We start from the raw sequence: 72,089 nt of genomic DNA, 5'->3' as shown, positions 1-72,089 counted from the left end.
AAGAGTCAGACACAACTGAGTGACTGAACAATAAAAACACAAGCACAACTTCCCAAACTGATCAATCCAAGTCTTTCAGTATTCCCCTCCACATGGAGAATTTCAGAGTATATTCCTGTGGCAACAATGACAGAGAAAGAAAATGATTTTCACACAGAGAAACCAAAATATATTGAAGCATATAACTAATAACAATCTTCCTGTGTTTAAAATGCTTTTACTTGCAATTAGCTACATGAAGTCAAATGTCATGTTTGATTTTGCCAGAATGAAACTGATGATATTGTACATAGTAGGTGGTTTATTTTTTTCTTGGCAATGGATAACAAAAAATTATTGAGAAAATTAAGAGCATTATCAAGAATATTCAAGGCCAGTTGTTGGTTGTTTTTTTTTTTTTTGTGGGGGGGGACAAATAATGTTCAAGCATTTAAAAAAATCTTTGAAAAAATTAAGAAGCAAACATTACTGTCTCATTACATATTCTATTCTCTTTAGCAAATAAAAACAATACAGACACACAGTCAAAGCAGTTTCAGCAGCCATGTTGGATGTTCACTTTCATTTCTATTCTCACCAAAAGACAAAGATTATCTAAAAGGATGTATGACCTCACACACAGTCAATTAACTGGCATTCACAGACATAGATGGGACTGGTAAAAATTAGCAGAGTCCTACACTTCTAAAATCTGTCTACTTTCATTTCTTAAAATGTACAGTATACTGGAAATGTGACAGCAATATTCTTAGACTTGTGTTTTCATGTAAAGATTGTCAACAATTCCTAACATTTTTTATTAAAATAAGCCTAAATAGGAAGCTTTGAATATAAGTAGAGATGTGAAAGAAATGGATAGGATTCAATTTTTTTTCCAAATATTCCTTTACTCAAAATGTCCTTTTAATTTGCAATGATTCAGTTACTCTTAGTCAGTGACATGGGACAATGGCTTTGAATTTTGTATCATATATGACTCTCTATAAAGTGCTTTACATTAATAAGATCCAAATTCACTGCAGATGGTGACAGCAGCCATTAAAAATGCTTGCTCTTTGGAAGAAAGGTTATGACAAATGTAGAAAGCATATTAAAAAGCAGTGACTTTACTTTTCCAACAAAGCCCATCTATTCAAAGCTATGGTTTTCCAGTAGTCATGTATGGATGTGAAAGTTGGACCATAAAGAAGACTGAGTGCTAAAGAACTGATGCTTTTGAACTGTGGTGATGGAGAACTCTTGACAGTCTCTTGGACTGCAAGGAGATCCAACCAATCAATCCTAAAGGAAGTCAACCTTAATATTCACTGGAAGCACTGACGCTAAAGTTGAAGCTCAATACTTTGATCACCTGATGTGAAGAGCCAAATCATTGGAAACTGGGAAACTCACTCTGATACTGGCAAAGATTGAGGGTAGGATGAGAAGGGAGCCACGGAGGATGAAATGGTTGGATGGCATCATTGACTCACTAGACATGAGTTTAAGCAAACTCCAGGAGATAGTTAAGGACAGGAACCCTGGAATGCTGCAGTCCATGGGGTCTCAAAGAGATGGACATCACTGAGCAACTGAACAACAACAAATGGATCTTACTGTTTCTGTTTCTTTGGAGAATGCGAATACACTTTTAAATCTCATATTTGGATTTCTTTTGAGGATTACATGGAAAGCAGATAGCACAGTGCTTTATACATAATATTAATATACAAAGAAACACTCAGAATCTGGAGGCTGTTATTAAGTCCCAGACTACAAAAGCCACACTTACTCTCTTGAAAATTATTATCCAGTCCATAGAATTTCTAGACTACACGTCCCAGAATCCCAAAGTAGTACTAGGGCTGTAGCTTACCTGCCTGAAGCAGAAATTCTTGCAACTAAAAATTGACTTGAAGGGGTTTTTATCTAGTCTCCTTACCTAAATCTTAATATGGCATTTTCATCTTTTAAAATAATTAAAAAAAAAAAAAACAGTAGTGTCATTACTGTACCTAAGATTCATATACAACAAAATGGTACGTGGAGAGTGCTCTGTAAGGACTATGAACTGTTTTTCTTTTTCTTTTTTTTTTTTTCTTTTTCTTATCAAGGAACAAAATGCTGATAGATTATTTGTCAGATAAAGTTTTCCTGCAATATATTGGATTGACAAGTGTTAAAACTCAGCCATTTTTTTCTTCCTTGATGTAGTTTAACAGAATTTGTAAGAGTCACCTGAAGAATCTGAATCTTCAAATGTACACAAAAATCTCACGTGAAGGAGCCAAAGATATGCCTCAACTGCTTCAGTATCATTACGATTCCACTGATGGGGAAACAGAGCTCAAAGATGGAGAGAAAACATTCATGCGCTTCAGCAAAGGTGATGCTTCCTGGAGAGGTGAGAATTATTTGCTGTTTTGATGAGTCAAATAAAATTTACCAGTCTGATGGAGGTGAAAGGGCTTTCCAAAATAATTGCTTAAATAAACTGTGTCTCTTGGATGGCTCCTAGTGGCTTTCTCTTCATATGATACACTTTTTAGGTGCAAAGTTCAGCATCCACATTCAGTCTAATTGTCAGACCTTGATAGAGAGTTATATCATTGCCCTCTGTGTGAGAAAATTTGGTTTACTCCACATTGGCCTGCCAGTCCTTCAAGAGCTAAGTCTATACAGAAAAAGGGAAATATCATCTGATACTGCTTTTATGTGGAATCTAAAAGGAAATGATACAAATTAACTTATTTATAAAACAGACTCACAGAGAAATGAACTTAGGTTTACCAGCGGGGAAGGGATAGTTAGGGAGTTTGGGATAGATATGTACACACTATTATATTTTAAATGGAAAATTAACAAGGACCTACTGTGTAACACATGGAACTCTGTTCAATGTTGGGTGGTAGCCTGGATGGGGGGATGTTTGGAGAATGGGTGTGTGTGTGTGTGTGTGTGTGTGTGTGTAGGTGTGTGTGGCTGAGTTGCTCTGCTGTGCACCTGAAACTATCACAACTTTGTTGGCTGACTATACTATAATATACTTTTTTTTAAGTTAAAAAAAGAGTTAAGTCAATATGATTTTATACAGCATGGAATTTGTGCCTGATGTATGTTGGAAACTGAACTTAATTATAGCATATGAATAGAAGAGATTTTCATAAATATGTAGCAACTAAGAAGTATGTCAGAGAGTGGGCATTACTATCCTAATCTGCATACATGGCTTTGAGCACAAGGATGCAGCATTGCCCAAGGTTGAATAAGTTAAGAGAATGCATGGAAAAAATGTTGTTCTATTCATCAATATTCTTCTAATATTCACTCTGTAGCATATAACCTGAAAGGGTCAAAATCTCATTTCCAGGCACAACCTAAATTCTAACACAAAGTAAATTAGAAATCAATCAATTTAATCAGTTGATTTTTTTCTGAGATAGCAAACACTACTGATACATATTACAGAGATTAGGTCATAATCATTTTTTACAACCAACGATTTTGCAATATGCATGGAAATTTCAGTTTGTTTATAATATCTGTATGTGTGCATGCTTGGTCAAGTCTGACTCTTTGCAACCCCATGGCTATAGTCCATCAGGCTCCTATATCCATGGAATTTTCCAGGCAAAAATACTGGAGTGGGTGGCCATTTCTTCCTCTAGGGAATCTTTCTGAACCAGGGATGGAACTTGCATCTCTGGGATCTCATGCATTGCAGGCAGATTCTTTGTCACTAGCACCAGCTTGGAAGCCTTATAATGTCTTTGTTTTTCCAAAAGAAATTCCAAAAATGCTAAGGATAGAATATGGAAATTAATTTGTACTCAAGTACTTGGTCAGATGGTTTTAACTCAGGACATGTGTCATAACTTCTTTTATGTTGCACATGAGCACAGGCAAACATTTTGTAGCACAAACACTCTATTGCTCTTCCAGTTAGTCTTGAACCTAGTCCTGACATATATCCTTGTGTTTCTCATTCAAAATCTATCACTCTAGACATACCAAAAAAAAAAAAAAAAGAAAAAAAAAAAGAAAACAACCAATACCAAGCCCAATACTACAGTTAATTTTTATTTTTATTCCCTTTAAATTGTGTATTATTAATAACTTCTCAATCATTTGCAAGAATTAAATGCCTTCAAATTGCCCTTTGGGTATCAAAACTGCTCAGTGCAAGTGCCTTGGGCTTCTCTATCTTCTAGTGTCATACTGATATCTAGCAGGACCCTGTGGGTCTCCTGGGCACAAAGGCTTCATTCAGTCTCCATAACTTTTCCTGATTTCCTATAATCAGATTCAAATAGCTGTTAATTAGGGAAGGGAGGGGATGTAGAGACAAGGGAGGAACAGTCAAAATAAACAATGATGCAGCCTTGGGACAAGGTACTGGTTCCTCCTCAAGGGATATATATATTATATATATATATATATATATATATAATATATATATACATAACATTTTTAAGCTATTTTGCAGATATTTAAATCCCCACTAGGTGGGAGAAATTAACAACAGGCTGCCCACAGACATGCCCTCAGAAGGCTGATGATGCTGACTCCCACTTACCTCACTACCAATCAATCAGAAAAATGTCCGCAAGCTAACTGTGCCCTCTTTGAAGCACCGCTATAAAACTTCTCACTATGTACTCCAAGTTGGGACACACAGTTTAAGGGCATTAACCTGCTGTGGCTCCCTTTGCCTGGCAAAACAATAAAGCTATTCTTTTCTACTTCACCTGAAACTATGTCTCTGAAGATTAATTTAGTGCCAAGGTATAGAGGCCAGATTCAGCTCCAATGCATCCACAGTTAGATCTCTTTTCTCCAAAAGCTCACCCCCACTCATGTGGACCTAAAATGGATGTTAGGAAAGCAATCTGATTGAACTGAAACATCTGAGCCGATAATTTCTGCTCTATACCTCCCTCATCCAATCCTCATATCTTCCCAAACAAATGTATGTTGTTTTAATTCTAGCAATTTTAAAATTACAGAAGTCAAGTCAAAATATATTTGGGAAGAAATTTCTTTAAAAAGAAGTCTAGGCTTAATGATTTTTCAACATATTTCTAGATCAAGAATATTTTCTTCAAGCAAAATATGTAAAGAATCCAATGTATAAAACATTAAAAAAACCAAACCAAACAAAACACCTTCTTGTTGAAGTAATGGCAAGGAGGACATAAAGGCCAGCCTTTTATTTACTCTCTCATGCAGAAACGCCCTGGACATGCATCCTCAGAATTTTTAAAGCTTGCTTTCAAAGTAACTTTGAAAATGACTGAAGGTTCATTCTAATGTATCACAGCTTTCTCTGACCCTTAGTAAGGAGAAAGATTGGCAGACCTTTAGCTACTTGCTTCCATCTTATAAGACAAACTTAGGACTACAAATACAGTTATGTCGTTCTCGCCAAAGTCAATGTCCTGTCTATGGTCTAGTCCTTCTCGTAGGAGAAGGAATCACATAAAATCCACTAACACCCTTTCCCTTACACTAAAACTTTTTCTAAACTCCGATGCCTAAAGGACCCCAGTTTAATCACTGATCTACTACATTAAAAGGGACAAACATCTCCAAATGTTGAGGGACACCATACTCTTTTAAATGAGTAAACCTATGTTGAGCAAATCTAATCATGACTTTTTTTAACAGCATTTGTTCTGGCTTCTTTCAGAATCTTTTATCTTTGATTTTTGTAGTTTGAAAATGATACATTAAAGTGTAGCTTTTTTTTTTTTTTTGATTCTTCCTACTTGGTGTTCTCTGAGGCTCCTGGATCTGTAGACTGGTAGCTGATATTAATTCAGGAAAATTCTCAGACATAATTGTTTCAAACAGTTCTTCAGTTTCTTTCTTTCTTTATTCTATATGTGGTATTTGTCTTATGCATAGGTTGTGTTTTATATTGTCCAACACTTCTTGGTATTCTTGCCTACTCAGTATTTATTTATTTATTTTCTGATTGTTTTAGCTTTAAAGGTTTCTATGCTACAATTCACGGGTCGCAAAGAGTCAGACACGGCTGAGCAACTGGAACTGTTTGACTCAGTTTTTGTTTTTGTTTTTTTTTTTATTGCTTTTAGCTTTGAAGGTTTCTATTGAGATTCTTTCCTCAGCCACGTCCAATCTATTAATGAGACCCTCAAAGGCATTCTTGACTTCTGTTCATGTTTTTATCTATGGCACATCTTTGTGGTTTTTTCTTAGTATTTCTATGTATCTGTTTGCATTACCAGTTTGTTTTTTCATGCTGTCAACTTTATCCATTAGCATCCTTAGCGTATTAATCATCAGTTCAGTTCAGTTGCTCAGCCGTGTCCGAGTCTGTGACCCCATGAATCGCAGCACGCCAGGCCTCTGTCCATCACCAACTCCCAGAGTCAAAACAAACTCATGTGCCTCGAGTCGGTGATGCCATCCAGCCATGTCATCCTCGGTCATCCCTTTCTCCTCCTACCCCCAATCCCTCCCAGCATCAGGGTCTTTTCCAATGAGTCAGTTCTTCTCATGAGGTGACCAAAGAACTGGAGTTTCAGCTTTAGCATCATTCCTTCCAAAGAAATTGCAGGGCTGATCTCCTTCAGAATGGACTGGTTGGATCTCCTTGAATTGACTGGATCTCCTTGCAGTCCAAGGGACTCTCAAGAGTCTTCTCCAACACCACAGTTCAAAAGCATCGATTCTTCGGCACACAACTTTCTTCACAGTTCAACTCTCACATCCATACATGACCGCTGGAAAACCATAGCCTTGACTAGACGGATCTTTGTTGGCAAAGTAATGTCTCTGCTTTTTAATATGCTATCTAGATTGTTGTTCTAAATTCCCAGTCTGATAATTCCAGTATTTCTGCCACATCTAAGTCTGGTTCTAATGCTTGCTCTGTCTCTTCAAACCATATTTTTGGCATTTTAGTGAATCTTATTGTTTTTCTTATTGATAGCAAGACTTGATGTACTAGGTTAAAGGAAATGCTATAAATAAGCCTGTAGTTTTATGGTGTTGAGATATGTGGGAAGTTGACTATTCTATAGTCCTGTGATTAGGACTCAGTTTTTATAAAGCCTGTGTCTTTGGACTATGAACTTCAAATATGCTTCTCAGTCCATCTTCACCACCCTTAAGTGAGACAGAATAAAGAGAGCTAGAGTTAGGTATTTCTCTTCCCTTGGGTGCTGCAGAGATAAAGAATCCACCTGCCAATACAGGAGACATGCGTTCGATTCCTGGGTCAGGAAGATCCCCTGGAGTAGGAAACAGCAACCCACTCCAGTATTATTGACTGGAAAACTCCATGGGCAGAAGAGCCTAGTGGGCTACAGTCCATGGGGTCACAAAGAGTCAGACACGACTGAGCACACACCACACACACAGGTTGTTTATACTCTGATAAAACCCATCAGGTTAGGCTTTGGTTTAATAGTTTTTCTGAAGGGCAGACTTTGTTTCAAGTTATTTCATATTGAGAGTTATGAAGGTGTTTGCATTGAGACTGTGAAAGTCTCTGCTGTATGCTTGGAGTCACAATCCAGAGACACTTTGGATTGTTTCAAAACAATTATTTTTACCTTCCCCCTGCTGTAAGTACCTGTAAGAGATTTCTCTGATATTCACCATCATCAGAACTTAGTAGTTTTAATAAATAAAACCCTTAAAAATTGAGATTCTCCCACAACTGGGTTCTCCTGGAGATTTTATTTCAGACTTTCCTCACTGAACTTCAAGCAATTTGTTAATTACCAGTCAGGTTTTACTATCCTGGCCTTCATTCCTATCAAGCTTTCTGCTCTGGTGGGTTGTGATTATCTGTATTTACCTGTCAGTCTCCCAAATTTCGGGGTCACTGGCTTGCTCTGGGACTTCACTTTTTTCAGAATCTAGGCAGACTTTCTGGCTTTTCAATTTGTTCAGCTTTTTACCTTTTAGGATAGAATAGTGAGTTTAAGTTTGTTCAGCTTTTTACTAGTTTGGACAAAGTAGCAGCTTTCAATCTCCTCCAATGCAGAACCAGAGACCTGAAAGCTACTCCTTCCATCTTTGCTGAACCTTGAAAACCAGGCCTTCACTAACCATGCAAGGTCCAGCCCTTGCTCAGGCTGTCCATATCCAACTCTGAAAAGGGATTCTCTAGCTAGAGCCTTCTCTGATGACCGAATCAGACTCACTTGGAGTAGGCTAATCTCTTGCTTTTCTGTCCATAGATAATTATTTGTCATGTGACCAAAAATGATTGTCTATACAGTGCCATGAGTCATCACCAATCTCCTATTTCTATCAGTTGAAAGCTTTGACTCAAAAGAACATAATGTCATAGCCCCTTTGTTCCTACATTCCAGTAAAAGTGGACATTAATGACTAATACACCCTTTTATGATTCACCATGGCCTTGAAAAAGAATAAAGAAACCAGAGCCCCTCAGAACAACAGTGGGAATCCAGTGACTCCAAGTATACAGTAGAGACCCTCATAGTCTCAATGCAATGAACACCTTCATAACTCTCAATATGAAATAACTTGAAAAAATATTGTTTGTCCTTGGAAGAGATGATTACAGGAACCCTCCATCCTCACTTCACCTTCACTTTCTTCTAACCCCAGTGCCTATAAAATATGTGGCTAGAAAGCATGAATGCTGAAAATATTTTAAGTATGTGTAGCCCAGAATTGTAGAATTGACAGGGAAAGGATGGGAGTTTCCTTCCAGAGCAGGTGTCTCACTGTGGCGAGGGACTGGAATTACATGTTGAGGAGAGCAAACAGATGGCTACTCAGGAGGCCTGTATAACCTGGGAGCAACAGAGCTGGTTAAGGATTGAGGGCAGTGCCCTGGAGACTGTGTTTCCAGCTCCAAAGGAAAGACAGTTTTCTCTGGCTTTTACTAGAAATTCGTATAAGGTAATGCCTGTTTTGGATTGCCTTAATCTTCATTAAAAAAAAAGTATATAAGTACAACAAAAATACATTTTAGTCAAATACTGAGTGGCAGAGTATTTAATCAAACTTCAATCAAGCAAAGACTGAACCCGAATATCTTTACCACAAAATAACTTCTGATATAAGAGTACAGTTGACTCTTAAACACTATGGGGATTAGGGATGCTGACTCTCTGTGCTGTCAAAATTCTGCATATAACTTCCCCAAATTTAACTACTAATAACATACTGTTGACTGAAAGTCTCACTGATAACACAAATAGCTGATTAATACATGTTCCATATGTTACAAATACTGTACTTTGGATTCTTACAAGATAAACTAGAAAAATAAAATGTTATTAAGAAAATCATAAGGAAGAGAAAATATATTTATAGCACTGTACTATATTTATCCAACTGTTCTGCTAAGTCGCTTCAGTTGTGTCCAACTCTGTGCGACCCCATAGACAGCAGCCCACCAGGCTCCCCAGTCCCGGGGGATTCTGCAGGCAAGAACATTGGAGTGGGTTGCCATTTCCTTATCCAATGCATGAAAGTGCAAAGTGAAAGTGAAGTCACTCAGTCATATCTGACTCTTAGCGAACCCATGGACTTCAGCCCACCAGGCTCCTCCATCCATGGGATTTTCCAGGCAACAGTACTGGAGTGGGGTGCCATTCTCCGTATCCAACTGTTAGAGGAGTGTAATTTCCTCAGTTCTGTCTCATCACGACAAAAATTTGAAGCGATGGATGTTAAAGCCCTTGGCGTGTCACAGCTCTCAGACAGTGTTATAGGTCTGTGTTACAGTTCAGTTTACTTAGAAAATAAAGGAAAATACATCCTCGAGATGTGAGGGCATGCTGACCCAAATGAATCAAAGGAAGAGAGGAGCAGCAAGAGAGAGTGAGCACGCACACAGGAGAGAGCCCCCAGCCCTTCAGCTCCTCTTTTTATATGTGCTTCCTCACCCTGGGCCTGCCTCATGTAAATTGGGCTAACCAGGAGTCCTGTTTGTTCTACCTGAGGTTCTACACCCAGTCCTCGGATCTTCCTTTGTTCTATTTTTGTGGGCTTTTCCCTTCTGACTCTGTGCAACCACATAGATGGCAGCCCAACAGGCACCCCCGTCCCTGGGATTCTCCAGGCAAGAACACTGGAGAGGGTTGCCATTTCCTTCTCCAATGCATGAAACTGAAAAGTGAAAGTAAGGTCACTCAGTCGTGTCTGACACTTAGCAACCCCATGGACTGTAGCCCACCAGGCTCCTCCATCCATCGGATTTTCCAGGCAAGAGTACTGGAGTGGGGTGTGGTGCCATTGCCTTCTCCATCCTTGTCTTTTATCCACTGCCATTCTGAACTCCTTTTCCTATTCTAACTATCTAACACAATTATAAGTTTATATCATCTGTTTACAAGATGAATCATCTGTCAGTACCTACATCAATATTGTCATATGATACAAAACAATGTAGATGTTATACACATTGCTAACACTGGACATCTGTCAGACCTCTCCACCATGATTGAACGTGGTCCACTGGAGAAGGGAATGGCAAACCACTTCAGTATACTTGCCTTGAAAACCCCATGAACGGAATGAAAAGGCAAAATGATAGGATACTGAAAGAGAAACTTCCCAGGTCAGTAGGTGCCCAATATGCTACAGGAGATCAGTGAAGAAATAACTCCAGAAAGAATGAAGGGATGAATCCAAAGCAAAAACAATACCCAGCTGTGGATGTCACTGGCGATAGAAGCAAGGTCCGATGCTATAAAGAGCAATATTGCATAGGAACCTGGAATGTCAGATCCATGAATCAAGGCAAATTGGAAGCGGTCAAACAAGAGATGGCAAGAGTGAACGTCGATATTCTAGGAATCAGCGAACTAAAATGGACTGAAATGGGTGAACTGAACTCAGATGACCATTGTATCTACTACTCTGGGCAGGAATCCCTCAGAAGAAATGGAGTAGCCATCATGGTCAACAAAAGAGTCCAAAATGCAGTACTTGGATGCAATCTCAAAAACGACAGAATGATCTCTATTCATCTCCAAGGCAAACCATTCAATATCACGGTAATCCAAGTCTATCCTCAACCAGTAACGCTGAAGAAGCTGAAGTTGAACGGTTCTATGAAGACCTACAAAACCTTTTAGAACTAACACCCAAATAAGATGTCCTTTTCATTATAGGGGACAAGAATGCAAAAGTAGAAAGTCAAGAAACACTTGGAGTAACAGGCAAATTTGTCCGTGGAATGTGGAATGAAGCAGGGCAAAGACTACTAGAATTTTGCCAAGAAAATGCACTGGCATAGCAAACACCCACTTCCAACAACACAAGGGAAGACTCTACAATTGAAAATCACCACATGGTCAAAACTGAAATCAGATTGATTATATTCTTTACAGCCAGAGATGGAGAAGCTCTATACAGTCAACAAAAACAAGACCAGGAGCTGACTGTGGCTCAGATCATGAATTTATTACCAAATTCAGACTTAAATTGAAGAAAGTAGGGAAAACTGCTAGACCATTCAGGTATGACCTAAATCAAATCCCTTATGATTATACAGTGGAAGTGAGAAATAGATTTAAGGGCCCAGATCTGATAGAGAGAGTGCCTGATGAACTATGGAATGAGGTTTGCAACATTGTACAGGAGACAGGGATCAAGACCATCCCCATGGAAAAGAAATTCAAAAAAGCAAAATGGCTATCTGGGGAGGCCCTACTAATAGCTGTGAAAAGAAGAGAAGCAGAAAGCAAAGGAGAAAAAGAAAGATATAAGCATCTGAATGCAGAGTTCCAGAGAATAGCAAGAAGAGATAAGAAAGCCTTCTTCAGCGATCAATGCAAGGAAATAGAGGCAAACGACCAAATGGGAAAGACTAGAGATCTCTTGAAGAAAATTAGAGATATCAAGGGAACATTTCATGCAAAGATGGGCTCGATAAAGGACAGAAATGGTATGGACCTAACAGAAGCAGAAGATATTAAGAAAAGGTGGCAAGAATACACGGACGAACTGTACACAAAAGATCTTCACGATCCAGATAATCACAATGGTGTGATCACTCATCTAGAGCCAGAAATCCTGGACTGTGAAGTCAAGTGGGCCTTAGAAAGCATCACTATGAAGAAAGATAGTGTAGGTGATGGAATTCCACTTGAGCTGTTTCAAATCCTGAAAGATGATGCTGTGAAAGTGCTGCACTCAATATGCCAGCAAATTTGGAAAACTCAGCAGTGGCTGCAGGACTGGAAAAGGTCAGTTTTCATTCCAATCCCAAAGAAAGGCAAAGCCAAAGAATGCTCAAACTACCACACAATTGCACTCATCTCACACACTAGTAAAGTAAAGCTAAAAATTCTCCAAGCCAGGCTTCAGCAATATGTGCACCGTGAACTTCCAGATGTTCAAGCTGGCTTTAGAAAATCAGAGGAACCAGAGATCAGATTGCCAACATCCACTGGATCATGGAAAAAGCAAGAGAGTTCAAGAAAACATCTATTTCTGCTTTATTGACTATGCCAAAGCCTTTGACTGTGTGGATCACAATAAACTGTGGAAAATTCTGAGAGAGATGGGAATACCAGACCACCTGACCTGCCTCTTGAGAAACCTGTATGCAGTGTCAAGATGCAAAAGTTAGAACTGGGCATGGAACAACAGACTGGCTCCAAATAGGAAAAGGAGTACGTCACGGCTGTATATTGTCACCCTTATTTAACCTATATGCAGAGTACATCATGAGAAATGCTGGACTGGAAGAAACACAAGCTGGAATCAAGATTGCCAGGAGAAATATCAATAACGTCAGATATGCAGATGACACCACCCTTATAGCAGAAAGTGAAGAGGAACTAAAAGCCTCTTGATGAAAGTGAAAAGGAGAGTGAAAAAGTTGGCTTAAAGGTCAACATTCAGAAAACGAAGATCATGGCATCTGATCCCATCACTTCATGGAAATAGATGGGGAAACAGTGGAAACAGTGTCAGCCTTTATTTTGGGGGGCTCCAAAATCACTGCAAATGGTGCCTGCAGCCATGAAATTAAAAGACGCTTACTCCTTTGAAGAAAAGTTATGCCAACCTAGATAGCATTTTCAAAAGCCGAGACATTACTTTGCTGACTAAGGTCCATCTAGACAAGACTATGGTTTTCCTGCAGTCTAGTATGGATGTGAGAGTTGGACTGTAAAGAAGGCTGAGCACCGAAGAATTGGTGCTTTTGAACTGTGGTGTTGGACAAGACTCTTGAGAGTCCCTTGGACTGCAAGGAGATCCAACCAGTCCGTTCTGAAGGAGATCAGTCCTGGGATTTATTTGGCGGCAGGAGGAGAAGGGGACGACAGAGGATGAGATGGCTGGATGGCATCACTGACTCGATGGACGTGAGTCTGAGTGAACTCCGGGAGCTGGTGAATGGACAGGGAGGCCTGGTGTGCTGCAATTCATTGGGTCACAAAAGAGTGGGAAATGACTGAAGGACTGAACTGAACTGAACTGAACACTGGACATAAGAAATAAAAAGATATATATCGATGTCTTTCTCACATTGTTTATAGCATAACAATTCATTCACTGATAACAACAAAGCAGCAATATGACCGCTTTGTGGTAGCCTACTGTAATCAGTGTGTTTGCTTCATGGAGGTCTAGCCTACACACTAATGAATGAATCATAAAATTAGATGGCATTTAGTATAATACAGCATTCAAAACATAATTCTCCAGGCAAGAATACTGGAGTGGGTAGTCTTCCTCTCCAGAGGGTCTTCCTGACCCAGGGATCCAAACCCTGTCTCCTGCATTGCCGGCAGATTCTTTACCATGTGAGTCCTCAGGGAAGCCCTTAAAAAAAGATAATACATCAGCAATGATAGGCTGATATACAGTTCTCCAACTGAAAGAGAGAGGGCAAAGAGAAGCAGGCATACTATACAGTAACATAACTCTTTGAAAGCAAAGTAGTTAAACGGTAAAGAAAACACACCATTGATTTTATATTAAATATCACTCACCTTATGTCTAAGTAAGGCATAGACTATCCATAACAATACAAGTCTTGCATATCATGTTCTACATAATGAATACTTAGGTGATAATGATAACAATGACACAAAACACCTTACACAATTCTCACCACACAGTTATTGGCTTTTCATATGAAGACGTTTATTAACTGTGTGCATAATAATTATTTATGATTCATTAAGTGAAAGCAGACCACCTTGAAAGGTTTTATCCTCATCTTCTTCATGTTGAGTAGGCTGAGTAGGAGGTAGAAAAGGGGTGGCCAAGGCAGAAGAGAAGAAGGTAGAAAGAGCTAGAATAGGCCAGCATACTCCATACCATTTTAAAGAAACAGAGCCATACTGTATTTTACTGACTTTGCTGTTTTTTTAATCTCTCTGAAAATGTTTCCACATGGTACTTACCAATCCTTATTCCACCATTTCCTTCAGTTTCATAGAAGAGTCCATGTCATACAAGAAGTCAAAGCATTCCTGAATAATCAGAACATTTCTGCCAGATTCTCTAATGTCAATTTGTTTTCTGGGACTCTTTTTTGTCTACATCTTCTTCCTCATCATCTGCCTCTGGTTTGGAAGCACTCATCTCCACCAAATCTTGCTGTTAATTCCTCTGGTATAGCACCTATTAGTTCTTGAATTTATCCAAGACACATATCTTGAAAATTTTCACACACAGGCTCCTTTTTTTACCATAGCAACAAACTCTTTCATGATTTCCTTGATTGGCTCTGTTTTAAATCCTGTGAAGTCATGCACATCCTCTGGACAGAGTTTTTCAACAGGCTTGAAAACTTGTCTGGGGTTCCATGACTTTCATAGCTTTTTCTATAACAACAAGGGCATCTTCAGTGAGGAAGTAATCCCTCCAGACTTTCAAGGTGTCCTCCTATCAAGGTTTTCATCCGTAGCACTGACGATCCTTTCCAAAGAGTACTGTGTGTAGTAAACCCTAAAGGTGCTTAGGCTAGAATTAGATACATTGTGTTTGGGGGCTTGCAGATCACTTCAGTACTTTCAGTGCTGAACTCTTAGGGTTCTAGGTGGCCAGGGACATTGTCTATTATTAAAAACAAAACAAAACAAAACAAAACATTAAAAGGAAGTCCTTTATAGAGATGGTACTTCCTGACTTCAGGAACAAAGCATCAATGGAACTAATTCAGAAGAAAAAATAAATAAATAAAAATTCTTATTATCCAGGCTTTCTTGAACAATCAAAAGGCCAGCAGCTGATTTTATTTTTTCCACTCAAGCCTCAGGGGTTAGCAGCTTTACATATAAGGGCAGTCCAGACCATAAACCTAACAGAATTAGTTTATTAGAGTTAGCCTATTCCTTCCTGCCTTAAATTCTGGTGCTCACTTCTCTTCCTTACTAATATATGTCCTTTCTCTCTCTCTCTTTTTTTTTCCTCCAGAATCGGTTACTTTTGTTGCATTAAAAACCTGTTCAGGCAGATATTCTTTCTCAATGATTTTATTAATGGCATCTGGGAACTCATCTGCTGCCTCAGTCAGCAGAAGCTGCTTCTCCTACTACCCTGACATTTAAGCCAAACCGCTTTTTAAAATGAGCAAACCATCCTTTGCTTGCATTAGATTTCCCAGCTTTAGACCCTTCACCTTCCTTAAAGTTGCTATATAATGACTTCACTTTTTCGTGAATCATTTTAGAGTCTGAACATGAACGTGAACGTGAATGGGAAGTCGCTCAGTCGTGTCCGACTCTTTGGGACCCCATGGACTGTAGCCTACCAGGTTCCTCTGTCCATGGGATTTTCCAGGCAATAGTACTGAAGTGGATTGCTATTTCTTTCTCCAAGGAATCTTCCCAACCCAGGGATCGAACTCGAGTCTCCCACATCATAGACAGACGCTTTACCGTCTGTGATCTCAGGCAAAAGGCCGAGAATAGGTATTCTTTTTTTTTTACAGCATTCCTATACCACCCACATAAAAGCTAAGCTGCAGTTTCAGTACAAGAGAAAAGAATGTTTTGCAACAAGTGTAAAGTTTTTGCACCTGCTGGCAAAGCTGCAGCAACAGCTTCATGAATGTATTTATTTATTTACAGAGATCATTTCTCTGGATTCATTTATCTTGAAATAGTAGGCAACTGCAGGCACACATCTCAGTCTGTGGTACATATCAAGCAGTTCAACCTCTTGTAATTTCATGACTTTTCTCTGCTTCTTGGGAATACTTCTAGCATCACTAGTGGCACTTTACATGGGCCCCAAGATATTATTCAAGGTTTACGCTATTGCACTAAACATGATGAAAAGTACAACAGATCTTCAAAAGATCATTTTTACAGTGAAGCACAATTTCCTTAAGAGACATAAGAGGAACTGTTCATGCAGTGATTATCAGCATCGAGTGAATACTAGCAACACTTAAGTTCACTACAGTAGTAAGAGAAGGTGGCTGCAAAACTACAGTAGTACAGTGTATACCACAGAAAATTTTATGCAGTTAAATTTAATACTTCATTTTAACATTTATTTATGCTTCTCAACTGCAAATGACACCATGTATGGTCTTTAAGTGTATGTAAAAATTTTAACTTTTTATTATAAATCTATATTAAATAAAAGACTAGTATCTACATATATATTATAACTTTTTTCTGACTTATTTTGATATTTCTAGGCTACATAGTTCATCAGTGAGATTTTTAATTTTGAAAAATTCCAAAGTATTTTCCAATATATTTGTTTTAAAAAATCAGCATATAAGTGGACCCACACAAAAAAAACCCCTGTTGTTCAAATATCAACTGTAAATCTTAATTTATATCCCAAAACTGTGAAATGATATGACTATTTGCTATTTTATACTATTACCATTATAATACAATTGATTGTTTTGAAATATAATGCTCAGATTTTAAAAATTTAGCACTAAAGAGAAATGGGAAAAAGCTTCAGTACAACCCCCAGCTAATTGCTTCTACAGTCCCTGAATAACACTATGTCAATGCTTACTTCCAACCAGTCGGTAAAAAAAGAAAAATATATCAGTTCTGCCTCTGTTGTTTCCTGTTGCCGCTGCTGCTGTTAGCACTAAGTTCTTAAATTTCTTTCTTCTAATATCTCCTCTTCACCTGCTGAACCAAATGCTGATGGTGATCATGCTGATTAACATTATGCATCAATTTGACAGAGGCATGGGTCCTCAGATGCCTGGCGAAGATTGTTCTGGATGTTTCTGTGAGGGTGTTTTTGGATAAGGTTAATATTTCAATTGGAAGTTTAGGTAATGCAGATTGCCCTCCCTAATGTGGGTGGGCCTCAATCAGTTGAAGGCCTGAAGAGAATATAAAGGATGACCCTCCCAAGTAACACTGAATTCCTTTTACCTGACTGCCTGCAAACTGGGATGTCAACTTTTTTCCTGCCCATGGATTTGAACAATTGGCAGTTCCTGGATCTCAAGCCTGCCAGTCTCTGAGCAGAAATATCACCACAGTCTCCCCTGGTTCTTGGGTCTTCAGGCTTGGACTAGAACCAAACCATCATCAGCTTTACTGGGTTTCCAAATTGTTTATTTACACTGCAGCCCTTGGAACTAGCCCTACTCCATTATCACAAGTCAATTCTTTACAATAAATCCACAAATAGATATTTACAGAGAGGGAATATAGACATAAATAGAGATACAGATATAGACAGAGATATATACAGATCTATCGCTTCTGTTTCTGGAGATCACTAATATAGCGATGTTGCAATTTTATTGATGCAGTTCCCAAAGTTTTGTGCTCTGCTTGAAGAAACAAACACTATTTTTAGATGCAAATTTAAGACTTTATTTTTATTTCTAATATATTTGCAGGTCCTTGATTTTTAAAAATTTAAGAAAACTTGTTCTTAAAACTTAAGCAGAAAAATGCAGCAAGGAGATATAAGCCTAAGTTTTAATTAAATTGTCTCCAAATTTCCACTTGCAACTCAGCTTTCATTGCACATAGACCCAATGACCATTTTTTCCTAGAACAGTAGGAGGATCAAGTAAACATTTTATAACAAATACCTTCCTTCAAGAAATTTCATCAAGTTCTGTTAAAAATGTTCATTATTCTATCCTGATATTAGTAAATCAATTAGTTCATAGCTGTATAAGTAATGTTAACTGCAAAGCACAATATTGTTATTTTTAATTAAAAATAAATTTATTTATTTAAATTGAGGTTAATTACTTTACAATATTGTGTCGGTTTTGCCATACATCAACATGAATCTGCCACGGGTATACACGTGTTCCCCATCCTGAAGCCCCTCCTCCTCCCCTCCTTGTACCATCCTCTGGGTTGCCTCAGTGCACCAGCCCCAAGCATCCAGTATCATGTGTCAAACCTGGACTGGCGATTCGTTTCATATATGATATTATACATGTTTCAATGCCATTCCCCAAATCATCCCACCCTCTCCTCTCCCAAAGAGTGCGAAAGACTGTTCTATACATCTGTGTCTCTTTGCTGTCTCTCATACAAGGTTATTGTTACCATCTTTCTAAATTCCATATATATGCATTAGTATACTCTATTGGTGTTTTACTTTCTGGTTTAATTCACTGTATAATAGGCTCCCCCCCTCTTTTTTTTTTTTTTTACATGTAATTGCAGTTAATCCAAATAATTTGAATATCAAGGCACTTCTGAAATTTCCTGCATATCATGCTCTTTGTCTATGGCTGAAGAATAATGATAAAAGAGGTCCAATAACTCTCTAGATATAACCAGTAATTCTGGAGTATCTTCAATGCTGGATTTTCTTTCTGAACGCCCAACTGAAAGTATGCATAAACATGAGAGTCTTCCTGTATCCTTCACAGCCCCCACCATGTGTATGTGCCATCAGTAACATTTCTATGATGTTAAAACACATATGCAGTAACTCAGTGTCCCCAAAGCTAAGCCATATAGCAAGTTTGTGCAAACACTGAGACAAAACTAAAGCCAAGATTTAGTGCATCCCAAAAGTTGTGCAAGCTTTCTAATGGAAAGGACTGGCTGTGGGGAAACTGGGTCTTGCTCTGTACAACTTTAATCCAATTTTCTGCTGATAGGTGGGCTGTGTTCCTCCCTAGAGTTTGGCCTGAAGCAGCCCAGTCCTGGAGTCTGCAGGCTCTATGGTAAGGCTAAAGTCCTCCAAGATGACTCATGCCAATGCATCAACCTCCCAGGACTGCTGCCAGTGCCCCTTACCTCACGGCAGGCCACTGTTGACATGCCTTCATGACCAGAGACTCCCAAATACTCACAGGAGAGTCTCACTCAGTCTCTTGTGGGATCACTGTTCCTTTCCCCTGTTTCCTGGTGCATACAAGGTTTTGTTTGTGCCCTGCAGGAGTCTCTGTTTCCCCAGTCTTGTGAAAGTTCTGTAATCAAATTCTGCTGACCTTCAAAGTCAGATTTTCTGGGGATTCAGTCCCTTTACTGGATTCTCAAGCTGGGAAGTCTGATGTGGGGCTTAGAAGCTTTACAACAGTGTGTGAACTTCCTTGGTATAATTGTTCTCCAGTTTGTGAGTCGCTCACTCAGCAGTTCTATGGTAGGTCTAATGGTGACCTCTTGGTGACCTCCTCCAAGAGGACTTATGCCACATGCCATGCCTCCCATAACTGCTACTACCAGTGCCCCTGTCCCCATTGCAGGCCACTGCTGGGCCATGTCACCATGGGAGACCATCAAAACTCACAGAAAGGTCTGGCTCAGTCTCTTGAAATGCTCTTTCCCCTGGACCCTGGTGTGTGCAAGGTTTTATTTCTGCCCTCCAAGAGTCTCTGGCTTGAATGGAGTTTGATTTTAACATAATTATGCTGTTCTTACCACCTTATTAAGGCTTCTCCTTTGTCCCCGGATGTGGAGTATCTTTTGGTGGGTTCCAACAAAGGTATGATTTAAATCAAATCTGTTATGATTATACAGTGGATTTTACAAATGGATTCAAGGGATTAGATATGCTAGAGTACCTGAAGAACTATGGATGGAGGTTAATAACACTGTATAGGAGGCAGTGACCAAAACCATCCCTGAGAAAAACCAAGGCAATAAGGCAAATGGTTGTCTGAGGAGGCTTTATAAGTATCTGAGAAAAGAAGAGAAGCAAAGGCAAAGGAGGAAAAAAAAAAGAAAGATATACCCATCTGAATTCAGAGTTCCAAAGAACAGAAGAAGAGATTAAAAATATATATATCTTAAAATGAACAATGCAAAGAAATAGAAGAAAACAATACAATGGGAAAGACTAGATATCTTGCTGGGGTCCAGCTCTAGTGGATCCAGGGTACTTCGAAGGGGAGATGGAGTTGGCATCCTAGGAAAAAGCTATTTAATTAGAAATATAAAGAGATTAGAAACAAATAGTGTAGTAGGAAAATTAGTGGAGAAAAAGAGTCTGAATAACTTGGTTTACGTGGAAAACCAATAAAACTCCAACACAAGGAATTTGCACCATCTACGTAGGCCACCAGCACCCACTTGAATAGCGGAGGGTGCCCCACCTTGGGCTCCCTCTCGCGTGGGTCTTAGAAGCCAGGGCAAGTAAGTAAACATGGTGACCCTCCACACTCCAGATGGGAATTCAGCCAGAAAAACGGAGAACAAGAAAGAACAACACGGGGGAATCAGTCTTTCCAGGAAATGACCTGTTTTCTTTATTTTCAGGTTTGCTTATATACTTTTTGTTACACATAGAGATAGAATACAGAGTCATGGGGTCAGTAGACCTGACCCTTGTCAAAATCAGGTGCTTCATATAAATGTATACAGAGGTCTTAGGGGTTTTACATCATCTTCTGGCCATGAAGCCTGCTGACACTTTATGGCCCTTTCTGATAACAGTCAGTCAACCAGAAAACTTATTTTTTCCAGGGGTGATTTTTTTCCTAAACCAGGTACCACCCTCTGAAGGTACCAGATAAAGTTGCATTCCTATAGGGTGAGGGTGCAGGGGTTATAATCAAGAAAGGAATTTACTTAGCCTAAGGTTTAACATGATTAATATCAAAGGTTAATACTTATTTCTCTTATATGCTAGTTATATTCATTAATGTGTATAAGGACAGGAGATATGGAGGCTTAGCAGCAAATATTGGCCTGGCAAATGAAAAACCCTTCACCAATATAATTCTTAATCAACCATCAATACTATACTAATAATTTTCTAACTTCTCAAAAGAATCTCTATTTAGAAAGTTTAAAGCATCTCGTGCCTCTCATGGTTGGGAGGCTGTAAACAATCACATGTGGCCGGACGGACCTCTTCAAGCAGGCTAGAGAACCTTCAGAGGAGTTTGTAAGTTGAAACACTCTTGTCACGCCCAGGAATATTTATTGACTGGAGCTGCATGTTAACTCCTTCTCTGAGAGAGGTGGTGGGGGACAGCCCCTGTAAAGTCAGAGGTGTAGGTGAGAGCATGAAGCAGTAAAGTAGGCAGACTCTGGTTTTGAGGGTATATGCTCAGGAACAGGGGGTCTCCTGAGGCTCGATCCAATCTTTGCATATGCCAAGCCTCCTTCCTCATAACTTTTGCCAAGGGTGAAGTTCCTCACGCTGGCTCCCGGCAATATATCTTCAAGAAAATTAGAAATGCCAATGGAACATTTCATGTAAAGTTGGGCACAATAAAACACAGAAACAGTATGGACCTAATAGAAGCAGAAAATATTAAGAAGTGTTGGAAAGAATATATGGAAGTACTATACAAAAAACAGTGTGATCACTCACCTAGAGCCAGACATTCTGGAGTGCAAAGTCAAGTGAGCCTTAGGAAGCATTCAGTTTCAGTTCATTCGTGTCTGACTCTTTGCAATCCCATGAACTGCAGCACACCAGGCCTCCTGTCCATCACCAACTCCCAGAGTTTACCCAAACTCATGTCCATTGAGTCAGTGATGCCATTGAACCACCTCATCCTTTGTTGTCGCCTTCTCTCCATTACTACAAACAAAGCTAGTGGAAGTGATGGCATTCCAGCTGAGTTATTTTAAATCCTAAGAGATGATGCTGTGAAAGTGCTGCACTCAATATGCCAGCAAATTTGGAAAACTCTGCAGTAGCCACAAGACTGGAAAAGATCAGTTTTCATTTTGATCCCAAGGAGGGCAATGATAAAGAATTTTCAAATTACCATACAATTTCACTCACTTCACATGCTAGCAAGTTAATACTCAAAATCCTGCAAGCTAGGCTTCAACGTACATTAACTGAGAAATTCCAGATGTTCAAGTTGGATTTAGGAAAGTTAGAGGGACCAAATATTAAATTGCCAACATCTGTGAATCATAGAAAAAGCAAGATAATTACAGAAAAAAAAATCTAATTCTGGTTCACTGACTGTGCTAAAGCCTTTGACTGTGTGGATAACCACACAGCAAACTGGAAATGCTTAAAGAGGTGGGAATACCGGACTGCCTTACCTGCCTCCTGAGAAACCTGTATGTCAGACAAGAAGAAACAACAATGGGGACAGAACATAGCACAATGGACTGGTTCAAAATTGTAAAAGGAGTCTATCAAGGCTGTATATTGTTACCTTGCTTATTTAACTTACATGTTGTGTACATTATAAGAAATGCCAGGCTGGATGAAGCTCAAACTGGAATTAAGATTGCCGAGAAAAATATCGATAACCTCAGGTATGCAGATGACACCACCCTTATTGTACAAAATGAAGAGGAACTAAAGAGCCTCTTGAAGATGAAAGAGGAGAGTGAAAAAGCTGGCTTAAAGCTCAACATTCAAAAACAAAGATCATGGCATCTGGTCCCATCACTTTATGGCAAATTGATGGGAAAAAAGATGGGAACAGTGATAGATGTTATTTTCTTGGGCTCCAAAATCACTGTGGATGATGACTGCAGCCACGAAATTGAAAAGATACTTGCTCCCTAAAGGAATGCTATGACAAACCGAGACAGCATATTGAAAAGCAGAGATATCACTTAACCGGCAAATGTTCATCCAGTCAAAGTCATAGATTTTTTATAGTAGTCAAATACGGATGTGAGAATTGAACCACAATAAAGACTGAGCTTTATTTTATGGTCCATAATCTTCAAAAAATTGATGCCTTCAAACTGTGGTGCTGGGGAGGTCTCTTGAGCATCACTTGGACAACAAGGAAATCAAACCAATCAATCCTAATGGAAATCAACCCCGAATATTCATTCATTGGAAGGACGGATGCTAAAGCTGAAACTCCAATATTTTAACTACCTGATGTGAAGAGCTGACTCACTGGAAAAGACCCTGATGTTAGAAAAGATTGAGGGCAGGAGGAGAAGGGGTCAACAGATGATGAGATGATTGGATGGCATCATCAACTCAATGTACATGAGTCTAAGCAAATTCCAAAAGATAGTGGAAGACAGGGAAGTCTGGTGTCCTGCAGTCCAGGGGGTTCCAAAGAGTCAAACAAAACTGAGCAAATAAACACCACCACAAAGTTGGTTCTGGGAGACTAAAGCAATCAGGAACCAACACTGTGGGAAAGGATGGTCCACACTATCTCCTGAGTGTGAAACTACATAACTATAATGGCAAAAAGAAAATTGTAGTGTACACTCTTTGGAATAAAATGAAAAGAAATGCAAAAAAGAACAGGCAGTTACCTACAATATTTAGTTAAATAATGACTCAGATCCCTGGGGGTGATCAGCACTATTGAAGGTGAACCACAGCTAATGCCCAATGACAGTGCACCATGTGGATATTCCAGGATTACATGGGTGAGAAAGAATCCACAACAAATCTTCCAGTTATACCCACAGGTTAAAGGACGGTTTCCTTTAACAAGAGAAGTGCCAGTAAGTAACTGAGTTACAGATCAGAGTATCTTAATTATAAGGTAACTGCCATATGTGTTTTTACATATACCACGTTGCTACATACATTCCCAATGGACATATAGTACAACCTGGCAATAAAAGAAGAGAATACTGATGGTGATATCAAAGCTTCCCTTTAAAAATTTTTAATTTTGGTTTATAAATGAAAATGAACCTGATTATAAAATATAAATGTGTTAAAATGGCTACTTATCATAAATATGCAGAGAAATGTTCCCTAAAAGTAAAATATCCCTTTACTGGGAAAAGGTGAGCAGTTCCCATGATAAAAATGTGGTCTATTTTTTTTTTTTTAATTTAGTTGTGACCAGTAGTAATCTGGAATCAAACTCAGGGCAGATAAATAATGAATCGCTGAGCCTTTTTTTTTTTTTAATCTATTGAACCGTTTAGATAAGAAAAGTGGGCTTATCTTTTTTTTTTTTATTTTATTTTATTTTATTTATTTTTTTTTTAAAATTTTAAAATCTTTAATTCTTACATGCATTCCCAAACATGAACCCCCCCTCCCACCTCCCTCCCCATAACATCTTTCTGGGTCATCCCCATGCACCAGCCCCAAGCATGCTGCATCCTGCGTCAGACATAGACTGGCGATTCAATTCACATGATAGTATACATGTTAGAATGTCATTCTCCCAAATCATCCCACCCTCTCCCTCTCCCTCTGAGTCCAAAAAGTCCGTTATACACATCTGTGTCTCTTTCCTGTCTTGCATACAGGGTCGTCATTGCCATCTTCCTAAATTCCATATATATGTGTTAGTATACTGTATTGGTGTTTTTCTTTCTGGCTTACTTCACTCTGTATAATCGGCTCCAGTTTCATCCATCTCATCAGAACTGATTCAAATGAATTCTTTTTAACTGCTGAGTAATACTCCATTGTGTATATGTACCAAAGCTTTCTTATCCATTCATCTGCTGATGGACATCTAGGTTGTTTCCATGTCCTGGCTATTATAAACAGTGCTGCGATGAACATTGGGGTACATGTGTCTCTTTCAATTCCTGGTTTCCTCGGTGTGTATGCCCAGAAGTGGGATTGCTGGGTCATAAGGTAGTTCTATTTGCAATTTTTAAGGAATCTCCACACTGTTCTCCATAGTGGCTGTACTAGTTTGCATTCCCACCAACAGTGTAGGAGGGTTCCCTTTCTCCACACCCTCTCCAACATTTATTGCTTGCAGATTTTTGGATCGCAGCCATTCTGACTGGTGTGAAGTGGTACCTCATTGTGGTTTTGATTTGCATTTCTCTAATAATGAGTGATGTTGAGCATCTTTTCATGTGTTTGTTAGCCATCCGTATGTCTTCTTTGGAGAAATGTCGATTTAGTTCTTTGGCCCATTTTTGATTGGGTCGTTTATTTTTCTGGAGTTGAGCTGCAGAAGTTGCTTGTATATTTTTGAGATTAGTTGTTTGTCAGTTGCTTCATTTGCTATTATTTTCTCCCATTCAGAAGGCTGTCTTTTCACCTTGCTTATATTTTCCTTTGTTGTGCAGAAGCTTTTAATTTTAATTAGATCCCATTTGTTTATTTTTGCTTTTATTTCCAGCATTCTGGGAGGTGGATCATAGAGGATTCTGCTGTGATTTATGTCTGAGAGTGATTTGCCTATGTTCTCCTCTAGGAGTTTTATAGTTTCTGATCTTACATTTAGATCTTTAATCCATTTTGAGTTTATTTTTGTGTGCGGTGTTAGAAAGTGATCTAGTTTCATTCTTTTACAAGTGGTTGACCAGTTTTCCCAGCACCACTTGTTAAAGAGATTGTCTTTACTCCATTGTATATTCTTGCCTCCTTTGTCAAAAGATAAGGTGTCCATATGTGTGTGGATTTATCTCTGGGCTTTCTATTTTGTTCCATTGATCTATATGTCTGTCTTTGTGCCAGTACCATACTGTCTTGATGACTGTGGCTTTGTAGTAGAGCCTGAAGTCAGGCAAGTTGATTCCTCCCGTTCCATTCTTCTTTCTCAAGATTGCTTTGGCTATTCGAGGTTTTTTGTATTTCCATACAAATCTTGAAATTATTTGTTCTAGTTCTGTGAAAAATGTGGCTGGTAGCTTGATAGGGATTGCATTGAATTTGTAAATTGCTTTGGGTAGTATACTCATTTTCACTATATTGATTCTTCCAATCCATGAACATGGTATATTTCTCCATCTATTAGTGTCCTCTTTGATTTCTTTCATCAGTGTTTTATAGTTTTCTATATATAGGTCTTTAGTTTCTTTAGGTAGATATATTCCTAAGTATTTTATTCTTTTCGTTGCAATGGTGAATGGAATTGTTTCCTTAATTTCTTTTTCTACTTTCTCATTATTCGTGTATAGGAATGCAAGGGATTTCTGTGTGTTGATTTTATATCCTGCAACTTTACTATATTCATTGATGAGCTCTAGTAATTTTCTGGTGGAGTCTTTAGGGTTTTCCATGTAGAGGATCATGTCATCTGCAAACAGTGAGAGTTTTACTTCTTCTTTTCCAATTTGGATTCCTTTTATTTCTTTTTCTGCTCTGATTGCTGTGGCCAAAACTTCCAGAACTATGTTGAATAGTAGCGGTGAAAGTGGACACCCTTGTCTTGTTCCTGACTTTAGGGAAATGCTTTCAATTTTTCACCATTGAGGATAATGTTTGCTGTGGGTTTGTCATAGATAGCTTTGATTATGTTGAGATATGTTCCTTCTATTCCTGCTTTCTGGAGAGTTTTTATCATAAATGGATGTTGAATTTTGTCAAAGGCCTTCTCTGCATCTATTGAGATAATCATATGGTTTTTATTTTTCAATTTGTTAATGTGGTGAATTACATTGATTGATTTGCGGATATTGAAGAATCCTTGCATCCCTGGGATAAAGCCCACTTGGTCATGGTGTATGATCTTTTAATGTGTTGTTGGATTCTGATTGCTAGAATTTTGTTGAGGATTTTTGCATCTATGTTCATCAGAGATATTGGCCTGTAGTTTTCTTTTTGTGACATCTTTGTCAGGTTTTGGTATTAGGGTGATGGTGGCCTCATAGAATGAGTTTGGAAGTTTACCTTCCTCTGCAATTTTCTGGAAGAGTTTGAGTAGGATAGGTGTTAGCTCTTCTCGAAATTTTTGGTAGAATTCAGCTGTGAAGCCATCTGGACCTGGGCTTTTGTTTGCTGGAAGATTTCTGATTACAGTATCAATTTCCGTGCTTGTGATGGGTCTGTTAAGATTTTCGATTTCTTCCTGGTTCAGTTTTGGAAAATTGTACTTTTCTAAGAATTTGTCCATTTCTTCCACGTTGTCCATTTTATTGGCATACAACTGCTGATAGTAGTCTCTTATGATCCTTTGTATTTCTGTGTTGTCTGTTGTGATCTCTCCATTTTCATTTCTAATTTTATTGATTTGATTTTTCTCTCTTTGCTTCTTGATGAGTCTGGCTAATGGTTTGTCAATTTTATTTATCCTTTCAAAGAACCAGCTTTTGGCTTTGTTGATTTTTGCTATGGTCTCTTTTGTTTCTTTTGCATTTATTTCTGCCCTAATTTTTAAGATTTCTTTCCTTCTACTAACTCTGGGGTTCTCCAACTCTTCCTTTTCTAGTTGCTTTAGTTGTAGAGTTAGGTTATTTATTTGACTTTTTCTTGTTTCTTGAGGTATGCCTGTATTGCTATGAACTTTCCTCTTAGCACTGCTTTTATAGTGTCCCACAGGTTTTGGGTTGTTGTGTTTTCATTTTCATTAGTTTCTATGCATATTTTGATTTCTTTTTGATTTCTTTTGTGATTTGTTGGTTATTCAGAAGTGTGTTGTTCAACCTCCATATGTTGGAATTTTTAATAGTTTTTCTCCTGTAATTGAGATCTAATCTTAATGCATTATGGTCAGAAAAGATGCTTGGAATGATTTCGATTTTTTGAATTTATCAAGTTTAGATTTATGGCCCAGGATGTGATCTATCCTGGAGAAGGTTCCATGAGCACTTGAAAAAAGGTGAAATTCGTTGTTTTGGGGTGAAATGTCCTATAGATATCAATTAGGTCTAACTGATCTAATGTATCATTTAAAGTTTGCGTTTCTTTGTTAATTTTCTGTTTAGTTGATCTGTCCATAGGTGTGAGTGGGGTATTAAAGTCTCCCACTATTATTGTGTTATTGTTGATTTCCCCTTTCATACTTGTTAGCATTTGTCTTACATATTGTGGTGCTCCTATATTGGGTGCATATATATTTATAATTGTTATATCTTCTTCTTGGATTGTTCCTTTGATCATTATGTAGTGGCCTTCTTTGTCTCTTTTCACAGCCTTTGTTTTAAAGTCTATTTTATCGGATATGAGTATTGCCACTCCTGCTTTCTTTTGGTCTCTATTCGCGTGGTATATCTTTTTCCAGCCCTTCACTTTCAGTCTGTATGTGTCCCCTGTTTTGAGGTGGGTCTCTTGTAAGCAGCATATAGAGGGTCTTGTTTTTGTATCCATTCGGCCAGTCTTTGTCTTTTGGTTGGGGCGTTCAACCCATTTACGTTTATGGTAATTATTGATAAGTATGATCCTGTTGCCATTTACTTTATTGTTTTGGGTTCGGTTTTATACACCCTTTCGTGTTTCCTGTCTAGAGGATATCCTTTAGAATTTGTTGGAGAGCTGGTTTGGTGGTGCTGAATTCTCTCAGCTTTTGCTTGTCTGTAAAGCTTTTGATTTCTCCTTCGTATTTGAATGAGATCCTTGCTGGGTACAGTAATCTGGGCTGTAGGTTATTGTCTTTCATCACTTTAAGTATGTCTTGCCATTCCCTCCTGGCCTGAAGAGTTTCTATTGACAGATCAGCTGTTATCCTTATGGGAATCCCCTTGTGTGTTATTTGTTGTTTTTCCCTTGCTGCTTTTAATATTTGTTCTTTGTGTTTGATCTTTGTTAATTTGATTAATATGTGTCTTGGGGTGTTTCGCCTTGGGTTTATCCTATTTGGGACTCTCTGTGTTTCTTGGACTTGGGTGATTATTTCCTTCCCCATTTTAGGGAAGTTTTCAACTATTATCTCCTCAAGGATTTTCTCATGATCTTTCTTTCTGTCTTCTTCTTCTGGGACTCCTATAATTCGAATGTTGGAGCGTTTCATATTGTCCTGGAGGTCTCTGAGATTGTCCTCGTTTCTTTTAATTCGTTTTTCTTGTTTCCTCTCTGATTCATTTATTTCTACCATTCTATCTTCTATTTCACTAATCCTATCTTCTGCCTCCGTTATTCTACTATTTGTTGCCTCCAGAGTGTTTCTGATCTCATTTATTGTGTTATTCGTTATATTTTGACTCTTTTTTATTTCTTCTAGGTCCTTGTTAAACCTTTCTTGCATCTTCTCAATCCTTGTCTCTAGGCTGTTTATCTGTGTTTCCATTTTGATTTCAAGATTTTGGATCATTTTCACTATCAATATTCGGAATTCCTTCTCCGGTAGATTCCTACTTCTTCCTCTTTTGTTTGGTTTGGTGGGCAACTCTCCTGTTCCTTTACCTGCTGAGTATTCCTCTGTCTCTTCATCTTGGTTATATTGCTGCGTTTGGGGTGGCCTTTTTATATTCTGATAATTTGTGGAGTTCTCTTTATTATGGAGCTTCCTCACTTTGGGTGGGGTTCTATCAGTGGCTTGTCAAGGTTTCCTGGTTAGGGAGGCTTGTGTTGGAGTTTTGGTGGGTGAAGCTGGGTTTCTTCTCTCTGGAGTGCAGTGGAGTGACCCGTAATGGGTTATGAGACATCAAAGGTTTGGGGATAATTTTGAGCTGCCTGTATATTGAGGCTCAGGGGAGTGTTCCTGTGTTGCTGGAGAATTTGCGTGGTATGTCTTGTTTTGGAACTTGTTGGCCCTTGGGTGGAGCTTGGTTTCAGTGTAGGTATGAAGGCTTTTGATGAGCTCCTATTGCTTAATGTTCCCTGAATTCAAGAGTTCTCTAATGTTTTCAGGCTTTGGGTTTAAGCTTCCTGCTTCTGGTTTTCAGTTTTATTTTCACAGTAGCCTCTAGACTTCTCCATCTATACAGCACCGATGATAAAACATCTAGGTTAAAGATGAAAAGTTTCTCCACCTTGAGGGACACTCAGAGAGGTTCACTAAGTTACAAGGAGAAGAGAAGATGGAGGGGTAGTTAGAGGTAACTGGAATGAGATGCGGTGAGATCAAGAGAGAGAGAGCAAGCTAGCCAGTAGTCACTTCCTTATGTGCACTCTATAGTCTGGACCGCTCAGAGGAATTTACAGAGTTATACGGGGAAGAGGAGAGGGAGGAAGTAGACAGAGGTGACCAGGAGGATAAGAGAGAGGAATGAGTAGGAGAGAGACAAATCCTGCCAGTAACCAGTTCCTTAGGTGTTCTCTACCGTCTGGAACACATAGAGATTCACAGAGTTGGATAGAGAAGAGATGGGGGAGAAAAGAGACAGAGGCCACCTGGTGGAGAAAAAGGAGAGGCCAGAGGAGGAGAGAGTGGACAAGCCAGTAATCTCGCTCTCAGGTAAACTTGGGTAGTGAAGTTTGGGTTTTAAATGTACAAAATTAACAACAAAGATTAAAATCTGTTTTTGAAGACAATGGTCTGCTTTTTTGGTTGCCTGATGTCCTCTGCCAGCCTACAGAAGTTGTTTTGTGGATTTTGCTCGGCGTTGAAATGTTCTTTTGAGGAATTTGTGAGGGAGAACGTGATCTTCCCGTCCTATTCCTCCGCCATCTTTCCCTCCCTCCTCGGGCTTATCTTTTAAATGCTGCACTCATTTCAGACATTTTGCTTCAGTGATTTGGGGAAGTAAGACATTTATGTGCTTTCATGAGCTTTGTGATAAGATTTTATGCAAAAATGTTATAATATGCATTTGCTCTACTGTTAGAACAGCTTTTATATCTTTGAAAGAGGACCATAAGTCACAATTACCATTCCTTTCTACATGCCAAGTTTTCTGGGTTATTTTCTTTGAGAGATCACTAGTCTACCTGGCTATTGATCAACTAGATCACTATTTATATCAGGATGAACAGCTGAAATAAAGTATGGATAAACTCATCATTTTCTGAGTCATTACAAAATTCTTACATGATAATGTTCATTGCATTTTGCTTATTACTCAAATAAATATATATTCAATGGAGAAAGTTTAGAAAACATGGAAATATAAATAGGAAAAAAAAAGGCAAATAACTATGGAACATTCTATCAAAGATAACAGTGAATAAGCAAGTTTATAAAACTAATTTGATGAATTACCAAAACATTGTTAAGCAGAAGAAGCTAGATACAAAAAGTGCATATTGTATGATTTCATTTTTATCAAGTAAAATCATCTATTATAATGAGAAAAATCACAGTGACTACAAATGAATATACAGACTAGAAGGTGGCACAGGAACTTTCTGAAATAATGAAAATGAAAATAATCTGTACTTTATAAGATATGAGTTACATGGATCTATGCATTTGTAAATCTTGTCAGATGTCATATTTTCTGTACAATTCATTACATGTGAATTATATTTTAATTACAAACATGATGTTGTTAAGAATTTTCCAAGAGGGCAAAATGACTTATGCCACTTTACTTTGTTTTCATGTTATTTATAAATTTTTTTGTTTACCTTAAAACCATATACAGTATTGCAAAGTAAAATAAAAACATAATTTAAAAACCCACTTTATTGACAAGGTTAAAAAAATGGAAGAAAAGATAAGCAATGGAAAAGGAGGTATTTGTTTTTCCCCAGATCTTTCAGATCTCATATTTATCAATGGTTTATTGTGTCACCAGAAATAGTTATGGTTTAAAAAAATTGATACAATGCATGTGAGGACTTTTTAAAGCTTTTATTTTGAAATAATTTTAGATTTACTGAAAAGTTTCAGATGTAGTACAGAACACTCATGCATATCTTTTACTAATTTATCTTATTTTGACAAATTTCAGAAAAATGTAATTATAACTAAAAATAAATATTTGGTTATTAATAATACTAATAAATGACATGTTTAAATTAAAAAAATAAACTTATATAGAAAATCTTTTCAGAATAATGTTAATCTTTATATGAAAAGTGAACTTTAGGACCATTAGCCATTTGTTTGAAGTTGGACACAGCAATGTTACTAGAAGAGGTTGAAAAGGTCTCACCATCAGCCTAAGCAAGTTATCTTGTAGTTATTTGAATTTAGCAGAATAATTTTATTTATTGCCTTATTATAGTTAATCAGGGCATGTAAGCCAATATGAATGAGTCAAATTCAGAGTCCATTGCCATTTAAACACTTGCTTCAGTTTAATTTCTATTAGTATTAGTATCAGTATCTAACATAATGATTAACCATTTATAAAATTCTTTCATACCTATTATCTTACTTAGTGCTCTTAAGAACTCCATAGGGTACAAACTTTTAGCCCCACTAAATTGATCTGATGTGGAAATTGGCCATCCGTGAGGTTACGGAATTTTTTTTTTTCAAGAAAATATATAGTTATCAAGTAATAGAGTCAAGGTTCAAAATGAGATCTGTTTCCACACTTACTGCTGCATCCAACATACTAGATATGACAAGTAGATGAAAACAAGGCTCAGTTCAGTTCAGTAGCTCAGTCGTATCCAACTCTTGACGACCTCATGAATCGCCGCATGACAGGTCTCCCTGTCTATCACCAACTCCCAGAGTTCACTCAGAGTCACGTCCATTGAGTCAGTGATGCTATCGAGCTATCTCATCCTCTGTCGTCCCCTTCTCCTCCTGCCCCCAATCCCTCCCAGCATCAGAGTCTTTTCCAATGAGGCAATGCGTCCCATGAGGTGGCCAAAGAACTAGAGTTTCAGCTTTAGCATCATTCCTTCCAAAGAAATCCCAGGGCTGATCTCCTTCAGAATGGACTGGTTGGATCTCCTTGCAGTTCAAGGGACTCTCAAGAGTCTTCTCCAACACCACAGTTCAAAAGCATCAATTATTCAGTGCTCAGTCATCTTCACCGTCCAACTCTCACATCCATACATGACCACTGGAAAAATCATAGCCTTGACTAGACGGACCTTTGTCAGCAAAGTAATGTCTCTGCTTTTGAATATACTATCTAGGTTTGTCATAACTTTTCTTCCAAGGAGTAAGCGTCTTTTAATTTCATGGCTGCAGTCACCATCTGCAATGATTCTGGAGCCCCCAAAAATAAAGTCTGACACTGTTTCCACTGTTTCCCCATCTATTTCCCATGAAGTGATGGGACCAGATGCCATGATCTTCATTTTCTGAATGTTGAGCTTTAAGCCAACTTTTTCACTCTACCCTTTCACTTTCATCCAGAGGCTTTTAGTTCCTCTTCAGTTTCTGCCATAAGGATGGTGTCATCTGCATATCTGAGGTTATTGATATTTCTCCCGGCAATCTTGATTCCAGCTTGTATTTCTTCCAGTCTAGCATTTCTCATGATGTACTCTGCATAGAAGTTAAATAAGCAGGGTGACAATATACAGCCTTGATGCACTCCTTTTCCTATTGGGAACCAGTCTGTTGTTCCATGTCCAGTTCTAACTGTTGCTTCCTGACCTGCATACAGATTTCTCAAGAGGCAAGTCAGGTGGTCTGGTATTCCCATCTCTCTCAGAATTTTCCACAGTTTGTTGTGATCCACACAGTCAAAGGCATTGACATAGTCAATAAAGCATAAATTGATGCTTTTCTGGAACTCTCTTGCTTTTTCCATGATCCAGTGGATGTTAGCAATTTGATCTCTGATTCCTCTGCGGTTTCTAAAACCAGCTTGAACATTTGGAAGTTCACAGTTCATGTATTGCTGAAGCCTGACTTAGATAATTTTGAGCATTAATTTACTAGCATGTGAGATGAGTGCAATTCTGCAGTAGTTTGAGCATTCTTTGGCATTGCCTTTCTTTGGGATGGAATAAAAACTGACCTTTTCCAGTCCTGTGGCCACTGCTGAGTTTCCCAAATTTTCTGGCATATTGAGTGCAGCACTTTCACAGCATCATCTTTCAGGATTTGAAATAGCTCCACTGGAATTCCATCACTAGCTTTGTTCGTAGTGATGCTTTCTAAGGCTCACTTGACTTCACATTCCAGGATGTCTGGCTCTAGATGAGTGATCACACCATTGTGATTATCCAGGACATGAAGATCTTTTTTTGTGCAGTTCTCCTGTATATTCTTGCCACCTCTTAATATCTTCTGCTTCTGTTAGGTCCATACCATTTCTGTCCTTTATCAAGCCCATCTTTACATGAAATGTTATTTCTTGACATAGTCATAAAAAGTTTCTTACTCATAAAAATAAAATCTCTGCTGCTGTAGGGCTATAATCATTGCCATGTCTTAAAGACTAATAAAATATTTTAAAAATATTCAGGTAAGTTTAATAAGTATATGCAAAATAAAATTGTTTAAGCCTCAAAAAAAGATGACACTAGCATTTTGAATTTTTTTCTAATTTATTTGCTTTACTTATCCAAACAATATTTTATAAAATTAGTTGTTTTAGTGTATAACTTTTTCCCCATATCTTGCTACTTCATGTTTGGGAATGCATGTAAGAATTAAAGATTTTAAAATTTAAAAAATAAAAAACTAAAAATAAAATAAAATAAAATAGCTACATATGCTATACTGATTTCCATTACATTAACTATTTATTTTAAAAAGAATTTAAAAAAACTACTTAGCATTCTATTATATGGGTGTGTTATAAAAATATTTAACCATGAATTATATATTTTTAAATTTAATGATAGCTATGTTAAACAAAAACTACAATGATGATTCAACTTGCATATTTAAGCCATATGACCATTTCACTTCTAATTATTAAAAGTCAAAACTAGTATCAGTTCAGTTCAGTCATGTCTGACTCTTTGTAACTCCATGGACTGCAGCACCCCAAGCTTCCCTGTCCTTAAGAACTCCCAGAGCTTGCTCAAACTCATGTCCATCAAGTCGGTGACTCCATCCAACCATCTCATCCTCTGTCATTCCCTTCTCCTCCTGCTTTTGATCTTTCCCAGTATCAGGGTCTTTTCTAAAACCTGGTATAGTTTTTAAGTTATCTAAAATTCATCCTCTCCTTCTTGAAAACCAAGAAGTTGGCGACCAGCTACATTTTTCAATTCCCCTTGCTTCTAAGTGTTAAATGTAACCAGGCCTTGGCTTTAAAGGATTGCACAAGTGCTTCCCTGCATTCATCTCTCCCCAACCATATCCTATCCCACGCATGTATCAGTTGAACCAAAAACAGATCATACTCTAGAATAGTGCACTGACTTGAAAGAAACCTGATCCCTTGATGACTTAGTGGAAGATAATTTCCTGTACCATTCTAGGAAGACCGTAAGTGAAAGAAAATAATGTATAGTGGCCCTGGCTATCCACAGGTTGTGCCTCCTTACAATATGCTTTTGATTGAATATCTGGATGAAGATCCATGATACTGAGGACCAACTGTGAGACTTGAGCATCCACAGATTTTGGTGTACTGAGGTAGGACTGTATTTGTTTTTTACCAGTAACTTCTATTTGTTCTCTTTGTTATAGTAGCAGTTATACCTAATTCAACTTCTAAGAATTAGATCTAAGAATTAGAACTCAAATACTGATCAAAGAATCTACAAATAAATGCTGGAGAGGGTGTGGAGAAAAGGGAACCCTCTTGCACTGCTTGTGGGAATATACATTGATATAGTTATTATGGAGAACAGGATGGAGGCTCCTTAAAAACTTGCACTAGAACTATTAACCAGTGATAGAATTCCTGGGCATATACCCTGAGAAAACCATAACTGGAAAAAGCATATATATCCCAATGTTTACTGCAGCACTCTTTACAATAGCCAGTACATGGAAGGCACTTAAATATCCATTAACAGATGAATGGATATAGAAGATGTGGTGCATAGACAATGAAATATTGCAAATCTGTAAAAAGGAATGAAACTGCATCATTTGTAGTGATGTGGATGAACCTAGAGTCACTCATAGCGAATGAAGACAGAAAGAACAAAATATTGTATATTAATGCATATATAATGAATCTAGAACAATTGTACTTATGAACCTATCTGCAGGGCGGTGATAGAGATGCAGACATAGACATAGAGAATGGTTTTGTGGACTGGAGTGGAGGTTGAAGAGACTGGGCTGAATTAAGAGAGTAGCATTCACATATACACACTACCATATGTAAAAGAGCTAGTGGGAAACTGCTATATGGCATAAGGAGTTCAGCTTGCACTCAGTGGTGACGTGAAGCAGTGGGATGGGCGTGGGGTAGGAGGGAGGCTCAAGACAGAGGGGATATATGTATACACATAGGTAATTCATGTCGTTGTACTAACACAACATTGTAAAGTGATTACACTCCAATTAAAAAATAAATTTTAAAAATTGTAAACACACACACATTAAAGCCAAATATACTGCAGTTCAGTACATATAGTTGAATCAGTTTTTCATGTTGAATAATAATCATTCTTTCATTGATTAATTATTGTTCAACTACAATGAAGTTAGCACTAGTGAGTCAGACACAATTCCTATCTAAGGAAATACGTATCTGTAAAGCAAGAAATCATAACATACCATTGAGTGTGAAGAGCTGTGCAGTATGGGGAAATACAAAATACTTATGGTTTTATATAATCACCACCCTAACCCAGTCTTGAAGTTCATAAAAGGCTTCCTGGAAGAGGTGTCATGAAGTTATTCTTCAAAATGTATAGATGATAGCCAGATAAAATGGTTCTTCTCCCCACACCCAGTCCTCTGCCTGACTTTTATCTGTGGACAAACTTTAGCTGAGTAAGTTTAATTGGAAACATGAGAAAATGTAGAATCAAAGAAAAACAGTCAACAATTCTAAATAATAGTATTTAGTCATTAAGCATAGTCAAGGCCCTTTTAGTTCCTCTTCAGAGGCACAGATAACATCCTAAGCTATGTCCTGTGAGCTTTGTAGATACTGAAACTCTTACCACATGGATTAAGTTAACTACAAGATGACCAGACTGTAGCCATGACATAAGGTTCCACAATTCTGAGAACTGACCTCAAGGAAATGGAAACAAACTGATTCTGGAACTAAAGATTAACTGAATTTAAAACAATCAAGATGATGCTGATCAGACCACCACATGACCAATTTCAAGATGACTGTCAGAGTTGACTGTGCTGTTTTCAAATGTAGCTCCCCCTCTCCATCCATAAAAGATTTTGCCCACTGATTATCTGGGGAGAAGGAGCTGGCCTTTGAACAGGAGTCCACCCTGCTGGCTAACCCCTATCCCTTGCCGTGTTGTTGGCATCTAAAGTAAGGCAAACATTTCTTTCCACCAACTTTGCCTCTATAACAGCTTTTGAATAGAGAGCAGCTGAACCTAACTTTCAGTTACAACAAAAAGCATCACATATAATGGAACTCTAGACAAATCCCAATTCAACAGCTGTGCCCATCTCCTTCACATCCATTACCTTCTTATTCTCCCTATATTCTTTTTCTCATATTTCAATTTCTGTTCTAAGTGGTGAGATAATACTAGTCATAACAATGAAAAAAGTATAAAGTCCCTACAACATAGATTTAAAATTATTGGAAATAACTTCATTTTACTGCCAGTTTTACAATTTTTCTTTACCATCACATTCATATTCTCTGAAAAACTGAAATACATGATGCTGAAAATACTCAGGTTTTTCATGCATGAAGGACCACAATTTTGGAACCATTCTCTACAGCTTCTTAAAAGATTGATTGAATCATTTGTCTGGATGGAGGCAGTAAATGAGCCTGCAGTGAGGTCTCTGGGTCATGGAATCATGTGTCTCCAGTCTTCATAGAGTTAAAGAAGAAATGGTCCCAATTTACAGCACAGATGCAAGTTATTTCACGTAACACTGGCCTTCCTAAAAAATATATTAGTCATAGATGTGGAGGTTTTTGGCATTTATTAAATGTTTAAATAACATGAAAATGATTTGTGCTCCATATTTGAAAATAAAATAGATTTAACTATCTGTTAAAACATTACTGGTAGAACTTTTCAAATAGTTTAATGTAACTAAGGAAATGCCCAGTTTTTGAGAAACAGGACACTTAAATAATAGGATATTTAAAATATTTCTTAAGAATTAAAGCCTCCATTTTATAAGTTGCAAAAGAGCAATACTGGTGTTGTTTCCATCACTACTGTAAAGTGAAAGTTGTGTTCTATGCTCTCAAGAGAAAGTGAATGTTCTCCAATGGTTCTGCTATCCTGTCTTCTGTTTCCAATTGATTATCACATGGTTTGAAAAAATTACTATTTACACAAATTTAAGCACAGACAATTGGAAAAACAACAGTAAACCACCACTTTCACACTCAGTGTTCTTATATAATGTTATATAATATTTATATAATACAAAGTTCTTTATTCACTTTCATATGTCATAAGACAAACCAGAGAGAGAGAGAAAAAAAAAAAAAAAACCTTACAATTTGAAAAGAGAGACTGTAATGTCTCACCTTAACTGAAGTAATTGTTTTGACCCAGTCTGTCAGAGATGTCTCTCAGTTGTGTCAATTCAGATATTAACAAAATGCCCCTTCTATAAGATAAATTTATGCCTTCAACCCCACTTCGCCTTACTAAGTCTCTCAATTTTATCTAGTGTTTTAGATCCAAACAAATGGCATTACCGTGAGCACATCCCCAGTAATTTGAAAAACTCAACTCCTATTCACCTCCCAAAGAAGTTCCTTATTCACCTTAAGGCTATGGTTCTGCTTGAGTCAAATTTGATGAGCTCCAGTCAGAAACTCATGCAAAAACAAAAAGAAACTCATGCAAAACCAAAACAAACAGAAAAACATCCTTTGCCGTAATGACTATATCCTGAAAAGCTAAAACATCCCACACAGAGTATTATGTACTAGTTGACTACTAAGCACCCCTTTCAAATACACCATTTGAACAACAAATCTTCAATTGCATAATCTGCACTTTGGGAATTGCACAATTTGTATTTGTCAGAGTTAGTGTGGCTTGTTCTTCTATTTTCCTTCTGTCAACACCACCCAGATGATTACACCTTACTTGTTCCACTGTCCCAGATGCTCAGGATTCCTGTAGGTCTTCTCGTCCCTCATCAGCCAGGTAGTCCAATAAGTCCTGTCTTATTCTGACTGCCCAATATCAATCCTCCTCCTCTGACTTAATTCAACTTTTAGTCCAAATTCAACTGCACTAATCATTTCACACGATTGATTTGACCCTTTCATTAGTCTCAGAGCACCCAGATTGCACTCAGCAGTGAACCCCTGCATGGAACAATCATGGGCATCTGCTCTTGCTTTGGTGACATTGACTTATTTTTTTCCTATTAAACTAGAAATGAGCAGAGCCCCTTGCTGACTCATGTTGCAAATGTAGTGTTGCTGCTGCTGCTGCTGCAAAGTCTCTTCAGTCGTGTCCAACTCTTTGTGACACCATGGACTTCAGCCTACCAGGTTCCTCCATCCATGGGATTTTCCAGGCAAGAGTACTGGAGTGGGTTGCCATTGCCTTCTCCAAAATTTAGTAAGAAAAAAAAAAAGAAAGAAAGAAACAAACTTGTATGAAGCCACTGAAATTTTTGCCGAGGTTTCTTATTTCAGCTTACCAATGTCATTTCTGTCTAATAAAAGAATTAAAAGAAACAAAGGATAGAGTTAGAATATGCTAGTATATCTAACAGCATATGTAATTAGCTTTTATCAATAAAGCAGTTAACCAAAATTCAATTGCAATCTACTTAATTTTAAATATAAATCGATTGATATTTTCTCATTTCAACTGGAACAAAAAAGTAGCCTTTAAACTCCAAAAGTTCATTTGTCCTAAGATAATACTGACCTGCCTCTTGAGAAACCTATATGCAGGTCAGGAAGCAACACTTAGAACCAGACATGGAACAATAGACTGGTTCCAAATAGGAAAAAGGAGTATGTCAAGGCTCTATATTGTCACCCTGCTTATTTAACTTCTATTCAGAGTACATCATGAGAAATGTTGGGCTGGAAGAAGCACAAGCTGGAATCAAGATTGCCGGGAGAAATATCAATAACCTCAGATATGCAGATGACACCACCGTTATGGCACAAAGTGAAGAGGAACTAAAGAGCCTCTTGATGAAAGTGAAAGAGGAGAGTGAAAAAGTTGGCTTAAAGCTCAGCATTCAGAAAACAAAGATCATGGCATCTGGTCCCATCACTTCATGGGAAATAGATAGGGAAATAGTGGAAACAGTGCCTGACTTTATTTTTTGGGGCTCCAAAATCACTGCAGATGGTGATTGCAGCCATGAAATTAAAAGACAATCTTTGGAAAGAAAGTTATGACCAGCCTAGACAGCACATTCAAAAGCGGAGACATTACTTTGCCAAGTAAGGTCCGCCTAGTCAAGGCTAAGGTTTTTCCTGTGGTCATGGATAGATGTGAGAGTTGGACTGTGAAGAAAATTGAGTGCTGAAGAAATTATGTGTTTGAACTGTGGTGTTGGAGAAGACTCTTGAGAGTCCCTTGGACTGCAAGGAGATCCAATCGGTCTATTCTAAAGGAGATCAGCCCTGGGTTTTCTTTTGGAAGGAATGATGCTAAAGCTGAAACTCCAATACTTTGGCCACCTCATGTGAAAAGTTGACTCATTGGAAAAGACTCTGATGCTGGGAGGGATTGGGGGCAGGAGGAGAAGGGGACGACAGAGGATGAGATGGCTAGATGGCATCACTGACTCGACGGACGTGAGTCTGAGTGAACTCCAGGAGTTGGTGATGGACAGGGAGGCCTGGCGTGCTGGGATTCATGGGGTCGCAAAGAGTCGGACACGACTGAGCAACTGAACTGAACTGAAAGGACCAGGAATTGATATGAAATGGGTTATAATGGTCAAAGTCACAATTATGATTTACTATGGTTTTTAAAAATGTTTTCATGAGGGTGGGGAATAATGACCCTAAAGAGAGGCATGATTATTTTATTCACTTTATATCATAGCTGTAATAGTGAAGCCAATTTGTGGCAACATAGATGGATTTAGAGGTTATCATACTAAATGAAGTAAGCCAAAGACAAATATCCTAAGATACTGCTTTTTTGTGGAATCTAGAAATGATACAAATGAATTTATTTTCAAAACAGAAAGAGATTCACAGGCATAGAAAACAAATTTATAATCCCTAAAGGAGAAAGGGAGGTGTGGGTGAGGGATAAACTAGGAGTTTGGAATTAAATATACACAGTCTATATATAAAATAAATAACCAACTAAGACCTATTGTATAGCACAGGGAACTGCCATCAATATTTTGTAATAACCTGGAAGAGAAAAACAATCTGAAATGGAATACATATATATATACACACACACACATATAACATATATTCATGCATGCTAAGTCACATCAGTCATGTCTGACTCTTTGCGATGCTATGGACTGTAGCCCACCAGGCTCCTCCGTCCATGGGATTCACCAGGCAAGAATACTGGAGTGGCTTACCATGCCTTCGCCAGGGGACCTTCATGAAGCAGGGATAGAATCTGCTTCTCTTATGTCTTTTGTATTGGCAGGCAGGTTCTTTACCACTAGCACCATCTGGGAAACTCAAAACTTATATATATGACTATGTATAAATTTATGTATATAAAATCAAATCACTGGGCTATACATCTAAAAGTAACATAATACTGTAAACCAACTGGACTTCAATAAAAACTAAAAATAAAAATGATTCCTGAGGAAAATTATACTATTTAGATAAAATTTTAGAAATGAAAATCAGATTAATGATAAGGGTGGAATGAAGTGGTAATGGAGTGGAGGGGCAGGGGTGGTGTTTTGAAGGTCAACCTGAGGAATACATGTGGTTAAGGAATTGTCCTGTTTCGTTGATTCTGTATTTAATGGTGGTAATATGAACCTATGGTTTTTCCAGGGTCATGTATGGATGTGAGAGTTGCACTACAAAAAAGCTGAGGACCAAAGAATTGATGCTTTTGAACTGTGGTGTTGGAGAAGACTTTTGAGAGTCCCTTGGACCGCAAGGAGATCCAACCAGTCCATCCTAAAGGAGATCAGTCCTGGGTGTTCATTGGAGGGACTGATTTTGAAGCTGAAACTCCAATACTTTGGCCACTTCATAAGAAGAGCTGACTCATTTGAAAAGACCCTGATGTTGGGAAAGATTGAGGGCGGGAGGAGAAGGGGACAACAGAGAATGAGATGGTTGGATGACCTCACCAACTCGATGGACATTGGTTTGGGTGGACTCTGGGAGTTGGTAATGGACAGGGAAGTCTGGCTTGCTCTGGTTCATGTGATTGCAAAGAGTTGGACATGACTGAGGCACTGAACTGAATTGAACTGAATATGAACCTAAAATATATAATACAAATTTATTAAAGTAAAGCCGCACATATAAGTAAGTACAAGTAAAATGGGAAATTCAAATTACTTTACTGGATTGAATGAATCTCATCCATTGTGCTATCATTTTAAAACTACTGATATTGAGAAAAAAAAGGAAGAGTGTACAGGCTTTCTCTATATTATTTCTTATATCTGCATGTGGCTCTACAATTATTTCTATAATATGCCCAGTAAAATTATATCATTTAAAACTGTCATATTAAGAGTTAATTTATGATTCCATTTAAGATTCAATTCAGTTCAGTTCAGTCGATCAGTCGTGTCTAACTCTATGAGACACCATGGACCACAGCATGCCAGGCCTCCCTGTCCATCACCAACTCCCGGAGTCCACGCAAACTCATGTCCTTTCTGTCGGTGATGCCATCTAAACATCTCTTCCTCTGCAATCATCATCTGCAGTGATTTTGGAGTCCCCAAAAAGTCTGCCAATGTTTCCACTGTTTCCCATCTATTTCCCATGTAGTGATGGGACCGGATGCCATGATCTTCATTTTCTGAATGTTGAGCTTTAAGCCAACTTTTTCACTCTCTCTCCTCTTTCACTTTCATCAAGAGGCTTTTTAGCTCCTCTTCACTTTCTGCCATAATGGTGGTGTCATCTGCATATCTGAGTTTATTGATATTTCTCCCAGCAAGCTTGACTCCAGTTTGTGCTTCTTCCAGCGCAGTGTTTCTCATGATGTACTCTTCATATAAGTTAAATAAGCAGGGTGACAATATACAGCCTTGACATACCCCATTTCCTATTTGGAACCAGTCTGTTGTTCCAGTTCCAGTTCTAAGTGTTGCTTCCTGACCTGCATATAGGTTTCTCAAGAGGCAGGTCAGGTGGTCTGGTATTCCCATCTCTTGAAGAATTTTCCACAGTTTATTGTGATCCACACAGTCAAAGGCTTTGGCATAGTCAATAGGGAATAAATAGATGTTTTTCTGGAACTCGATTTCTTTTTTGATGACCCAGCAGATTTTGGCAATTTGATCTCTGGTTCCTCTGCCTTTTCTAAAACCAGCTTGAACATCTGGAATTTCACAGTTCACATATTGCTGAAACCTGGCTTGAAGATTTTTGAGCATTACTTTACAAGCATATGAGATGGGTGCATTGTGCAGTAGTTTGAGCATTCTTTCGCACTGCCCTTCTTTGGTATTAGAATGAAAATTGAACTTTTCAGTCTTGTGGCTACTGCTGAGTTTTCCAGATTTGCTGGCATGTTGAGTGCAGCATTTTCATATCATCAACTTTTAGGATTAGAAATAGCTCAACTGGAATTCCACCCCCTTCACTAGCTTTGTTCATAGTGATGCTTTCTAAGGCCCATTTGACTTCACATTCCAAGATATCTAGCTCAACGTGAGTGATCGCACCATCATGATTATCTGGGTCATGAAGATCTTTTTTGTACAGTTCTTCTGTGTATTCTTGCCACCTCTTCTTAATATCTTCTGCTTCTATTAGGTCCATACCATTTCTGTCCTTTATTGAGCCATCTTTGCATGCAATCTCAGTGAAGGCAATGGCACCCCACTCCAATAATCTTTCCTGGAAAATTCCATGGGCAGAGAAGCCTGGTAGGCTGCAGTCCATGGGGTCGTTAAGAGTCGGACATGACTGAGCAACTTCAATTTCACTTTTCACTTTCATGCATTGGAGAAGGAAATGGCAACCCACTTCAGTGTTCTTGCCTGGAGAATCCCAGAGACGGGGGAGCCTGGTGGGCTGCAGTCTATGGGGTCACACAGAGTCAGACACGACTGAAGTGACTTAGCAGTAGCAGCAGTTGCATGAAATGTTCCCTTGGTATCTCTAATTTTCTTGAAGAGATCTCTAATCTTTCCCGTTCTATTGTTTTCCTCTATTTCTTTGCAGTGATCACTGAGTTAGGCTTTCTTTTCTCTCCTTGCTGTTCTTTGGAACTCTGCATTCAAACGGGTATATCTCTGCTTTTCTCCTTTGCTTTTGCTTCTCTTCTTTTCACAGCTATTTTGCTTTTTGCATTTATTTTTCTTATTTTTCTTGGGGATGGTCTTGATCCCTGTTCCTATACAATGACATCAACCTCTGTCCATAGTTCATCAGGCACTGTGTCTATCAGATCTAATCCCTTAGATCTATTTGTCACTTCCACTGTATAATCATAAGGGATTTGATTTAGTTCATACCTGAGTGGTCTAGTGGTTTTCCCTAGTTTCTGCAATTTCAGTCTGAATTTGGCAATAAAGAGTTCATGTTCTGAGTCAGCTCCCAGTCTTATTTTTCTGATTGTATAGAGCTTCTTCATCTTTGGCTGCAAAGAATATAATCAATCTGATTCCAGTGTTAACCATCTGGTGATGTCCATGTGTAGAGTCTTCTTTTGTGTTGTTGGAAAATGGTGTTTGCTATGATGAGTGTGTTCTCTTGGTAAAACTCTATTAACCTTTACCCTGCTTTTTCTGTACTCCAAGACCAAATTTGCCATTTAAGATTCATTTCAGTTCAGTTCAGTCTCTCAGTCATGTCCGACTCTTTGCGACCCCATGAATTGCAGCACACCAGGCCTCCCTGTCCATCATCAACTCCCGGAGTTCACTCAAACTCATGTCCATCGAGTTAGTAATGCCATCCAGCCATCTCATCCTCCATCTCCCCTTAGCCTCCTGCCCCCAATCCCTCCCAGCATCAGAGTCTTTTCCAGTGAGTCAACTCTTTGAATGAGGTGGACAAAGTATTGGAGTTTCAGCTTTAGCATCATTCCTTCCAAAGAACACCTGTAAAAATACCCACGTTAAATTATTTTTTATAATTATATCTAGTGATTATCATCTCTAGATCATAGGCCAGACACCTTACAGCAGCTTAGACAAATAATGTATGATCGTGCCTGTTTTGAATACTGAATATTCAAATTTATGGAAAAAATCTCAAAAGTTAGAATCAATTGTATTTTTTAAATAGCATTTCAACTAGATATAATTGCTTATCTTTAAAGATAAGATAATTTAATATGCTATTTTATATTCTATGCTATTTATCAATTTTTTTAATGAGCAAAATGCAAAACTATGCCTAAATACATCCACTTGCCATTGTTTCTTTTACAGTTTATTTAGAGACTAATAACTAAAGCAATTGTAACTCCTAAGAATTTCTTAAGCATCTTCACACATAATTTTTCTGAGAACAAAACAAACAAACAAAAAAACCTACAGATTCAAAAATGATTTTGACATTTTTCATTCTCTTTTAAGTGGTTATTATATTTAGCAACCTGGAGAGCTTCTGATCCTTAAGCAATGCTAATGTAGTTATTTCAAATTTATTTTTGTAGTTATTTATTTATTTATTTATTTTTAAAATTTTAATATCTTTAATTCTTACATGCGTTCCAAAACATGAACCCCCCTCCCACCTCCCTCCCCATAACATCCCTCTGGGTCATCCCCATGCACCAGCCCCAAGCATGCTGCATCCTGCGTCAGACATAGACTGGCGATTCAATTCTTACATGATAGTATACATGTTAGAATGTCATTCTCCCAAATCATCCCACCCTCTCCCTCTCCCTCTGAGTCCAAAGGTCCGTTATACACATCTGTGTCTCTTTCCCTGTCTTGCATACAGGGTCGTCATTGCCATCTTCCTAAATTCCATATATATGTGTTAGTATACTGTATTGGTGTTTTTCTTTCTGGCTTACTTCACTCTGTATAATCGGCTCCATGTAGTTATTTATAAAGCTCTCTCTTTGGTTGAAAAAAAGAGAGCAGTAGCTCTTATCTTTATGGTCCTTAAGAAGGGAGTGATGGGAAGGAAATTGAAAGGTTAATTATGAGGAAGCTTAATCTGTAGCCAGCAAGTGTAATTATTGTTTTTCATTAAATTAATATCTTGTATCTTTGAACTGTGCTCATAAAAGCTCAAAAAACCCTAGAGATTGGGACTGTTGACATTGTGAGCTCTTCATTTAATTCTAGCCAATATAACTATATAGGAATGGTTCCTAGAATAAGACTAGAAAGATTTTATCCTAGCTTCTACTTTTATTAAAGCTCAAGACCAGGGATGCTTAGTTAGTTATCTCATAAGGTCACAAGCTATGGGCCTAAAATGCAAAATCAAGCTCAAATCCCATTACAAGTTACTTTATATAGAATATTATGTCTTAAGTAAGTATTTTGGCAACTATTATTAGAATTACTGATTATCTTTACACTATTGTTGTTGTTTAGTTGTTAAGTTGTGTCTGACTCTTCTGCAACCAATGGACTGTAGTCATCTAGCCTCCTCTGTCTGTGAGATTCTCCAGGCAAGAACACTAGAGTGGGTTGTCATTTCCTTTTCCAGGGGATCTTCCTGACACAAAGATTGAAACTGTATCTCCTGCATTGCAGGCATACATAACATAAATACATGTTTGCATAAGTATTAAATGTGACTCAATGGCCTCACCTCACTTCAAGTTGTACTTTAAAATTTTTTTTAATTTATTCTGTTCTTTTTGTTTGAGGACAGTCAAGAAAATTAGTATTCATTTTTCAAACTATTACTTATTTATGAAATGCTATTCACCTGTCTACCTACCTATGTATGTACTCTATGTATCTAGGCATGTAGATGATAATTTGTTGCTTAAGACATCTGGTATGTGGTGCTTTGTTATACAGTCCTAGCAAACTAATACACTGGAAAGACATGCTAATGATTTACCATATATCTATTGGTAACATTTCATTGGCTAAAACTCAGTCATTGGCCTCGTCTCACTTCAAGTTGTACTTTAAATATTATCTTTTATGTGTAAAGACTAAAATGGCAGAAAAATATGTGTTGGTGGGAATATAATGTGTTTGGTTTTCCAATGGATAAAGTATTGTTTATGCCTTCAACAAGGCCAGGTATAGTTTGAAAGTATAGTTCAGAAGTGTCAAATCCAAATTTTCTTCTACTCTCTCCCCTGTTAACAGGGAACACACAGAATTAATGAGTACAGTCTCCAGGGGGCACAAAGAACTGAGTTCTAATCCTTTCTTTATCATCTATTGTCAGGAAGCATTTAACAGGAGGCTTCCTGTGTGCTGTTTTGGATCTGTCAGGAATCCTCTGTTCCTTATTAATTCCTGAATATTCAGGAATTAAGAGGAAAGGCAAGCCTCTCTTGGGACTGAGGGATCCAGGCATTTTCCTTCCTTAGTTTTACAATATGGTGATAAGTACCCCTCTTCTTTCTTGTGAACCATATGGTAAAACTGATTCTTTACAACTCTCTCTCTCTTTAATATGGATTGCCTATGTTTTGTAAGTCTGGAATTTTAATCTTTAGCTTTGCTGAGAATAACTACAGTATATATGCCCACACCATGTTGATTAAAACACCTTTGCTCCATCAGAGCTTTGGTCCCCATGTCTTGCTTTTCTCTCTCTCTCTCAGGCTATTTCTTTTGGAGCACAGAGGTCCTCTGAGTTCACTTTCCTGACTGGGCTTCTAAGACCCTCTCGAGAAGGCTCTCTGTGCCTTCACCCCATCGAAAGGATGTCTGAGGCCTCCATGAACAGAGCAAGCCCCATGCCAGGAGCTTTATTGGCTGTCTGCATAAACCAAGGAATATCAGCCTGTTTCTCTCTCCTTTACATTTTTATCGGTCGACTCAGGACCACCAGGTTCTGGTACATTAAAAGTCCTCAAAAATCTATTTATTGTACAAATTTGGAAAGCTTTCTTAGCTCCTCTAAATACCAGTTTCTTTTCTGTAAAATAAGGATTCTTGCATCTACCTCATACAAAGAATTAGGTCATGTATATCAAACATCTTATCACAAACTGATTTTTCACAAGCTTCATCATGTTGAAACCTTCATCATTATCTCTGCTTCACTTTTCCAACATAGAATAAGTAAATCAACCTATCACAGTCCACAGGGTTACAAAGAGTTGGACACAACTAAGCACACACACCCAACTTTATTACTTCTATCTTCTAAATAATTCTGGTCTTGTATTCTATTTCTTCTGTCAATATTTTGGTTAGAAACATCATTTCTTATTTGAATTGATACTGACTTTCACATAATCTTTAATTTTACTCTTTACATTAGTTTCAGTTTAATTTTAAAAACACATCTGGGTGGCTTCTCAGGTGGTTCAGCGGTTAAGAATCCACCTGCCAATGTGAGAACACACATAACCAACACAACATTGTAAAGCAAATATCTTCCAATTAAAAATAAATTTTTAAAAAGTAGCAAATCATATCAATTGCCTCTTTTAATATCTTGAATGACTTCTTCATCATCTCTTTAATTTAATACATGTTCTTTATGTAAAAACCTGACATTATCTCACTCTTCTTAGATACAAGATGGTCTTTCAAAAGTTTAAACAATTCGCTAAAACTTCTGCATTCTTGATATTGTTGTTATTCAGTTGCCAAATCATGTCTGACTCTTTGTGATCCCATGGACTGCAGCACTCCAGGCTTCCCTGTCCATCAACATCTCCTGGAGTATGCCCAAGTTCATGTCTGTTGAATCAGTGATGCCATCCAATCATTTCATCCTCTATTGCCCTCTTCACCATCTACGCTCAATCTTTCCCAACATCAGGGTCTTTTCCAATAACTACCTCTAAATAGAAACAGCTTTGTAAACTCTGATTGCATAATATACAAATTTCCTTTAAGTACCTATCTAACAATATCCTTTCCAGTCCATTCCCTAAACTGCAAACTCCCCAAAACTTTAAGGCAGTTTGAATTGTTGTAAATGTATCTGGAATTATATTATTGTCATTTGAGTTTTTAATCTAATTTTGCATTAATATTGTTGAAGTAATTTGAAAATTAAGTTTATAAATATATAGCTAATGAGTATGTAATTTAGGGAGCTGATAATGCACAAAACCCCCAAAGGATTAGTTAATATTAGCCTATTAATGACATATTCTTTCCAACAATTTTGTCTATCATGCTAACCATCTGTTTACTCATATTTCAATCAATATTTCCATAAGTATATGTTCTTACAGAAAATGTAGCTGGTATATTTTTAACTTTTTTATTATTTTATTTATTTATTTTTTAATTTTTATTTTTACTTTATTTTACTTGGGAGTGTAGCTGATTAACAGCAAAGAGACTCAGCCAGACATACACATGTACTTTTTCCTCCAAAACTCCCCTTAAAATGTGGCTATTTTAACATTTTATTTTTTAAATTTACTTTTACAATTTTTTTAAAAAAATTAAAAAATTATTTTTCTTCCAGTTTTTTTGAAGACCTAAATGACATATAGCAATGTGTAAGTTTAAGGTGTACAGTGTAATAATTTGACTTACATACATCATGAAAAGATCTAAACTGCAATAAGTTTGGAGGACATCCATCAGCTCATATAGAAATAAAATTAAAGAAATATAAAAAATTTTCCTCATGATGAGAACAATTAGGATTTACCCTCTTAACCACTTTCATGTATAATGTAGAGCAATGCTAATTATATTTATCATGTATTTAAACTTATTTGTCTTATAACTGAAAATTTGTGCTTTTTGACTCTCTTCCTTCAATTTCCCCTTCCCCTACCCCCTGCTTCTGATACCCACAAATTTGAACTCTTTCTGTGAGTTTGTTTGTGTCTTTTTTTTAAAGTATAATTGACTTACAACATTATGTTGCTTCCTGGTACATAACATAGTGATTTGATATTTCCATACATTTCAAAATGATCCTCATGATAAGTTTAGTTGCCATATGTCACCATAAAAAATATTACATAATTATTGACTTATACTCCCAACTTATACTCTTATATTTTATACTGACTCATTTCTTTTATAAATGAAAGCTCATACCTCTTAATCTCCCTCACCTATTTTTCTCTTGCTTCCTCTATCAATAACCTATATAATCTCTGTATCTATTACTCGATTTCTGTTTAGTTATGTTTGCTCATTTGTTTTGTTTCTTGGACTTCCCTGGTGGCTCAGACAGTAAAGTGTCTACCTACAGTTCAGGAGACCCATGTTTGATCCCTGGGTTGGGAAGATCCCCTGGAGAAGGAAATAGCAACCCACTCCTGTACTCTTGCCTGGAAAATCCCATGGATGGAGGAGCCTGGTAGACTGCAATCCATGTGGTCGCAAAGAGTCGAACACAATTGGGCAACTTCACTTTTTTTTCTTTCCTTTTGTTTCTTAGATTCCACATATGATTGAAATCATACAGTATTTCTTTGACTTATTTCAATTAGCATAATACTTTCCATGTCCGACCATGTTGCTGCAAATGGCAAAATTTCCTTCTTTTTAAGGCTGAAATGAACATAAAGGTGCATATATCTTTTTGAATTAGTGTTTGTTTTCCTCAGATTAGTATGTACCCAGGAATGGACTTGCCGGATCATGTCATATTTCTTCATTTACTTCTTTGAGGAATTTTCATAATGTTTTTCATAGTGACTGGATCAGTTTACATTCCCACCAACAGTTCACAAGAGTTCCCTTTTTTCTGTATTCTTGCCACTTGCTATTTGTTGTATTTTGATAATGGCCATTCTGACAGGTGTGAGTTGATATCTCACTGTGGTTTTTATTTGCATTTTATTGATGATAAGTGATGTTGAGCATCTTTTCATGTGCCTGTTGGCCATCTGTATGTCTTCTTTTGAAATATGTCTACTCAAATCTTTTACCCATTTTTAAAATCAGATTGCTTGGGTTTTGTTGAATTGTATTAGCTTTTTTTTTTTTTTAAGATATTAACCCTTAATCAGATATATCCTTCCAAAAAAGTTTCCCTTGACTGGTACAGTCCACTTGATTTCTTTAACTGTGTTGTTTGTCTCTCATGATGTTACATATCTAAAGAACTTCACCGAATGTTTCTCAGCGTTTTTCAAAGTCTTGCAATTCCTAAGCTGTTCCTGAATTCCTCTATCTGAGTGCTTAAAACTTACCTCTTCAGTCTTCTACCAACTATTCCTTACTGACTTCTATCATCTCTCAACTTCAGGAGGTTCTCTTGGATAAATTTTTATTTTGTTTTGGTTTGTGTGTACTTTTATCAAGATCAATTGTCCAAATCCCTCTCTTGGAGTCTCTACCTTCTTAAAGGCAAATATGCAACTGCCCCATCACCTCTGGAAGTACACTTTCTAGAGCCTTCCCTGGTGGATCAGTGGGGTAAAGAATCTTCCAGCAATTCAGGAGACCTAGGTTCAATACCTGAGTCAGGAAGATCCCGTGGAGAAGGGAATAGCTACCCTTTCCACTATTCTTGCCTGGAGGATTCCATGGTCAGAGGAGTATTTTCCATGTTTTGCAATTTTTTATTCAGATTTTACCACAGAAAGCAGTGAGTTATTGACAGTTATGAAAAAGAAGAATGCAGAAAATATTTCAAATTTTTCTATGAATTATAAATGATTGGAAAATGGTATAAACAAAATTATATCATAGCTGGCTGACAAACGATACTGGTTTAATATGCTACTCAAAAAGTAATAGGCAAATTATTTGTAAAGAGATTTATTTTTCAAAACTTAGGTGATTAAAAATATTGTCTCATGGAATGTGTTTCTGTACACTTACTGTCAGAGAGGAAATAATGATGCCATGTGTTTACATAATGCTTAAAGCATTTTCACGTATTCTTTGAGTTTGGAGTTTATAACAATGCTGTTAAATAGGTAAGATCAGTTTTTAATCCCTGTTTCTTGCTGAGGAAAACAAACCATACAATAATTACTTCATTATGGTTTCAATGAAAGTAGCTATATAGAATTTAAATTCAGTTTTTGTCCACTATCCATTCCTATCACATATCTTCTCTAGAGGGTATTATGATCATAAATAAAGTGTTTCACTTTCTTTTTCCATCTCTACCACATAACACATAAGTTTAACATTAAATGATTTATTTCCTAAACTTTCTCTATCACTAGCAATCCTACAGTTGTATTTTGCCAAATATATTTTTTTACAAGACTTACTTATCCTCTTCTTTGCAGGTGAAGGACTGCAAATAATGTGTTAGTCCAAATATTTGAGGTAAACCATAATTATCCCAAAATATACACCTATTATCTGATTTTTTAAACTAATTATTCTGTCACAGAAATTTCTATAACCCACATCTTTGGGTTCCTATTGTGAGTTCAAAATTTTGTATAAGCGCTTCACTTTAGACTAGCTCAGTTGTCATTTAAAAAGAAGACTGCTATTTTGAGTTTATAGAGGTCATTGCCATATGGGAGAAGCAATGCATATTTTGACGAATTTCAGGCACATAATAGAAGAAAAAATGTTTAAGCTGTCAGAGTTGATTGCTCTTTTTGGAAAAGCAATAAATATGTGTTGGTCAGATAACAACTTGTGAAATAACAAAGTAATGAGCAAACATCAAGAAAGCAAACTTTTCAATAAAGTAATTACTTCTAAGGTAATGTGCATCAAATATGCCTATATTTCTTTGGCATCAAATTTTCTGGACCACTTTTCTCCTTTTATATCTAAAGGAAACATCCAATCATGTGTAATATTTGCTCAGAGACAAATGTAGGTGTTTTTCACTGTGGATTTCCTGTCAGAAGCAGTCAGCAATCTGTCAAGTAAATCTATATTTGTCCATTGAACAAGGACGGGAAATTACTAATTGCAGGCCCATGAAATGACCAGGGAGAAGGAAAGCATCCAGAATCATAAGACTGAAATGATAGAAAAATCAGCTGATTTCAAATTTTCACTTTGCCTTGTAAGATAAGAATGTTGAGGCAACAATATTTACTATAGTGGAGTAATACCTTAAAGGGAAATATTTAAAATATGAATAGCTTTCTAGTCAGTTACTTAATTTATTAAAAATTATTTGCTGAACAATTGCAAACCTGGCTTCAGGATACAGAAGGACATAAAAAAATGACACAGATCAAAGTAATAATGACATTAATTAATCAATTATTAAATATGATTCAAGATAGATTGTGCTTTGAGTATCACACAAACTTTAGTTCCACTCATTAGTTTTGTGACCTTGGTTAATTAATTCTACATGACATATAATTAACATACTACAATTGCAAATATTTAAAGTGTGCCATTTAATAAAGTTTTCACAAATGTTAATTCTCATGAAACCATCATTACAATAAAGGCAATGAAAATACCATCACCCTCAGAAGTTTCCTCATGCTCTTTGGTAACCATTCCTACCTGATACACTTGTCCCCTCACCACCCATCTCACGCCCAAGCAGCAAAATCTAATTCTATCACTATAGAAAAGTTTGCATTTTCTAGTACTTTATATAGGGTCATATATAACAGGTCATATAGAACTTTATATAACAGGGTCATACAACATGAACTATTTTTCCTCTCTTCTTTCACTCAGCATAATTTTTGAGATTCATCTACATTGTTCTCTATATCCCTTGTTCATCCCTTTCAATTGTGTATATATATGTATACATATATTTCAATTGTGTATATATATATATAATTCCATTGTGTATGTATATTTTATGTATTTCTTTATGGATAGACGAATCGTCTAGCTTGTGACTGACAATAATTTTTTTCTCCTTTTCTCACACAAACTTTAGATTCCTTAGTCATTCTCCAAGAAGAGTTAACAAGTAGAATGTTTGAAATTTATGAATTCTCCATTGTATGTGAATAAATTAGGATTTCATGTACATAATAATTGTCATAAGTTTAATTTGCTTGAATCTTTTTTATCATACTTGATTTTTCCAGTCTCTTTATAATATTCAAACTGGGACACATGCTGTGATTTTATAAGGCTCTATTTAAACCTTTCAGCTCATTTCTTAGTCATTTAAAATTTAGTCCTTTTCAGTGGCTCTTGTGGTCAGGAAGGCAATGTAAATGAGCAAAGCAAACTGAGAAGTCCACCAATTAAGTCTATAAGAAGTTGTCATGCAAAAATACAGGCCAATTATTTTTCTAGAGAAACTCTATGTCAGGTGTTTTTATAGGAAAACTTCAGATCATTACAGGATAGCAAGAAATTTAAACAAAAAAAATGGTCATATATGTGTGGTATTACAGTTTTGTAATTGAAATATAACATGTGAAATATGTGTATATTTATATTATAAATGTATGGTCTCCAGTATAGCTATTTCTTCTGACCTAATTATTGGCCAATGAATTAAATGCAGATCATGAGGTATGACGATGCTAAGGACCACAGAGCTAACTAATATTTATTTAACTCGTGCAAATTTATATTAATTCTATTCATTGAAGTAATAGCCCTTGAGTAATTTTAATCTCATGAAAAGTCTTATTAATTTATATGCATTTATTTATCTCTTATTCAAAACCCAATTGTAATATGTGAGGTTCTGTTATAATGTCAGGATACTAAAAGGTAACAAGCTGTTTGTTAATGAAGAAAGAGAACATCATGGACTCAGTCATTAGGATAAACTTGGAATACTAAATATGTATAATATTAAATTTATCCATGCACTCTATATGTTAGCAAAATTGATTATGCATATCCCAGTTTTTTTGCAAGGCTTATATAGCAGAGTTTGAATTCAGAACATAAATTGAGCTATAATAAATTTCTTAAAATGTTTTCTTGTATCCTTGGATCAGTGGTCTAAGATTTATTTTCATTAAAGAAAATTGTTAATGTTCCATCTTATTGAGATTAAAAAATGAGCAACTATTTATTATTTAACAAAAGATAAAAACCACAAATGCAATGAGGCAATAATACAGAATCAATATATTCAGAAGCTCTAGCTGCAGTGAGCCAGATTTTACACAGAGCACAATTTGACCTAGAGAATAAACTACTTCCTGTGTTACTCAGAATTGTTTTATTAAAATAAGCAATTAATGCACTGAATACATTCTGCTTGCCTGTACAGATACATTTTCCACCTTTCTCCACACTTTTAGAGGCTGATCCACAATGAATAAAATCTTTCATCTTTTACCTGCTTATTGGATTGTGCCAACAAAAGAATCCAGGAGGAAATCTGAGTGAGGAAATCATCAAAAACAACCAGTCATAAAGATTACATATATTAATATAATTGCTATATGAAATAAATAATTAATAATAAACACATGGTTAATAATTAACATAGATATAATAAAAGCAATTGCAGATATTTTTTAGAAAAATATAAATTTATTGTTAGCATCAATTTTATTGCTAATAAATGGACAAAACTGAGAGGAATAAATCTCAAGAAACTAAAGTGTTACAATTACTAGAGAAGAATTTTGGACTTCTTAGGTGACTCAGTAGTAAAGAGTCTGCTTGCAATAGAGGAGATGAGGGGTCAATCCCTGGGTCAGGAAGACACCCTGGAGAAGGAAATGGCAACCCTGTCTAGTATTCTTGCCTGGAAAATCCTATGGACAGAGGAGACTGGCAGGCTTCAGTCAGTCCATGGGGGTCACAAAAGAATTGGACAAGACATAGAGACTAAACAGCAATAGAGAATGACTTTAATACAACTATATTAGCATATTTATATTTAACCTTAAAATAAATTATAATTATGGTCTGATTCCAAGTCAGTGAATTACAATTTTAATTTAAAAAGAATATACTTTATATTGATTACTTCTCCCACATTTCATCTTGTTTCATGTAACACGTTGAGCGTTGAGGATGGAGTAAATACAAAGCAAGAGGTTGACTATGTAAGAGATTCCGTTCATTAGAAAAAAAAAAAAATAGTGACAGGAGATAATAGTAAACAACTCAGCACATGGAGTTAGTAGAAAGTGTTGATTTAAAAAAAAAAATCAACATTATCCATTACACTAAGTTTGTGAGTGTGTATGTGTGTGAACAATGAGGTGGTATCTGAAAACTTGATCACATAGCTCATTTAGCATATTTCATGTGTTAGAATACAACAGAGAACAGAGAACACAATAGAGAATAGAATGTGGAATGGAAAGAGCATCTCAAATATCAAATTAAGTAACAAACATAAGGAAATGGTACAGAAGAGAAGAAACAACAACCAAACAAAATAGCACAAACACACTGTATAAGTGGGAATTTAGTAGTGAAATTGGCAAGGAGTAACTTATTAACTAAAGTTATATTAACCAAAATAGCCAATTTGACATTAAAACACTAGTCTAGTTTCATGCTAGTATATACCTAAGTGCCTATTGAATAGTACAATGGGATAGATATTTTCAAATTAATAAATCCAAAATAAATAGAGTTGAGACTCTTATCATCTTCTTAAACCTATTAAATATTCTAGTTTGCCCCATGTTAATACATAAAAGATCTTCACAACCCAGATAATCACGATAGTGTGATCACTCATCTAGAGCCAGACATCCTGGAATGTGAAGTCAAGTGGGTCTTTGAAAGCATCTCTATAAATAAAAGTAGTGGAGGTGATGGAATTCCAGTTGAGCTATTTCGAATCCTGAAAGATGATGCTGTGAAAGTGCTGCATTCCATATGCCAGCAAATTGGAAAACTCAGCTGGGGCCACAGGACTGGAAAACGTCAGTTTTCACTCCAATTCCAAAGAAAGGCAATGCCAAAGAAGGCTCAAACTACTGCACAGCTGCACTTATCTCACACGCTAGTAAAGTAATGCTCAAAATTTTCCAGGCCAGGCTTCTGCAATACATGAAGCATGAACTTCCAGATGTTTAAGTTGGCTTTAGAAAAGGCAGAGGAACCAGAGATCAAATTGCCAAAATCCATTGGATCATCAAAAAAGCAAGAGAGTTGCAAAAAAACATCTATTTTTGCTTTATTGACTATGCCAAAGCCTTTGACTGTTTAGATCACAATAAACTCTGGAGAATTCTGAAAGAGATGGGAATAAAAGACCACCTGACCTGCCTTTTGAGAAACCTATATGAAGGTCAGGAAGCAACAGTTAGAACTGGACATAGAACAACAGACTGTTTCCAAATAGGAAAAGGTGTATGTCAAGGCTGTATATTGTCACCCTGCTTATTTAACTTCTATGGAGAGTATATCATGCAAAATACTGGGCTGGAAGAAGCACAAGCTGGAATCAAGATTGCCAGGAGAAATATCAATAACCTCAGATATGCAGATGATACCACCCTTATGGCAGAAAGTGAAGAGGAACTAAAAAGCCCCTTGATGAAAGTGAAAGAGGAGAGTGAAAAGTAGGCTTAAAGCTCAACATTCAGAAAATGAAGATCATGGCATCTGGTCCTATCAGTTCATGGGAAATAGATGGGGAAACAGTGTCAGACTTTATTTTTGTGGGCTCCAAAATCACTGCAGATGGTGACTGCAGCCATGAAATTAAAAGACGCTTACTCCTTTCAAGGAAAATGATGACCAACCTAGACAGCATATTAAAAAGCAGAGACATTACTTTGACGACTAAGGTCCATCTAGTCAAGGCTATGGTTTTTCCAGTGGTCATGTATGAATGTGAGAATTGGACTGTGAAGAAAGCTGAGTGCTGAGGAATTGATGCTTTTGAACTGTGGTGTTGGAGAAGACTCTTGAGAGTCCCTTGGACTTCAAGGAGGTCCAACCAGTCCATTCTAAAGGAGATCAGTCCTGGGTGTTCATTGGAAGGACTGATGCTAAAGCTGAAAGTCCAATACTTTGGCCACCTCATGTGAAGAATTCTCAGTGGAAAAGACCCTGATGCTGGGAGGGATTGGGAATAGGAGAAGGGGACGACAGAGGATGAGATGGCTGGATGGCATCACTGACTCAATGGACTTGAGTCTGAGTGAACTCCGGGAGTTGGTGATGGACAGGGAGCCCTGGTATTCTGTGATTCATTGGGTCGCAAAGAATCGGACATGACTGTGTGACCGAACTGAAATGAACTGAATGGAATTAAATGTAAAAAATAATTTGGTACTCATTCTGGAATGTGTATATTTAACTTCCTTCTAAACATCTGTATGTTTAAGTCTCTGGATATAATATGTACATAATTGAACATATCTTCCCTTCAGGTATTTTCTTATGGCAGTATTCACTACCATAAGAAAATTTTATACCACTACCATTCACAGGTATGAATTCACAGGTAAGACAGAAAGCTCCAGGCCATCATTTAATTTATTTATTTTTTTCTTTTTAAAATAAAGTCTTCTAGCTTCTACTAAACCTCTAAGTATTTTTTTTTTTAATCTTTATTTCTCTTAGCCTTGTATTGCCATTGTTTTTGTTTAGATCCTGAAAGGCTACTGCCTTGACCTGTGCAGTAGATTTATAACTCACCTCCTTGCTCCCTTTGCATATTTAATATCCATGATTTTCCCCAAAGGACTCATTGTACGGTAGAATGTGATTACAACATATGCCTTCTTAGAAAATTTAATTGATGTTTGATATTTTATGCCGGAGTCCAGCTCCAGCAGCCAGGGATTCAAGCTGAAGAGGTGAACAGTGTCGGCGAATGAGACAGTATCTCAGTTTTCTTGGACTGCCTATTTATTTTAAGTTTAAGATTCTCTTTTATACATTTACAAAAATATTAGGTCAGAGGTTTGACATTTTCAGTTCCCCTTCACCCAGATTTATTATCTTCATAAATCATTGTTGCTCTTCAAACAGAGTTCCTGTTTCACGGAATTTCTCGGAATCAGCTTTACCATCTATTATCTACCTCCTCTAATGTGTCCTATAGTTAATTTGTGATTACGTTGTAACTCATGCTACATTCCTCAGTTTACGACATATCTTCCTAAATCCTGTTTGCCACTAACATCCTGAGTTCACTATCTCTTAAAAAGGCTTCTAGCTATAATGTCTCTAAAAATTCCTAACTTCTATAAGCTATAGTAAAATATGCTAACTTTACAACATTCTTTAAGTCTTTAACTTCTAGCTATTTTAATTATTTCTAAGCCCTAAATTCAGTAAACTCCTTTGCCATAAACATTTTCCTCACAAATAAGCTTCAGATAGCAATCCCTCCCATGGCCTCAAGCTGTGGCCTATGTGCTCATCTTGGAACACTCTTTTGTAAAAGTCAAAAAAATGTCAGTGATTAACTTTATGAATTATTCTCTGAGAACAGCTGCAGAAGGCTTTGTTCCTTCTCATGCTCCCCTCAAGAACAATAAGCACCTTAATATGGCTTTTCAGCCAACTGAGCTGAGGAGAGGAAAAGACAAGTTAGAATTACAAGGCCTAACTCTTCATCCTGGGACAGTGCCTGTGGAATGAGGAGAGGAGGCCTGGGGCCATGCCTCCTTGATGTCAGTAATGCCTATAGCAGCTTCCAACATCTTTACAGCAAGCATTAAAAACTACAATCTAATTTCAATCTATATTTCTACCATCATCTTAACTCCAATCACATTTTCTTAGAAATTTCCCAGTGGGGAAAAACAATCTTATCCTAATAGGAGAGAAGGCACAGCTGTATCACAGCATTTATTATATTGTTTGTAATTATTTGTCTGACCTCTCAATAAGCGGAAGAATCAGTGTTTTATTGATCTTCACAATAGCTGAAGTCTGAGTAATGTAACTTGTTAGGCACTTAATAATTGTGTTTTGAATTAATGAATTATTTATTCAGTCTTGTAAACTGCTTATTGGTCTTGAAATAAATGACAGCAATTACAAGTTTTTACTAACCCAGTTATATTATAAATAAGCATTATCATATTATCATAGCTATGTCATATTATTTACCTGGCTTGATTAAATTACTCCATTAGAAGCTTCTAATTTATTGAAATATACTGGATATTTCAATAGTACTATACAAGGACATTCAACATCTATGATAATACTTCTTCAAGAATTACATTATTTAAGAAATAATTCTGATTGTACTTTCTCAGCAAACAGAAATCCTGAAGTGTAATGTTTAATAGAATAACCACTGACTACCTACGACTATTTACATTTAAATTAATTAAAATAAAATTAGAAATTCAGTTATTTGGGCTCTTCTGTCCATGGGATTCTCCAGGCAAGAATACTGGAGTGGGTAGACATTCCCTTCTCCAGGGGATATCCTGGACCCAGGTTTCACACTTGGATTTCCTGCATTGCAGGCAAATTCTTTACCATCTAAGCCATCAGAAAGCTCTCTTTGTTTACACTCACTAATAATATTTCAGGTACTCAGTAGTCCCATAAAGCTAATGGTTGCTGAACTATGCAGTTACAGAACATTCTCATTACTGCAAAAAGTTCTGTTGAAAAAATACTGATCTAGCAAGAAAAAAGTACAAAAGTATAGTGTAAACCTTCTATGATAAACTTGAAGAATTAAGATTTTACATACCCTGTAAGCAGTGAAAGAAATTTATCCCACTTTTACTTATCATCCCTTCACTTTACAATTTTGTATTTCATAACTGCTTTCTGCCAGTTCCCTGCCTTTATGTTCTTTACTTGTCATTATAATTATAACCATGATAAAGATTAAAGTCTCTTTCTACACACAACTAAAATTCCTACCTTTCTTATTCTATGTAATCTCATGGTACAGGCCAATTTGAATGATCACTTCCTGACTGCTGCATATTGATGATCATTACATCAAGATCTATCAGAACACAGAATACAAACCTTCTTTTGTAAAGGTTACCATTCATTGTACATGTCATTTAGAAGACTCTTTTCAGATTTTAAAATAAAAGAGCTATGCTCTTCATGAAAAACAAAAATTCAATAGCCTTAGAGATTGGATGTAACTCGAGCTACTGGGTGATAATTTGACTGCCTAAATACCATGGAAATTTGAAGAGTATCTTTTTTACAAGTTAAACACAAAATCTTGTTATAGTTACAGTTTTATTTCTTTAATTGCTAAGAAACTCCTATTAACTTTCTAAAAGGGCATCATCTTCTACCATCTTCATTTAGGTAAAACTATCACTCTCATGCACACACACAATGTTTCAGAAGAGATCTTTAGAATTAAAAAAGACATATATCTATTTCAGCTTTAAAAAAAAAAACAACCTTATGATTTACAGTGGAAGTGAGAAATAGATTTAAGGGCCTAGAACTGATAGATAAAATGCCTGATGAACTATGGAATGAGGTTTGTGATATTGTAAAGAAGACAGGGATAAAGAACATCCCCATGGAAAAGAAATGCAAAAAAGCAAAATGGCTGTCTGGGGAGGCCTTACAAATAGCTGTGACAAGAAAAGAAGTGAAAAGCAAAGGAGAAAAGGAAAGATATAAGCATCTGAATGTAGAGTTCCAAAGAATAGCAAGAAGAGATAAGAAAGCCTTCTTCAGCGATTAATGCAAAGAAATAGAGGAAAAGAACAGAATAGGAAAGACTAGAGATCTCTTCAAAAAAATTAGAGATACCAAGGGAACATTTCATGCAAACATGGGCTCGATAAAGGACAGAAATGGTATGGGCCCAACAGAAGCAGAAGGTATTAAGAAGAGATGACAAGAATACACTAAAGAACTGTACAAAGAAGATCTCCATGACCCAGATAATCACGATGGTGTGATCACTCATCTAGAGCCAGACATCCTGGAATGTGAAGTCAAGTGGGCCTTAGAAAGCATCACTACGGACAAAGCTAGTGGAGGTGGTGGAATACCAGTAGAGCTATTTCAAATCCTGAAAGATGATGCTGTGAAAGTGCTCCATTCAATATGCTAGCAAATTTGGAAAACTCAGCAGTGGTCACAGGACTTAAAAAGGTCAGTTTTCATTCCAATCCAAAGAAAGGCAATGAAAAAGAATGTTCAAACTACTGCACAATTGCACTCATCTCACATGCTAGTAAAGTAATGCTCAAAATTCTCCAAGCCAGGCTTCAGCAATGCTTGAACCGTGAACTTACTGATGTTCAAGCTGGCTTTAGAAAAGGCAGAGGAACCAGAGATGAAATTGCCAACATTCGCTGGATCATGGAAAAAGCAAGAGAGTTCCAGAAAAGCATCTACTTCTGCTTTATTGACTATGCCAAAGCCTTTGACTGTGTGCATCACAACAAACTGTGGAAAATTCTGAGAGAGATGGGAGTACCAGACCACCTGATCTGCTGCTTGAGAAATCTGTATGCAGGTCAGGAAGCAACAGTTAGAATTGGACATGGAACAAAAAACTGGTTCCAAATAGGAAAAGGAGTAAGTGAAGGCTGTATATTGTCACCCTGCTTATTTAACTTCTATGCAGAGTACATCATGAGAAATGCTGGACTGGAAGAAACACAAGCTGGAATCAAGAATGCCAGGAGAAATATCAATAACCTCAGATCTGCAGATGACACCACCCTTATTGCAGAAAGTGAAGAGGAACTAAAAGCCTCTTGATGAAAGTGAAAAAGGAGAGTGAAAAAGTTGGCTTAAAGCTCAACATTCAGAAAATGAAGATCATGGCATCCAGTCCCATCACTTCATGGGAAATAGATAGGGAAACAGTAGAAACAGTGTCAGCCTTTATTTTTTTGGGCTCCAAAGTCACTGCAGATGGTGCCTGCAGCCATGAATGTAAAAGACGCTTACTCCTTGGAAGAGAAGTTATGACCAACCTAGATAGCATATTCAAAAGCAGAGACATTACTTTGACGACTAAGGTCCATCTAGTCAAGACTATGGTTTTTCCTGCGGTCATGTATGTATGTGAGAATTGGACTGTGAAGAAGGCTGAATGCCGAAGAACTCATGCTTTTGAACTGTGGTGTTGGAGAAGACTCTTGAGAGTCCCTTGGACTGCAAGGAGATCCAGCCAGTCCACTGTGAAGGAGATCAACCCTGGGATTTCTCTGGAAGGAATGATGCTAAAACTGAAACTCCAGTAGTTTGGGCACCTCATGAGAAAAGTTGACTCATTGGAAAAGACTCTGATGCTGGGAGGGATTGGGGACAGGGGGAGAAGGGGACGACCGAGGATGAGATGGCTGGATGGCACCATTGACTCTATGGACATGAATCTGAATGAACTCTGGGAGTTGGTGATGGACAGGGAGGCCTGGCATGCTGCCTTTCATGGGGTCCCAAAGAATCGGACACTATTGAGTGATTGAACTGAACTTAACTTAGAAACAAAAGGTATAATAAATTTAATGTGGGCTTGTGACTAAAGAAAGGTAACAATTTTGTCTACACAGAAAATAAAATTTGATGAAAAAAATAATATTGGATGGTAGTAATTTGGAAAAAAGTAATACATTTAGTTAATAATTTAATATTTACCTACAGTCTTCTTTGTTATTGACAAAAGAACACACTTACTCCTACAATAAGTTTAGCATGAAACCAAAATATTGCATTTCCTCAAATTATGTCTGATATAGCGCCTAATAAATTATATCCAATGCTAAGCCATTTTATGCATTCTTAAATCAAACGTGTAACCAGGTCACTCTCACATATGCGGACAGAAACCAAAACTGAAATATTTGAAAATTGTTATATGCCCTTCTATGATCGAAGCTTTACCAAACCACATCTTTATAAACTATTTCATTTTTTCTAGGTATTCAAATTATTCAGGAAGAAACTTCATTCAATATAATTACAGGATTAAGATTTTCACCACTATGATTTATCAAATATATCCACAAGTTTATCTGTTTTTAATATAAATTTATTTTTTTAATTGAAGGTTAATTACTTTACAATATTTTATTGGTTTTGCCATACATCAACATGAATCCACCACAGGTATACGCATGTTCCCCATCCTGAATCCCCCTCCCTTCTCCCTCCTTGTACCATTCCTCTGGGTCGTCCATATTAGTCCATATCTATTCTTTTGTAATTTAGCTCTTCTAAACGCAGTGTTTGGCTTTCCTAGTTGTTCAGTGGTAAGAATCCATCCACCTGCCAATGCAGGAGACTTGGGTTCAATTTCTGGGTGGTGATTTTCCCTGAAGAAGGAAATCGCAATCTACTCCAATATTCTTGCCTAGGAAAGCCCATGGACAGCTACAGTCCATGGGGTGTAAAAGAAACAGACATGAATGAGTGAGTAAATGAGAAAACAACTCAGTACTGTTGTGTTCAGTAGCAAAGTCCTGTCCAACTTACTACTTCGTGAATGGCTGTATGCCAGGTTTCCCTGTCCTTCACTATCTCTGGAATCTGCATAAACTCATGTCTATTGAGTCAAAGATGCCATCCAGACATCTTGTCCTTTGTCACACCCTTCTCCTCCTTCCCTCAATCTTTGCTAGCATCAGGGTCTTTTCCAATGAGTCAGCTCTTCACACCAGGTGACCAAATTATTGGAGCTTCAGATTCAGCATCAGTCCTTCCAGTAAATATTCAGGATTGATTTCCTTTGGGATTGAATAGTTTGATCTCTTTGCTGTCCAAGGGACTCTCCAGCATCATAATTTGAAAGCATCAATTCATCAGCATTGAGCCTTCTTCATGGTCCAACTCTTGGATTTGTATACGACTACTAGCAAAACCATAGCTTTGATTATGCAGACCTTTGTTGGCAAAGTGATGTCTCTGCTTTTAAACATACTGTCTAGATTTGCCATAGCTTTTTTTCCAAGGAGCAAGAATCTTTTAATTTCATGGCTACAGTCACCATCTGCAGTGATTTTGGAGCTCAAGAAAATAAAAGTTTGTCACTGTTTCCATTTCCCCCCCATCTATTTACTGTGAAGTGATGGGACCAGATGCCATGATCTTAGTTTTTTGAATGCTGAGTTTTAAGCCAGCTTTTTCCCTATCCTCTTTCACATTCATCAAGAGGCTCTTTAGTTCCTTTTTACTATCTCCCATTACAGTTTTATAATCTGGATATATGAGATTATTGATATTTCTCCTGGCAATCTTGATTCCAGCTGTGAGTCATCCAGCCTGGCATTTTGCATAAAGTACTCTGCATGTAAGTTAAATAAGCAGGGTGACAATATACAGCCTTGATGTACTCTTTTGCCAGTTTTGAATCAGTCCATTACTTTATGTCTGGTTGTAACTGTTGCTTCTTTTTCTTCAAATAGGTTCTCAGGATACAGGTAAGGATTTTCCACAGTTTGTTCTGATCCACACAAAAGCTTTAGCGTAGTCAATGAGACAGAAAGAAAAACAACTCAGTACTGGTTTCCCTCAAATTTCTGCTGTTTTCAATGTAATGTCCCCTTGTTTTAGGACCATGCTTTTATTCCTAGTGATGACAGCTGATTGTTTCTTTTGGGCCTCAGTAGTGCTCTCCATTTCAAATTAGCCTTAAGACCCAACAACTGCTATCACAGCTGTTTATTCTTGAAACCTACAAACCAAACCTATTTTTGTAAGTTCTTTATTGGCCTCCATAGTTAGCTCCTAGGTGGTCTCAGTGGTATAGAATCCGCCTACCAGTGCAGGAGACACAGGTCCAAACCTTGGGTCAGGAAACTCCCCTGGAGAAGGGAATGGCTACCCACTCCAGTATTCTTGCCTGGAGAATTCCATGGACAGAGGGGCCTAGTGGGCTACAGTCCATGTGGTCGCAAAGAAATGGACATGACTGAGTACTCACATATACATAGTTAGCTCCAATTCTGCCACAAGATGGGAGGGACCAACTTTTTACCATCAGGAATATTCAGAATTGCTTTCATCAGAAACCAGGAATATTTGACATCAACTTTTTTTAAAATTATTAACTTGACTGTAGTTGATAGCAGTATTAAAGATCAAGTTCCTAGTTGTCCTGGGTATGAAGGCAGAAAGTCTTTATTTAATTCACATTTTATCAAGACTAGCAATCTTATTTTGAAAGACCCATTTCATCTTTAAAATACATGATCTGACTCTTCTACTGGATTTTTATTCTATGATCTCTTGTCATATTGATGTTTCACAGAAGATTAATGAAAAAGACTAAAGTTTTGACTTGAAATCTGTGGAGCAGGAGGAAGTTAGGTCCTAAAATTTTACATAATATAATGCATTTATTTGATGAATTTTAACTTTTCTCCATACTAAGAGCATTGGACTAATCACAAATATACCGTTTAATTTTAATCATTCATATTAAACATAGTGTTAGCTACCTAATAGATGTTTTCGAATTGGTATTTGGCTATCAAGTTCCTATTTTGCTAGGTGTGGCAAACTATCATGATAGGCTAGTTCAAATTTTAAAATTCATGCATTGACATTTTCTTATTGAATTATTCAGTTTTGAATTTCTCATGAGGCAAGCATTCTCATTTTAAATAATATTTATTAGTGTTCAACAAATGTTAGTTAAAGAATAAATGAAAGCAATCATGCAACTTGAATTACTTGTCTTTGGATGAGTACTATTGCATTTAAGAAGACATTTATAGATGTAGATGCACGTAGTTTGAAGTAATTGGGCAAGTTTTCCCCCGCTACTGTTCTTATTTCTGCCATTATTTTTACTAGGTAGCAAGTTCAACAGAAATTCAATTTCCTTGAACTGCATTTTAAGTCTATAAAAATTAGATTAATAGCAACTTGAAATAATTCCCTTTCTGAATACTTATGATAGCTATAAAATATATTAGATAATTCTGAGACAGTTTTATGATGGCAGATAGTAAGCTAACTTTAAAATCTTAATAAATAAGCTCTCAGTCCAGTTCAGTTCAGTTAAGTAGCTCAGTCGTGTCCAACTCTTGGAGAGTCAAATGCTAATATATCAATTTTGCTGATATATTGAGATAACTTCTGTTCAGTCTCTCAGTCGTGCCTGACTCTTTGCGACCCCATTAACTGCAGCACACCAGGCCTCCCTGTCCATCACCAACTCAAGTTCACTCAGACTCATATCCATCGAGTCAGTGATGCCATCCAGCCATTTCATCTTTTGGCGTCCCCTTCTCCTCCTGCCCCCAATCCCTCCCAGCATCAGAGTCTTTTCCAATGAGTCAACTCTTCGCATGAGGTGGCCAAAGTACTGGAGTTTCAGCTTTAGCGTCATTCCTTCCAAAGAAATCCCAGGGCTGATCTCCTTCAGAATGGACTGGTTGGATCTCCTTGCAGTCCAAGGGACTCTCAAGAGTCTTCTCCAATACCACAGTTCAAGAGCAGATAACTTAAGTCACATTAAAAAAAAATTTTATAAAACATTACCAAAGTGACTTGTTATATTGCAAATATCAAAAGTATACATAAATGTGAAAACAATTATTGAGTATATCTTTGAATGTGATTAGTTGCAAATAAGTTATTATATATCTGGGTTGGCTAACAGGAATTATTATGAGACATTTTTCAGAAAAATAAAAGCTGCATTATTTGGAGATCCCTTGGATTTCTAACTTATTTCAAAGTTGGTCCAGTTGTTTAATCATTAATTAATTGTTACAGGAATAAGAAAGTCTTGATATACTTTCTTTATTATAGAGTTACCATTTTCATTTTTTGTATATAAAATATATTCACCCTAAACTATAAAAAATTCTTATACTTTCATTTTTCTGTTTCTTTCTCTCTTTCTTTCTATAATGAAATAGAGTGCCATACCTCATCACTTTTCCAAAGGATTAATTCGTATATTCAGGATATGAAGAAGAATTCTCCCTTCTGTATAAGACACCAAAATGTTTAGCAGATGAATTTGTTTTGAAAAGTAATATAGTAATAGGGCCTGTTAGGTGGGTCAAGTGGTAAAGAATTCACCTGTCAATGCAGGAGATTTGGGCTCAGTCCCTCGGTCAGGAAGATCCTCTGGAGAAGGGAATGGCTTACCCACTCCAGTATTCTTGCCTGGAGAATTCCATAGACAGAGGAGCCTGGCAGGCTACAGTCCATGGTATCACAGAGAGTTGAACACAAGTTAGTGATTAAGCACACAATACAGTAGTAATAAGGAAATAGTTTTTTCCAAGATTTTAAATTTTATCTCTTTTATTTATTAAATATATCATGCCTTATTTTTCCCCAAGGAAAAAGTTTCAGAAATCTTTTAATTTTCCTTAAGGACCATTTCATACCTCTCTCCCCTTTTTCTATTCATAAACCACATAAGAAGACAGACTAGATAGACATTATCACCCATAAATGTATGGAATTATTTCTAAGGAGAAAGCAAAAGATTGAAAATAAAATGAACAATATGACTAGATTATTTCTTTGCCATACATTGCAGTTAAGTGTCTGAGAAGAAAACAGTTCTGGCCATCCCCTTGATACTAAAATATTCTGGCATGAATAGTTTGATTCTTTCAAACTAGATAAAATCATGGATGGCAGTGCATTGCCTGCAGTGTGAAAACAAACAAATGGAATGGTATCCTGTTTGTTAATCATATTTTCTTTCTCAATGTTAAAAAAAATGAAAGGGAAAAATTATTTCCTTGCTTGCACATGATCTGACTTTTATTTCACTCAATATTAAAAAGCTGGGAATAGAAATATTTCAGAGTAAAGACAGGAACAATATTGCTTTTATTTTTGTACAAAGTAAAAAGCAAAGCTGACAATACAACAGATTATGGAAATCATAAAAATTTCTTAATGCAGATTTTCTACAATTGTAGATAGAATGGCTGATTTCTTTTCTTTGTATCCATTGTTGAGGCAGTGGGGAGTAATGCTAATTTAAGGCAGAGACTATCTACAGACTTTCTATGCTCATTGTTACTCTGATTCACCATTTATTGTCATTTGTTTCTTGTTTTTCTTATTTAACTTTATTTTATAGGGGATGATCTTAACTAATCATGGGTTCCTGTTTAAGTTGCTTTTGAGAAAAGTTTGAGTCAAATTTGTAGCCAACTGCTCATAAAACCATGCAGTTTTCATGGTATGCTTTCATATTTGGAAGAACTGTGCATGAAACATTTTTGAATACACAATATTTTATGGAGGTAACAGTAGCCGGTTTTGAAGAACTTATATAAAAAGTAGAGGAAATGAGATAAATAAAGCAAATTTTGGGAGGCTCTTTCCTCCTTCTGGAAAGCATTTCCATGGGAACCCTAGTTTCCTACATCTAGGCCTGTGCCAGGTCTATTCGGCCAAGGGGGCCCTTCTGTGCTGCTGAAGTTAGGCCTTGATCCTTAAGAAGTCGAATACTACCTTCTTCCCAACTCTTGAGTGACCCTGATTAACCAACCGCTGATCAACCTCTGGACCCCAGATGACATCCTAAAAGGCATCCACAACAATGAAAGGGGTGAAAAGTGCATATCTGAGGAAGCTGGGAAGCTTTCAGGGATAGTGGACTGAAGGCATTGATCTTCACTGTTCTTCCTGCTAAGTTGTGCAGGAGACAAAAAGGGTGCTTCTCAGGCCACAAGCTAAAGGTGTGCTGTGTAGGGCCCAGACTAGAGTGAAGTGAGAAAGGCAATTCTTGAAAGACAAACACTGAAAGGAAAAAAAAAAAAAAAGTAATTAAGATTACTAATGGTTTAATTCAATATGTTGTTAAAGTCAAAATTAATGCAGAAACTCATGATGCACAAAACATCAAAATTGTCCATAAAGAATCAATCAATACTAATAAATGTAACATAACCACAAGGTAAGGTCCAATGAGGACACCTTACATATAAATATAGACACATACACCTTAAATGAACACTAATTGTATCAATATGTACATTTTTAAAAAAGTTATCCAGAGTAAAGCAACTGCATTTTTTCCCACAATTTTCCCAGTCTTTTGTAAAACTACAATATAAATTACTTGAGGAAAGAAAAAAGACGCTTAAGATACAAGACAATTTTAAATATTAGGTTAAAGAGATATGAAATATATTTCAATAAATAAAAGCAAAATGATTATTAAATAGGAAGAAAAATAATTCAATATCTATGAACACCATCCACTGAAAGTGTCTACATCTTATTAATACAGAAAGGTACTTTTAAGCTCATGATCTATTTTTCTCATTCTGCAAATGTAACATAACCACAAGATAAGGTGCAATAAGGACACCTCATATATAAATATAGACACACACAACTTAAATGAACACTAATTGTATCAATATGTACATTTTTAATGTGAGAAGTGAGTTTGCTTCTTGCTTGCCAACTTACTGGGTCTGTATTGAATTGATAATAATGCTATTTACAGGGGAAAAACATATCTGAATTTTATAGGATTCATTTATTAATACAGTAGAGAAAGCAGTCTTTCAGAAGTATCTTAATAGGAGTGTGAATAGAGATATTAAAGGCAATTTTAGGAGGTTCAAGATACTCATTCTAAAATTTTATTAAAAATAAATCCAGTGATGCTGTATTTTCAAATTTCATCTTCATTCTTTCTTAAGTAAACAGTTCCAGAAAATAAATTGACAAATCATTATCAGCAGAAGTTGAGAGTTAATATTATGTTCATTCTTAGTGTTGCACATTCTATGGGTTAGATGTATCCACCACTATAGTATCATACAGAAGAGTTTCACTCCCATGAAAACACTGTGCTCCATCTATTCATGTCTCTCCTCTCACCAATCCCTGGCAGCCACAACCATGTTTATAGTTTTGCCTTTTCCAAACTGTCATATAGTACATACATTTTTCAGGTTTACTTCTTTCATTTAGTAACATATATTTCCAAATAGGAAAAGGAGTATGTCAAGGCTGTATATTGTCACCCTGCTTATTTAACTTATATGCAGAGTACATCATGAGAAAAGCTGGGCTGGAGGAAGCACAAGCTGGAATCAAGTTTGCTAGGAGAAATATCAATAACCTCAGATATGCAGATGACACCACCTTTACGGCAGAAAGTGAAGAACTAAAGAGCCTCTTGATGAAAGGGAAAGAGGAGAGTGAAAAAGTTGGCTTAAAGCTCAACATTCAGGAAATGAAGATCATGGCAACTGGTCCCATCACTTCATGGCAAACAGATGGGGAAACAGTGGAAACAGTGGCTGATTTTATTTTTCCGGGGTCCAAAATCACTGTGGATGTTGATTGCAGCCTTGAAAATAAAAGATGCTTACTCCTTGGAAGGAAAGTTATGACCAGCCTAGACAGCATATTAAAAAGCAGAGACATTACTTTGCCAATAAAGGTCCATCTAGTTAAGGCTACTATTTTTCCAGTGGTCATGTATGGATGTGAGAGTTGGACTCTAAAGAAATCTGAGCACAGAAGAATTGATGATTTTGAGCTGTGGTGTTGGAGAAGACTCTTGTGAGTCCCTTGGACTGCAAGGAGATCCAACCAGTCCATTCTAAAGGAGATCAGTCCTGGGTGTTCATTGGAGGGACTGATGCTAAAGATAAAACTCCAATACTTTGGACATCTGATGTGAAAACCTGACTCACTGGAAAAACCCTGATGCTGGGAAAGATTGAGGACAGGAGGAGAAGGGGACAACAGAGGATGAGTTGGTTGGATGGCATCACCAACTCAATGGACATGGGTTTGGGTGGACTCTGGGAGCTGGTGACAGACAGGGAGTCCTGGCATGCTACGGTTCATGGGGTTGCAAAGAGTTGGACACGACTGAGTGACTGAGCTGAATATATATTTAAGATTTTTCCATTTAAGGTTCTCATGTCTTGATACCTCATTCCCTTTTGTCTGGAGCAATCACATTTTATTTATCCACTCACTTAATTAAAGATATCTTGGTTGTTTTCAAGTTTTGGCAGTTATGAATAAAACTTCTATAAATATTCATGTGCAGATTTGTGCATATGTAAATCTTTAACTTCTTTGCTCAAATGCCAAGGAGTGTGACGGATGGATCCAATGGTAAGAGTATGTTTGGTTTTTTAATAAACCTCACTCTCTCTTCCAAAACCATTGCATTGTTTTTTATTCTCACTAGCAGTGAATGAGAGTTCCTGTTGCTTCACATCCTTGCCAGTAATTGCTGTTGTAAGTCTTCCAGATTTAGTCCATAACCTCAGATATGGAGATGACACCACCCTTATGGCAGAAAGTGAAGAGGAACTAAAAGCCTCTTGATGAAAAGTAAAGCTCAACATTCAGAAAC

Source organism: Ovis aries, chromosome 22, assembly GCF_016772045.2.
Source record: "Ovis aries strain OAR_USU_Benz2616 breed Rambouillet chromosome 22, ARS-UI_Ramb_v3.0, whole genome shotgun sequence".
Classification (NCBI taxonomy): domain Eukaryota; kingdom Metazoa; phylum Chordata; class Mammalia; order Artiodactyla; family Bovidae; genus Ovis; species Ovis aries.
The sequence above is the reverse complement of the archived record's forward strand: the minus strand, read 5'-3'. Positions refer to the sequence as shown.